Consider the following 72,089-nt stretch of genomic DNA (forward strand, 5'->3'; position numbering starts at 1 on the left):
TTTCCTTCCCCTTGATTTGTCTCTTAATCTATGTCAATTTTTTAGAGATTGGTTGTTCATCATCTCGTTGTAATGGAGATTCAGGTGCATTTTTAGTAATCCCACCGGCTCTCTATTTTATCTTCTTCCTCTACTTGATTTGCTTTATAATCTCTGTTAATTTTTCAGATATTGGTTCTTCTTCATCATTTTTATATGATGAAGGTTTAGGGTTGCTTTGAATGGTGAGATTGGTCTTATTTATCCTACTCTTTTTGACACTATCTTTTTCAAGAGATTCTGGTGTCTCTTGGAAATGGTTTCTAATCAGAAATTTTTCCCAGGTGTCCCCTATTTTCATGAGATGATATTCAACTAGGATTTTGACCAATCCGTGGTGATACATGGTTGTTTCCAAAGATTCTATTTTCCTATGTACATTTGAAGTCGTTCTCCTTAGACTACTTAGGAGGAATAAAGGGAGGTTGATGCCCCCATTTTCTAGAAAGCTCATCAATAAATGTATATGATAAAAATACATACATCCAAATATTCCCTCACAGGTAATAACTTTTTGCAATATCAAAAGCATGCATCTCCATTTATTTTTGAGTGTTGAAATAGGGATTCCTTTCCTAAACACAGTGACATCCATACCTAGGTTTTTGAGGAATACCTACCATGATTCACTGTGGAATTATTTGTTTTTGAACTACCTCTCACCAAGTCTTGGTAGTTCTGTAGCCTCTGCTATGTAGGATTATGTTATTGCAAACTTGATCTCCCAAATCTCCACTTTTGTACCATCAAAGGATCTGGCGAAAGATTTCGTGATCTCCTTATGATATCCATCAAACTTTGCAATGAACTTGAGCCATCCAATCTTCTATAGCATCTCCTTAAGTTGGGGATATCCTTCCATGAATTTTTCCCCTATGGGCTCTGCCCTAACGATGAGTCCCATGGTCTTTGTTCTGTAGAATTTATTGATCTCAAAATTACTCTTTACTATCTATGGAATGAGTGCTATTTAGGAAGTAGAATGACTGTGTGTATGGAAATGGAGTGATTGGGTATATGGAAACATAATGACTATGAATAAGGAAATAGAATGACTATGTATATGGAAACAGAATGACTGTGTATATGAAATGGCCATGTGAATATGAGAGAAAGACTTAAGAGTTGGGATTTAATAAATAGACAGTTAGGGTTTAGAGAGTCATAGATAAGTAGGTCACATCATCATCTTGATTGTTAACAAGTGTAGCAAGTGTAGTTGTGGAGGACCATTTGAGTACTAGTTATGGAGTTTGAAGTAGAGATTGATTATGAAGGAATCATTGAGACCGTTTTTCATTAAAGGCGGAAGATATGGCAAAGACATCGTGGTGGTCAAATCAAATGATGGTTTATTAAGGAGGCATGTGATCATACATATTATACAAGCTTATGTTTTCAAATTTCTTTTTGAAATAAATTTTTGCATTTACCTTTGGAACCCTTACCTTTTTCTTGCTATATTTTCCTTTGATGTTGATCCACAGGTTCCTTGAGCATGATTAGTCTTAAAAAATTGATTTCTTTCTTCAATCCCCTGCATACATGATTTTATTATGAACTATACATTTGTGCCTGAACTGATGAACAATTTGTAGTTGCAAAATTAGATTAGCTGCAGAACAAAATCAATTGCAAAATAGAATTAGCTGCAGAATGTGAAACAAAAAGTGAAAATATGGCTTATGGATCATGAATGAAATGGAAATGGCTATGTAAGTGAAATGAAATGAGATGTAAGACAAGATGATAAATGAAATGGAGATGGAATTAATTATGAAATATGGCAATGGGATGAAGTGAAACTACAAAAATAAAACAGAGTGAGGTGAGATGAGATGATAAATTTTTGCAGAATCTAAACTACAAAGTGACTGTGGCTTTTTGTCACTATTTATTACAAAAAGGAAATGGAAAATATAGGGTGTCAGAAACATCTGTTTTTCACCCTGTATTTTCTGTATAAGTATGCCAATCAATGATTGTTTTTCAACCTTATACAATTTATTACTTTATTTTTTTAAATCACATTTAGGAAAGATAAAGACTAAGTTAGTGGAGAAGAAGGATTCTTCTTAACTAGCTTCATTTCAGAATTGTCTTGGAAAATCTTAATGAACACTTCTTTTGATATGGGTTTCTGATATATCTTTAATCTATGACCATTCACAAGAAGAGGAGTTTTATTTTCATCTATTGTTCTGATCCTCACTGCTCCATTACTAAAAACTTTTTCAATCTCATATGGCCCAAGCCAATGAGTTTGAAACTTCCCTTGAATATATTTAAAGTTTGAATCAAATGATAGTGCCCAATCTCCCACTTGAAACCTCTTGTCCTTGATATATTTGTCATGCCATTTAGCCCTCTGTTGTTGGACTATACCATTACTTTGAACTGCATCTTGCCTAATTTCATCAAGTTCATTTAATTGCTCCAGCCTATGCTTTTGTGCCTCTGATATAGCTAGTCCCAATTGGACTGCCATCTTGAAAGTTCTGATTAATTGGAACTTTATAGGGAATAAGACTTGTTTCCCATAAACATGTTCATAGGGTGTGTGTCTTGTTGTGTTCCTCCATGTAGTTCTATAGGCCCATAAGGATTCAGGAAGCCTTTCTGCCCAATCTCTTCTATGTAGATGCACAATCTTGGTGAGGATTCCTTTAATCACTTTATTTGTAGATTCCACTTGACCATTTTCTTGTGGTTGATAGGGAGTAGATTTCCTATGCTTGATCTTGTATTATTCCACAAGTCCTTCCACCAAGTTAGATGTGAATTGAGATCCTTGATCTGTCACAATTTCTCTTGGAACACCAAAACGAGTGAAGATGTCCTCAAAAAGAAAATTAGCTATATATTTTTCATTAGCAAAAGGTAATGCTTTGGCTTCCACCCATTTAGTGACATAATCAGTGCATACCAATATGTACTTTTTCTTCTTAGATGGAGGATTAGTTGGTCCAATAAAATCTAAGGCCCACATTTCAAAGGGTTCGATGAGTACCTGAATTTGTAATGGCATTTCATTTGAGGGAGCAGGTTTCCCTACCCTTTGGTAGCTTCACATCTCTTGACATATTCTTTAACATCTTTGAAGATAGTTGGCCAATAATATCCTAATTAAAGGAATTTATAGGTTGTCCTCTTGTCAGCAAAGTGTCCACCACATGGCTCACCATGACATGCCTAAAGAATTGTGGGCATCTCATCTTCCCTGACACACCTTTTGATGATAAGATCTAGCCCTGTTTTATACAATTTGTTAGTGATCCATGAATATCTTGCACTTTCTTGAATAATTTTTCTTTTTTGTTTAGGAAACAAATGTGAAGGTAACTTCCCTATGACCAAGTAGTTAGCAACATCTACAAACCAAGGAGTTTGAGTAGTTACTGAAAAATGATATTCATTAGGAAACTTATCTTCAACCAGCGAATCTTCATTGACATTCTGAATCCTGGACAAGAAATCAACAACTGTGTTTTGTTTTCTAAGTCTATCTAACACAGTAATGTTGAATTCTTGCAAAAGTAAAAGCCATCTTGTAACTCTGCCATTAGTAATAGGTTTATTCATCAAATATCTAATTACAGAGTGATCTATATGAACAAAGGTTTCATAGCCTGTTATATAGTGTCTGAACTTGTTAATTGCATGAACAACAACTAAAAATTCTTTTTTAGTCACAGTATAATTCAAATCAGTGGGAGTCAGATTCTTACTTGTATAGTAAATGGCATAAGGAATCAAATCTTCTTTTTCCCAATACAGCTCCCAAAGATGTATCTGAAGCATCTATGGAAATATGGATAGGGAGTTTCCAATTTGGACATCTTAAAATGGGTGCTTCAGAAATTTTTTCTTTCAAGGTTTCAAATGCCAACTGGCAATCAGAATTCCAATTAAATTCACAATCTTTGGTGAGCAATTTAAAGAGTGGGGATGTTAATTTAGTGAAGTTTTCTATAAATCTTCTATAGTACCTTGTAAATCCCAGAAAACTTCTAACATCCTTTTGGCAATTTGGAATTGATAATTTAGAGATGACTTCAACTTTATGTTTGTCAACTTTGATCCCATCTCCTAAAATGTGATGTCCTAAAACAATACCTTCTGTAAACATCATAAAACATTTTTCATGGCTTAGTGAAAGGTTTATTTCCTTACATCTTTTAAGAATTTTTTCCAAATTTTGCAAATCTTCTTCAAATTTATTCCGATAGACTGTAAAATCATCCATATATACCTCTACACAATCATGTAGTAGATCAGGAAAAATTCCTAGTACTGCTCTTTGGAATGTTGCAGGTGCATTACATAACCCAAAAGTAAGTACTCAATAGGCATAAGTTCCACATGGAAAAGTAAATGTGGTCTTATCCTGATCTTCAGGTGCTACCTGAATTTGATTATAACCACTAAAACCATCCAAGAATGAGAAATACTTCTTACCTACTAATGTATCTAACACTTGATCTATAAAAGGCAAAGGAAAATTATATTTAAGGGTTGCTTTATTCAGTTCTTGATAGTCAATGCACACCCTCCATTTACCATTCTTTTTAGGCACAATTACCAAAGGAGAAACCCATTGGCTATCTGAAATTGGGTAAATGAAGTTTACATTTAGTAATTTTCGTAGCTCTTCTTTCACAATCTCCCTAAGGTTTGGATTCATCCTTCTGTAAGGTTGTTTGATAGGTCTACTATTTTCCTCAATATAGATGTGATGGATACAAGTCTTAGGATAAATGCCTTTCATGTCGGTGTATTCCCATGCAAATGCACCAGAATGTTTTTGTAATCTTTTGATTTGCTCTTCTTGTTGTAGTTTCTCCAAGTTTTTGTTTATGGTCAATGTCCTACCTAGAAATATTTCAATTTTAGAGCTACCAAACTCTTCCATAGAATAGAGAGACATCTGCCTAGATGACAAATATTCAACATTAGGTTTTTCTTGAAATTTCTCATGGTCATATTTTGAAGATGATTCAAAATTTTCCAATGTGTTTAAAATTTGACTATCTTCACTAGTTTCTGAAATAGTAAAGAGAGGCTGAATATCATATTCATCATCAATCCATTCTCTGTCATCTATTTCAGTGATTTCTTTTGCTGGAGGATATAGAGTAAATTTCTTTGTTGAATTACCATCAGAAATATACATGTCACTAGATCTATAGCTAATAAAGGCATCAGTTGTGGCCAGCCAAGGTCTTCCTAATATGAGTGGATGTCCACCTATATTATTCTTAGGAGTTAAGATCATGAAATCAACAGGGTATTCCCAAGAATATATGGATACTAAAATATCTTCTAGCACACCATCTGGTTTGATTACTGATCTATTTGCTAGTTGCAGTAAGGTAGGTGTGTAAAGAATATTTGGAAGTTTAAGCTGCTCCATAGTTTGTTTACTCATGATGATTATTTCTGCCCCTAAGTCAATTAATGTATTTGGAATTTCAACTCCATTTATATGTGTTTTCAGAATCATACTTCTTGGATCCACATATTTTTGTATGGAAAATTTTCTCATCATTATGTCTGCTATTTTTCCTACCAGGTGAATTCTTTTTGTTTCTTTTGCTTTTCTTCCTAGTTTTTTTATGCTCAACCCCTTTATTGTTTTTGCTAGAATTGTAATTTCTCTAATGGCTTGTAGCAAAAGAATTTTGATATAGATATTCTTCAATTCATCTAGGAAATCATAGTTGGGCAACAAGATCTGTTTTTCTACCCCTCTATCAATTTGGAGACTTTCAGGAAAAGGAGGTGTAGAAGTAGATGTTGGGTGCTCAATGATAGGAGTTGTGTTCACTGATTCTTTTTGTTTTTCTTGTTCATTGTTTTGGTTTTGGGGAGATGTTCCCTCAAAATTTTTATTGACCTTTAGAGAATCTTCCTTAGAACTGTCTTGTTCCTGAATAACTACAGAAGGTCTTTCCTTTTCTAATATCCTTCCAGATCTTAGTTGAACATCATTAAGATCCAGAGGGGTAATCATGTAAGTTGGAAATTATTATTCTTCTACCGTGTAGGCATTCTGAGGGTTTTTATTGTTGGGGTTTGGTAATGGTTGGGAAGGTAGCTGATTTGATTTCTGATGAAATAGAAGTAAGAGTTGAGGATTTTGGTTTTGTTGTGGAGGTTGTTGTGGAAATGGTAATGAAAGTTGAGGGTTCTGATTTTGAATTTGTGACTGCTGATTTTGTTGTGAAATGTGTGGGGGAGGATAATTCTAATATGATGGAGGATATTGGTAATATTGAGAAAATCTCCCATAAGGATTTAGCACTCCCTGTGCCCACGGTTGAGATTGAAACTGAGATTGAGGTTGAGGTTGAGGTAGAGGCCAAGGTTGCTGCCAAGAATTCTAGTTTGGTGGGGCCTGAAGATACATTTGATTGTTAAATCCCTGATTTTGTGGCCCCTGCCAAGGTCTTCTAGCCAAAAAACAAAGAGGTTCTAGAGAATTTGGGACTGTTTCCTCTTGAAAGACAACCTTAAGACTTGGGATTGAAGGACAACCCTTGGTCTCATGACTTTCTGAGAAAGTCATACAAGTTTCTACAATTTTTGCATCTAAAGGGCATTCCCTTAGAGCATGTTTTTTCTACATTTTGGACAAAAAATGGCTAAAGAATCAGCCTCGATCTTCTTCTTGTTTTGTATTTTAAGGGTGTCTAATTGCTCACTAAGTCTCCCTTGAATGTCAGTTTTAAATTCATCAAGCATATTACCAATTTCTGCCCTGCTTACAGATCCTGTTGCAGATTTTTTTACTCTAACAAGAGAAGGATCTCTTGGCCCTTTCCCTGTTTTAGATTTCCCTCTTGAGAGATGAATACACAATTATCCTATATCATTCAATGAGAGTTGAGAAATATCTCCCTTCCCCATCATGTTAAGGATATCTATCCACTCATCTCTAATGGCTTTTAATAAAAGAGCTTTCAAGGTTTCTTCATCTAAATCATTCATCTTTGCTCTTTTCAAATTATAGTTGAACCTCTCAATCAAATCTTCTAAGTTTTCATCTTCTCTTTGCATCATCTTGAATACTTCATCTTTGTATAATCAAAGTACCTATCCAATTTTTTTTTTCCATGTCATTGCATGTTCTAATGGATTGAGTAACTAACCCCATAAACCATTTCAAAGCAGCTCCTTTTAGTGTTGAAGGAAACAATTTGAGTTTTTGAGTCTCTTCTAGATAGTCATAGGTTCCGCACAAGATTTCAAACTCAAATAAGAATGTTTCAAGATCCTCACTTTTCAACCCATGGAAGTTTGGGAGGACAGAAGGTGAGATGTTTTTCATTGTGGCATTTGTTTCCTCATCCGCTATAGGGAATCCAAAAGAATTATCTATTTCCCTATTTCCTCTACCTCCTCCATTATTTCATCAATCTTCTTCATTATTTCCCCTACCTCCACCATTATTTCCTCTACCTCTCCCTCTACCCCCTCCTCCAAATAGTGAGAATTCCCCATCTTGTTCTTCTTCTGCCATTATAGTTTCTTCAGAGTCAGTATAGCGCTCAACCTGCAAGGTTACTTCCTCCTCCTCTGGTTCTTCTATCAATGGAATATGGGAGAGAGATTCTACTTCTTCTTCCTCACCAAGTGTTCTTAATTCCTCAACTAAAATGTGCTCTCTTGTGGAGGTGAAAAAGGCTATTCCTATTGTTGGAGATTCAAAATTTTTCTCTCCTAAGACTACCTTGGTAGATGAACTAGGGGATTCTGTTGATTGGATTTCTGCCCTTGGAATTTCAGGAATTCTATGGTTGGGAGTATGAGTTTGGGATGGAGATATATCTTTTCTTGTTCTTGGTGGAGTAGGTGGTGTTGTAGGAATTGAACTTCTACCCCTAGCTATAAATCTACCCCTAGAGTCTCTTTCTCTATGTATGCCATTTTTTTTTTAATGTAAGAGTTAAGGCTACCTCGTTACACTTCCCCAGCAACGATGCCAAAATGTTTGGTCAATTTGGTGTCCGAAATTTCTTTACATAAATTATCAATTTGTGTGTCGTAAACTGACGAAGTGTAGTGCACTGTTTGTGCTAGATAACCCTTCTTACTTTGTTGTTTTTGTGTTTTATGTTGTTTTTATTTTTGGGTGGGGGGGTTGGTCTTTTAATACCTAATGATTTATAATGTAATTATCGAAAACTTGAGTCTAACTTATGTAAGGACTACTCAAAATCAAAAAATGAAACAGAGCTTTTAAGAAAGAGATAAAAATAGAGTTGAGACAGACTTGGAAGCAAAGATTAAGCAAGAAATGGAAACAGAGTTTCTATTCCTGTTTTACCATTATTTCCAAATCATGATTTAAGAATTGAAAGTGAAATTTGTAATTGATGCCTAACTAATTACAGAAATAAAACTAAATGAAATACTTAGTTACTTTGCCTCTCAATTTTGGGAGAAAGTCACAGCAGGTGTAACATCTATCGCCGGGTCGTCGAAGGTCTTGAAGCCCCGAGGTGGAAGGTGCGTGGAATGCGTGTGAGTGGAGATTGTTACCGCTATGTGGCTGTCCTTGGGATGACATTTGAGAAATTTTGTACTTCATTAATCTAACAGAAAGCAAATACAAAGATGCAACAAAGATTCATTGCATAAATGAAATGCTCAGCCACTTAGTTTAGGATGAATGATCAACTTGAAGGGTTTTTTTAGAGACATTCATTCAAACCATGAGTTAGTAAACTTAAAAACAAAAATGGCAAAGATAGTAAATGGCACTGACTAGTGTAATTGAGAATTTAAATACTAGTAAAACAGTGAATGAAGAAAACTAGATTACATTATTGAACTTCATCTTCTAACTACTGATAAAAATTAAAAAGAGATCAGGCAAATGGAAGCTACTCTAAATTATGAACACTGTTAAGAAGAGAATGATGGAAATTGCATTATAGACATTGTTAGCAAGAAAATGGTTATAAACACTATGAAAGGAAATGGTGAATTTACAGTTAGCAGGAAGAAAAGAAATAAAATGAAATGAAACCTTTTTCAATGCAAGGGCCCTCTGCAACTAATTAGGCTACGCTTGCTCAATCAACTTTAAGGAAACTCCTTCAAATTCTCATAAAACATGCGATCTTGATATTAACAATAGGGACACAAAATGCCCAGAAATTACAGAGTTCAGAATTTGATTTCACAATAAAACTATCACTATCACTACTAACCTCCTCGGTTCTTTGCGTAGGTATTTATATGAAAACCATACAACTATTTGTGGGGAAAAATATGCTACAGCCAAAACACATAGAAGACAGGTATGCGAAATTTCTTCCTCGGCTATTGGATTCAGTTGCATAGGTGGCTATTGGAATCCGTAGGTTCAGGTAGTTGTTTCGGATAATGCTTCCCATCACTGTGAAACATGTTAGTTATCCATGAATTAGAGTCCTGTTACCTTCGGTCTTTGTGTTTGACTTCTCCATTGACCGTAGTCTTATACCAACTTCCTTGTCGACCTGGGCTAGGTGAATAGGACAGGGTCCATGTCACAATGATTTCCAAGTTGCCCATGTAGTTAGTTTCTCCTTCTGACAAGGTCTGGAACCTGTTAAAGCATGAAGGTAGCTACGTAATAGCCGATTAGCTGTAGAATAGGATGCGTTCCATAGCTAATATACAAAAACTTATTCAAACAACAAAACATAAAAGCATAATATGTAAATCACTAAATTTCCTCCTTAGGATAGTATATACCAGTCATTGGTGATGAGAATGCATCTTTATCATGGAGAAACAGGGAAAAAGAGTGAAAAGGGTTGTTATGGAAAGAGTAATTTGAAGCTCAATAGAAACCTTAATGAAAGCTAGGAAGCCCCAACTATCGCCTACTATTTGGTTATGTACTCTGCTTGTCGAGCAAAATTTGTGTATCAAGTGGAGGCCATTTTACCTTCCTATTATAGATTTAGAGGTAGTGGTATTTTCCAACATAGCTCACATGATGCCAAGGGCGTACCAAGTCATGGCCGATTCACTTTGCTAGTTGACAAAACATCTATGAATATCTATTTAAATTATTCATTAGTCAACTGTTGTCTTCAGTGGCTACACATGGTCTCTTCCATAATAATGTATTAATGGATGCATTAAACTCGCAAAACAGAGAAAAATACATAGTTATAGTAATTGTATTAACAATGACATAGTGGCGGTATTTTAAAACACTTGGTGTGGAGCAAATGAAATTATTGTTCATTTAACTTGCTTAAGATATTTGCAAGCACAAAAATCTATTTGGAATTCCTCTTTTTTAATTTATTTAAACATTTTTCTATGTCGTGGTCTATGACATCATGAGTGCTATAAATTTACGTAATGGATGTGTAGAGGTAGAAGTGCAGAGGTGGTGGTGCAGAGGTGGTTGTGTAGAGGAAGCTATGTGAAGCAAGCATGTGTAGAGATGGAATTTTGGACCCCCAAAAGCATGACCTTAACCAATTAAATAACAATAAAGGTAAAAACTATACTGCATTGAAAATATTCGTCTTATTTTAATGAAACTACGTTCTTTAGTAATATTTAATTTTTCAATTATTTTATGTTGCTTCATATTTTTCTTCTCTATTTAAATTATTTTTTAAATTTGAATTATATTATTAAATTTTATATTTTTAATATAGATTCCATCCCAGTGAAAACAATAAAACTATAAAAATGATTTTAAAATATACAAGGAAACATCAATCACTCTCTTCATAACTTTGGTTTTAAGCCATATGAGTTTAAAAATCTTTTAACATACTTTTTTCACCTTTTAAATAAAAAAAATACACTTACCTATCATATTTGACTCGAGTATAATGAAAGGAGAAACTATAGGACAGATGTAAAAAGGTTTTTCACTCACAGAAAGTTCCATGTCCTCTCGGAAAGCTGTTGCGTCATCATTGAAATAAAATTGTGAGAACATCAATTGTTGGGAAAGTATTAATGGTTAAAATGGTCAGAGCATCACATGTTTGTGACAACAGCAAACATGGGGAAAGTAATAATGGTTTTGAAGAAATATAAAATGGTGAGAGCATCTCATGTTTGTGACAGCAATGAACATTGGGAAATTAATAATGGTTAAAATGTTTGAGACATCATTAAGCATCGGAAAAGTAATATCGAAATTATAAAAGAATATGACATCATTGAAAATTATAAAAGGAGAGGACACCATTGATGAAAGGAAATATTATATTATTAATTTATTTTTATATGATATGGTAATATTTAAAAATATTATTTAATTAATTTTTAAAAGAGATTAGAATAATAAATATTATTAAAATAATAAATGTTTTTGTTGATTAAATTAAAAGAAACTAGTTTTATATTTTAGAAAGTGAAAATATTTTTGAAAAATTTAAATTATATAAATAATTTTCTATTTATAGTGATATTAGAAAAAACATTTCATGGTGAATATTTTAAAACATTAAATTGAATTATGAGATTGAAATAAGGTAAAATTTATATAAAAGTTTATATTAAAATTTTAAAATATAAATAAGTTTATATTATTTTTTTTTATTATGTAAATAGTTTTATAAATTTAAAAGTTTTTTATTATTATTAGTCGAACTTTTAAGTATGGATTAATTATAGAAATAAAATTAAAAATATTTATTTTTAAGTAATTTTTTATTACTTAATTAAATTAAATGTATATGTTTTGGTCTAGTTTGGTTTTCTCTTAAGGAAATTAAATTATTTTTAAAATTCGAGTTGTTTTAGTGTCTAACAATTAATAACTGATCCGGGTGCATGTCAATGGTAAATAGATTTGCAAGGGAATTATGGTGTTAATCCTAAGAAGCCCCTCGCCACCCTCCATAGGCACGAAGCACATGGAGCGGTGGCTCCTTGCATGCAACAAGTAAATGAAGGTGGCAGGGTCATTAATGGGAAATGAATTATGAGTTTTCTTTATGGTTAGTTTAGTAAGTCTCTGTATTTTTCTCTCCTCCTGACTTGCCTCCAATCCACACAACATGGTGACAAGGAGACGAATGTGTTGACGCATTTTCCCTGGAAGTGGGCTTAGTTGCAACTGATCCTAACTCTGATCTTTGGGTATGTTCATAGTTTCTTCACCCATCTCCCTATAAGCTGCTATATTTTTCTGTTGTCTTTCAGAATGAGTGGCTCTGATGCAATCCAGTCCAGTTGGAAGGTGGTTTATGTGGTTTCGTTAACGAAAGTTTTAACAGGGGAAGCAGTGGCTGTGGTCTTTTGTTTTCCTGTGTATGTCATTTTTGGTATTTATCTGTCTTGTATGGGATTATACTAGTTGTGCTACTATGGCCAGTCCCAGGCTCTTGTTTATTTTCTTATGTGGCCTCGAGGCCTCCATTCAAGTTTGTTTATTGTTAATTTTGAGTTGGCTACGTTGAGGCTTTGGTATACAAATGATTCAACTTATAATTTCGGCTCTCGGCCTAAACGAAAGAGGATGTATGTTGGGTTTTGGGGGTTTCTTCCTTCTCGCTTATTTTCTTGTCTCGGGCATATGAATCGGGGTCTAGTTCAGTTCTCAGTTTTCCATCTGTTTCCCCTGGCAGGTCCCCGGCTTCGTGATGGCCCCTAGAAGCTTTGTGTTTTTGGGCCAATACTTTCACCTCAGTGGTTTATGAGGTCTTTGTTAGATATTTTTTACAGGTACCATTGGATGATGGATCGCTCCGCCTCTGGTAAGGGTAAGGCTACCCAAGGCTTGGGTGGCTGCCTTAAGAGTCAAAGGAATTCCCCAGGGGGCAACCAGGCTAGCTTGTCTGGGGGTTAGAATCGCGACTGAAAATCGGTTTCTTCAATTATCAATGAGGCAGCGATGGATTACCATGAAGGCACCTTGGCTCAGGTTCGCCAATTGGTAGAGGAATGGGAGGAAGAGTTAAATCAGAAATTAGGGCTCATGGATATTGATTTGGAAGACTGACAAACATTAGTGGTAGACCCTGGTCATACCCAGGGTCGTACTACCCAATTTAATAAAACACTCCACATGTACTGGTTAATGAATCTTGAGTTTTCTTATTAAAGATCTTGAACAAATCCCGGCTGGGGTGGCGACTACCACTCATGGGTTCCTTGACTTTAGTAAAGAATTTTAGAAAATTTAGTTTCAATTGCAGCAACAGAATGGACGACTAAGTCAAATTGAGCAGCACATTTCGTGCATCCCTCAAACTGAGCTCTCTGGATCTAGAGCCAAAGACCTTGCTCTAGTTGAGTCAAGAGAAGATGATTAGCTTGAGGGTGGTATTTCAATATATATATATATATATATATATATATATATATATATATATGTATATATATGTATATATATGTATATCTATATATATATATATATATATATATATATATATATATATATATATATATATATATATATATATATATATATAGATATATTCAGAAGTTTAGTATAGCTTATTGTTGCTTTAACTTATTTAGAGTTAAGAGAATTTAAAGGAAATCAAACTTATTTGGCATGGATAATCACACTTATTACATTTTGTTATTGGATGGCTTATCATGTTGTTAGGCAACCAACAAACCTAGTTTCCTTCTGGGTAGGTTGAGATCACCTAACCTTCTGGATCTAGATGTAATTTTACTTTTGATGATGAAATGGAAAGGTCCTACCAAATTTACAAAAAAAAAACAATTAAGAATGTTCAAGGATAACAAAACATTAAACTCACTCATATAATATTTATGGCCTTCTAAAACATCAGATAATTTTCTAAAAACTAAAAACTCAAAATAAGAAAATTCATTAAAAGAGTGAACTAATGCCATCATCCAATCTTTGGGGATTCTTCCACTACTATTGGCTCTTTGCTGATTCTTCGATTACTATTGCCTCTTTGTTGCTACTTGAGAGCTTCAAGAGTTAGGTAGGAACCCAAGACGTGTCTCAATATGGTACAAAAGATGATCCACTCCCTTTTCTATGATATGGAGGTCAGCAAGCATCAATAAAATTTCATCCCTAGATGTATTCCAGTCCACCAATAGACATCCAAACAACATATTGAGGTTCTAATATATGTCAATTGTGTACATATATTGGTTAAGCCTCCCTTTGGTATGACTAATTTTTGGGACCCAATGAACAATTTTGTTCGCTATTTTGATGTACAAGAGACAACCCCTCTCTTCTGCGATTTCCCTTTCACTCACTTTTATCTCCTCTTACACTCACAATGGTGTGTTGTCCCTGAAGCGATTGATTGAGGTCTCTACCCTTTGCCAAGCTCAAGAGCTCTCCATCTATCTAAAATAGGCCACACCACAATGTCTTGAAGCTATTTTTCCTCAACATGTTACGTGATGTACAAAAATTGTTATCTAAATGTAATTGGAAATGCTAGTTTTTCTACAGTGGGAAATGCTAGTTGTTTTGCAGTGGGGTAAGCTACAAAGGAGGTCACATAAAATACAAATGCATGAGTTTAAGGAGTGAGATTCTGAGGATATCTAAGCAACCCCATTATAGACAAACAATTCGCTAGAATTCAAGTGAATGGAGTAACAAGAGTGAGAAGAGTGGGCCATTAAGGGTGTAGGGGGTTTGGCATTGGTGGAGGACGAGTAACAAACAAAAAAAGGCAACAAAAATAGCTAGAGATGATTAACAAACAAAAAATACAACAACAATAGCTGGAGATGAGTTATATTTAAAGGGAAAAAAACAAAAAAGGGTTAGCATGTGCACCATCTGAAAAGATACTTGCAAATACCTTACACCAATATACTATGCCCAGTGTAGATAAGAGATCACAACATGAAGGTGCCATATCCATGCACATTTTTGATCCATGTACCCTAAGCACACCTATGTATTGTGCATGATACCATTGGTACATGATATCTACCCTCCCCAACTCTTGTTATGAACATTCCACATAAAATCCCACGCTTGCATTAACTTCATATCACTCTACTGCATGTCGCCATTCTCCTCATTTATAATTGGCATGATAATCCATCAAAACTCAATTAAAATTAATTCACAATTGTGGTCACTCAGCCTTGTCAAATAATGTGCCTATTACAAGGAACGTAGCCACTTATGCTAATAAATGTCCTTAGTGGGTGGGGCTAAGCACTCCACCTTTAATTTAGTTAAGAATGATTGCATTAAGGTTGTAAGGTAATGCTATTAACAATTTTAGTAGTATTAAGAGTTAGTATGAAGAAATTGATTGTTATATAGGACTTAAACAAGGTTGTCCATTGCCCTATACCTATTTTGGAATATACATACACAAGTTAGAGAGTTGTTTGGAAGAAGTAGGTTGGATTTACATGAATCTAGTTGGAATAGTCATTGTCCTTCTTCTTTACTATGATTATATTTTATTAATGTCAAAGTGTAACATGACCTCTATAAACAAGAAAAAGTTCTTAATAATTTATGCTCTAGTATGAGTATGATTATTGGCACTAATAAAATAAATATTATGATAATCAAATAAAAAATTATCTCTTATAGTAATTTTGTGTATGCCAAGAACAATTTCTAGAAAGTGACTTCTTAAAAAATCCCAAAATAAATCTTAGTCACAAATTTAATTAGAAGTATAGTATTGAGAAAATGATAAATGGAGGATGGAAAATTTTTTAAGGCTTTGGAAAAAATTATAAATTAGGAGACTTTTTGGCTATAGGATAGGAAGAAACTCTTTGAGACTCTCACCATCCTTATTATTTTATATATATGTGAAGTTTGAGTTGATAATATCTATGAAGAATCATGAAAAAATATAGAGAAAATCTGAAAGTGTTTTATAATATAATTTTAATTAAAAGAAATACACCCTAGGTGGATATGATTGGTATCCAATATACAATAATAATATCAACGAACATGGAAGACACGAGACTTCTTAAGAGTACCTGAAACTCTAGCTAAAACCATTTTTGACACAAGAAGGGTCGGCATCAAGATGTAAATTTTGAATAGATCAACTGAAAATTTAGAACTAGATCACTTTGTGAAATAAATATAATGTTACAAATATTATCACATTTAAATTTAAGGAAATTTGTGGTGCAATAAAGAGTTAAACCTAAAACGAATATGCTGTTGTAAGGTGGTGAACCATAATCTCGAAGATCAGAATTGCTAAAACTAACATATCCATATAATAGACATGAAGATACGTACCTACTTCATGATACATTTCACATTACCAACATTAAAAAATAAAAATAAAAATAAAACTATAAAAAACTAAATTATACATTATTATTATTATTTCCATTTGTTTTTTATTATTTTTATTATTATTTTAAAATATTTGATAGAGGTTAAATCTCCATAAATTAAAATTCTTAAAGATTTATTCTAAAATAGACAAGCTTATAAACATCATAATAATGAATTAGAATTGTTACATGTTCTGGAATAAAATTTGGAATTGGATAATAAGTTGAGTACAATCTTTCATTTTATCATGTTAAAAAAATAAGATAAAAAATTATTTTATTTTAAAATTTAAAATACATATTTAAATAAAATTTCAATTTCAAAATATTGATTATAATACAAAATGAATTTTTTAATTAAAAACTAAAAAATAAGTTAGGGAAAAAATTCACACAACTCTGAAATCGTTTTGAATGAATATTGATAAACGTGATTAATACCTACTCATAAAGTAAATATTAAAATTTAATGCTATCTAAAATAAGCGAAAATAAATAAATTTACAAACAAATGAAAAGGTTAATACTTGTCAATGATAAGGCTTCCAATATTAGCTTTTTAATTATCAAATATTTTATTTATTTATATATGATATTATTTAAGCTAAATTGTGAATAAATATGTAACCTAATCTCAAGAAAATAACAAAAATTTATAGATAAATGTTGATAGATAAAAAATAATAAAAATTATAGATAAATGTTGATAGATAAAAAATAATAAAAATTATAGATAAATGTTAATAGATTTAAGAGATCAATATAAGTAAAAGAGACCACTATGATAACAAAGCTGGTAAAAAAATCAAATTTTGAATATTGGAAGTCAGTTATGTAATTAAAACACTCTTTAAATTAGAACTTTAAAGACATGAAAACCTGTCATATTTTTTTATCCATATATAATATTTTTAATAAAAATAGGATAAAATATGGCATGCTTTTTCTATTGACAAGCCTATCCCGATAGTTATAATTTTATATAAAATTGGGAAAAAAATGTTCAATCGCGGGATGCCAACATGTTCTGTTCCGGAGAAGAAAAATATACATATGAACGAAAAGGTTCTCAGGCATGTCGGGTTAAAGATAAACGCTGGTTTGCAGCATATTCTATCTGGCCACCTGAGATATTATATTACCTTTTCTTTCGCCCACAAAACCCTCCATAAGAAAAAGGTGAGGACAGGTCCAAGACCTAAAAAAGCAGTATCCTGGATTTGCAACATATTTTATTTGGCTACCTGCAATATTATATTAAAAGCCATCAATGCTGCTGACGGTGTCAAAAGCAGTAAGTCTCTAAGGTTAGTAATCCTCTGTGAAAGCTCGGGAAACAATGCCCTAATTTTCGGAAGAACTTCCGAAACAAAGACAAGTCGTGACGGGTCAAATCGAAGCAGCGCGCTATATTTCCAACCTATCTCATCGGCGCCTTTATCTTTTTAAAGGATAAGGTTAGCTTTGTTAATAAGAAATTCAATAAATCAGTTGATAACAACTGAGATGGTTTGTTCTAAATTCTTAGCTACCAGGGATCGCGAGGGTCGGAGAGCAAGAAGGTTTTTGTGTCAGGGTGGTTTGAGTAAATTTGATAAAGGTTATAGTTTAATTATGGTGACTATTTACATTACTAATCGCCATGGCCTCTCTGTGTACGAATCTGTTTCACTTATCTTTAGAATTTGCATATTCTTAACTTTTCTCTCACATGCTGAACTCTCGCGGCAGCCTGTTGTTATGAAGGTGGGAGGAGGAGATAGATTTCCCATTAATGTGACACACATGACTGCTACAAGAGTAGAAAATGGTAGTTCAGGCCGCTTCGGCTTCAAAGATATTAGTGGTGGATTGTGTTCGAAAAGAGACATTTCAGTGAGGGAGAGATACATTTATTCATTGAGTAACGGTATACCGGCATTCTCTGTAGAAATCATGAACACTTGTGTTTCTGGCTGCGCAATAAGCCATATCCACATCAATTGCGGCGCCTTCGCCTCAGCGGTGGAGGTAAACCCTAAATTGTTGAGGCGGTTAGCGTATGGAGATTGTTTGGTGAACGACGGTCAGAAATTGGAGGCCGGAGGCACTGTCTCGTTTAGGTATGCCAACAGTTTCATGTATCCACTCTCAGTAACTTCTGTCAAATGCGATGGTTAGTTATGTTAGTTAGCTTCATCTTTTGGATATTCAATTGTGAGATCTTAGAGATCTATCGACTCTGAATTTAATAAGCTTATTTATTAATATGAATGGTCATATTCATTTATATATTTCTTAAGGTTTTTGCGTTGATGTTTTTCCATTTTGCTTGTGCGCTCTCTGTTCCAAAACATAGTTCAAATGTTTTAAAATATATTTACATTATATTTATATCCTAAGTTAATTAGGCCAAACACACCTAAATATTAAATCTTATTTTTATTTTTTAAATTTAAATATAAGATATATTAATTTTATATTATTTTAGAAATTTAAATTATATATATACAAGTATATAATGAATTACATAGCGTTAATTTTCACTTCCGGGGCTTGCACCCGTAACCAGGTTTACCTATCCTAGATTGCCTCTAGCTCAAGCGTGCTTAACTGTGGAGTTTTCCCCACAATCAAGCCCACTTAGCTTGCTACCCCATTTGCAAAACCTTAGCAAGTATCGTGCCTCATGAACCATTCAAGTAGAGCTCCCTTCACTCTTATGTATTTAAGTATTGAGGGTCTTTCAGAGTGCATTATATTAGATATCATTTTTTGGGATTCAATTGCATTAAGAAAGTCATTCATCTATGACCATTTCCATGAGAGGTAGTTGTAACTCCCTAATTTCTCATGATTTTTGAATAGTCCACTCAGCACTCATTGCATCAGGGGATGCTCACAGGGGTGAAGAAGTGGGATTGAAACTAGTGAAATGAATCACATAGCATCAATCATCACTTCTGGGGCTTGCACCCGATAACCAGGACTTCCTGGGAGGTCACCCATCCCAGATCACCTCTGGTTCAAGTGTAGTTGAATACCAAAAAGTGATATCTAATATAATGCACTGCGAAAGACCCTCAATACTTGAATACATAAGAGTGAAGGGAGCTCTACTTGAATGGTATAAGGCACAATATTTGCTAAGGTTTTGCAAATGGGGTAGCAAGCTAAGTGGGCTTGATTGTGGGGAAAACTTCATAGTTAAGAATGCTTGAGCGAGAGGCGATTTGGGATGGGTGACCTCCCGGGAAGCCCTAGTTAATGAGTGTTAAGTGGCCTATTCAAAAATCGAATGTGATTCATTTCACTAGTTTCAATCTATGACTTATTTCACTAGTTTCAATCCCACTTCTTCACCCCTATGATGAATGAGTGTTAAGTGGACTATTCAAAAATTGAATGTGATTCATTTCACTAGTTTCAATCCCACTTCTTCACCCCTGTGAGCATCTAACTACCTCTCATGGAAATGGTCATAGATGAATGACTTTCTTAACCTAGTTGAATCTCAAAAAATGATATATATATATATATATATATATATATAGATTATACATTGTTAATTTATTTTTTACTTCTAATATCAATCTAATAAAATGAATTATAACTATATATATATATATATATAAACACAAGCATATTTTTTTATATTTATATATAAAATATAAATAGCAAATATAAAATTTCATGTTTTTAAAAAGTAATTTTATGAGTATATGGCATTTATAAAATATAAATATTTATTTTTTAAAATAATTTAATTAATAAAAATTATTATTTATATATAATTATAAATAATTAATTAAAATATAAACATTTATATATTTTAAATTTTATAAAATAAATTTACTTAAAACTTTTTAAAATAAATAATAATTTTATAATAATTATATATCAGATTACAAAATTATATATATAGTCAAGTGGTATTATTCTAGGTGGTAGGATGGACTATTATTAAACTAAATTTAACTAATCAACTTATAAATAAAATAAAAATTCCAATACAAACTTATAAATGACCCTCAATGCTTTGATTATCGTTACATGGTTATTAAATTGATATGGTATTACGTAGGATAAATATTATTATAATTACTTCATTCTATTAAAAAAAAAACTAAATTTAACTAATCAACTTATTAATAAAAGCAAATTCCAATACAAACTTATAAATGACACTGAATGCTTTGATTATCTTTACATGGCTGACACTTTAATTGTTATTAAATTGGTATTGCTTTACGTAGGTTTACAATATATATTTGAATTGCAAAAAATAATTTTATATTTTAAAATATATTATTATAACACTATAATATAAATATTTTAATTAAATTTAAAATTTAAAATTTGTTTATCTATAAGAATATATTTATATGTAAATATGAAAATCAGAATTATAAAATTTATATAAAACTCTATAATTTATAATTATTTTATAATATTATATTTTTAAAATAGAATATGAGAATAAAATTATTTTATTTTTTCATAAAAAAATTTGACGTATTAAAATTTTGTAAAAAAAATTAGAATGGTTATGTAATGTGAATATAATACCATGTCATTTTAACATTATTGAAAATGGTTAAAAAAAGTGATATGCAAATTATTTTATCAATTAACAAACTCAAGGGTCTACCAACTCTTGAATAATTTATTCAAGGGTCTACCAACTCTTGAATAATTTATGCCAAATAAAATAATTCTAGTATGTTCTTTTTAAGGATTATAGTATGTTCTTTTTAAGGTTGTTATTTTACGGTAAGAAACAAACATTTTGTTAGAGACAATTAAGACATTGAGAACATATAGTAGTTAAAGGTGATTTACCAGCATGGTTCTTAAAAATAATTATTTGTAAATTTTATAATGTAAATAAATATATATTTATGGAAATCAGAATATATATATCTATATATATATATATACCCGTTCATTGCATATGTGAAAATAGGTTTCTTATTATAATCCATATTTTTTTATATTAAATTAGTTATGGTATTTATTTTAATATAGTATTTTTATTATCTCATTTAATATATTATAAGTAATCCTTTTTTTATAGGAGAGTTGATGATAGTTATTATATTAAAAGGTATTGAGCTAAAATACATGATTGATATAAGCAAATTGAAAGCAATAGATATAGTAGGAATGTAATATGGATCAACCATCATTTTATAGAATTTTGACTTTGAAGTTTTTAAACAAAATACTACAATATTCTACTGGTACATTTTCAAATATTGATTTACAAAAATCAAAATTTACAAAGCCTCAAAATGTTACATTAAACTATAATAAATCATTCCTTTGCTTTAATTTACGAGTCTTTTAATTAACCATTAAAGAAGGCGGACAAACCCCCTTTTCTAATGCCACCAAAGTTGATCTTGATTTAGCCTTACCCTATATTAGCCATGTGATGAGCCTTGGGCTTGTTAAACTGCTTGAATATATGACTTAACTTTGTATCTGAAAATGTTTAGTACAAATAGCCAATTATATCCAAAAAATCACCAAAAACATTAATCTCATGTTCACATTTTTTTTCAAACTCTAATATAAAACATAGATTTAAAAAAATTTATTAAAAATGTAACCTAAACTCTAAACATATCTATATTCTTCTTGATTTTAACCTCAAATTCCTACCACCCTTAATAACATTTTTTTTTAAATAAAAAATTCAATATATTAAAATATTGTTTCTAAACTAATATATACTAAATATAATATGTATTTATGAAAAGTTTTCCATAAATTTGTTAAATAAAGATAATATTCTTGAATCTTTTTTAATGTTAATTTAACTCTTGTAAATGTCTTTCTTGTAATTTTATGGTATTTAGTTTATAAATATTTTGAAGGTTCAATTCTGTAAAATCTGAATAGTGATTAATTTTCCACCGAATTTTTTTTTTTCCTAAAATTAAAGCAAATAAGTTTAATTTTTAATATTTATAATAATAGTAAATGAATTTTTTTTTTTATAAATTTACTTCATACATTATATATTATGAAAATGTTAAGAAATATTAGGTTAAGAAATATTATGAAAATGAAAAACAAAATTATGGTGTTAATAGACGAAACGGTTGATATAAAAAACCATTTATAAATTGGTTTTCAACTAATCCGATAAATTAAATTTCCTATCAAATCAAACAAAGAAAGGCGAACCAATTAGGATGGGTTCATCGGCTATTGAGCTTTCTATGGTTTGAAGTTAAGCTATTAGGTGGATAGGCTATTCACAAGAGTTATGTAGACCAAAAAAGACACCATGTGCAAATGAAATGTGCACTCGTGTGGTTAGGTATGAAGACATATTTTACTTTCTACCACAAGATTGTTATATTGAAAGTGTTATCACGTCCTGTGTGATATTTTGGTGTGGCTCTTAGGGTTACCATGCTTAAGGGTTTTATTTTTGAAGAGGCCAAGGACAACCTTGACTGGAATGTCTTCTGTAAACCCCAATAATGCACTTCCACAAATGAAGGCGTGAAGAGGTTCGTAACATAGTTTAGCATATTTCGAGATGACATGTCTCACGGAAATTTATGTACATTTATTTTAAAAAGCTTGCTTGCTATGGAAAATTTATTATATAGTTTGCATGCTTTGTATTGTAGGTTGAATAATTGGCATTAGGGCAATACAATAGAGAAGTTGTTTCTGTATTTATAAATAAAAGTTTATCCCTAAATGTATTTACCATTTTATAAATATTTACTTAATACATTTGCATCTTTTACCTATTTACTTAATACATTTTGAAGTATGAATAAAAATACATGATTTATGCAATTATCTACTGCATAGATAAGCTTTTATATGAAAATCAAATATTCAATGCATGAAAAATATGCACATAAAAAATAGTTAGTTTGTTAATTTTCTTGGAAAAGAATATGTGTTTATACACACAAATAATGTTATTTTGCTAATTTTGTTGTAAAAGAATATGTGTTGAGGTGCACAAAACAATATCTATCATGAATATATGTTTATATACATAAAATATTAGCTAATGTGTTAAGTTTTTTGGAGACGAACATGCGTTGTATACATAAACTAGCATTTGCACCAGATGTTGCAAAGAAAACGCCGTAAGGCATGTGCGGAAATCCATTATCCATGTAGTGTGTGCATTATTCAACAAGGTGGATCTCTTTAAATTTGTTGCAAACATTTATGTTATTGCATTGCTAATTTATTTAGAATCTACTACTACCTCCTCTTCTTGGAATATTAAATTTCTTATCACCCCATGATGACAATTCCTCTAATTATTGGAATCACAATTTTTTCCACTTTAGTGGGTTTACTGTCAACCTAAAGAAACATGAATTTGAGTCACTCAACTAAAAAGAAATTGCTAAATTGCTATTTATCATGTTTTGAGTAAAAACAATTAATAACTCATATTTACAACCCTTGAAATATTTACAACCTTTTAAGTCTTGTATTTATAACTCATATTTATAACCCTTTAAAATGAAACTAACTATCTATATTTTTATTAATAATAAAAAGAAACTCCTTTATAAAACTGATACTCACATGCTACTCCTATTGAAAAGAATCAATACTCTTTGATAAGCAAGGAAAGCATTATACTCGACCTCAGGGAATTCAGTGGGCAAAATTATCAATAACTAGTTAATATTGATTTGCATCAATTTCTTTTGGTCCAACCAACAATTAAAATCCATCCCCTGCCACTACAACAATAATACACCATATATCACCTTCCCATTAAAACTGAGAATGAGTTGCAAGTAACTGTGAGAACGCGGATGCCTCATAAGCATGGAGTTAAGTTTGATCCCTGAGCTTTGCTACAATCCTCAACTGTAGAAATATTGAAATTTTTAAGAAGACTCTGGCCATTTCATAAGCTGCTGAGTTGACAGCAGAGTTTGTCTGTTGCTGAGTCCCAATCATAGAGATGTCTATATGAGTTATGTCAATGTCTAAGTAGAGCTGTTGAATATGGAATGTCGGTGTAAGTCCTCATCTATGTCCAACTTATGTCAAAGTATGCTACATAGGAACAAAGAATTGGTTAATTGGTTGTGTTAAGTTCATGTGCTGGCCTAGCAACCCTGGAACAGGGCAAACAGGTTCATGCTCAAATAATCAAAGTGGGATTGAGTCAGATGTTTTTGTGAGAAGTGCCATAGTTGATATGTATGCTAAATGTGGGAACCTAGATGGGAACCTAGATGATGCACGGCTATCATTTGGTAAAATTTACAAACCTGACACGGTCTTATGGACCACAATTATATCAGCATATGCTCAGCATGGACATGGCAGGGAGGCATTACTACTCTTTGAAGAAATGCAACAAGCAGGCTTGACTCCAAATCACGTTACATTTCTTGGTGTTCTGGCTGCATGTAGTCATACAGGCCTAGTGGACAAAGGCTGGCACTATTTCTTATCCATGAGTCAGCATCATGGTATTAGACCAAGAGTGGAGCACTATGTCTGCATGGTAGATATTCTTGGTCGTTCAGGGCACTTGGATGAAGCAGAGGACCTTATCAACTCCATCCCTTATGAGCCTGATGCTATTCTGTGGAAGGCCTTGCTTGGTGCTTGCAGAGTCCATGGAAACCTTGATATAGGTAGACGTGCAGCAGAACACCTTTTTGATTTGGAACCTCAAAATGCAGCTTCCTATGTCTTGCTGTCAAATATTTATGCTGCTGCAGGCAAGTGGGATGATGTTGCAAAGGTGAGAAGAATGATGAAAGATAGGGAGGTAAAGAAGAATCCTGGATGTAGTTGGATTGAAATCAAGAATGTGGTGCACAAATTTATTGTAGGAGATAGATCACACCCACAGTCAGAGAGAATTTATGCAATGCTGGATCACTTGTCTAAGCGGATGAAGGAGGCAGGATATATGCCTGACATGTTGTCCGCCCTGAAAGCAGGGAAAAGTCTAGCTAAGGTTCAGCTAATGCGACACCTTCTGGAGCAAAGAACGATCCATTACCCAGCTTCTGGAGTGAGGATACCAATCCTCGACCTCTCCCTTGGCTTACAGGAGCGGAAACCTTGCTCATTTCTTGTCTCTGCAATAATCCTCGTCTGGCGGGTAATTGACTCCACGAGGGTTCATCATCTCATCTTCCTCTTGCGATTGCTCTCTTGGTTGAAAGTGGTTCTTCTCCCCTTTTTGCTATGAGTTATCTAGGTCTTATGAGACCCGTCTTGTTTTCTTGTTCACAGGTGAGTGAATGGTTCTCAATCACAGTTCGAAGGTGGTTTGAAATTATTTTCCCCTAAATAACCAAGTGCTTCCTTTCTTTTTCCAGGTTGACAAATGTTCCACCAAGTCTGCGGCTTATTTATTTTTTTGTTATTAATGCATGGACCCTATTTAATTTCTACGGAAGAGTTTCTCGGAGGAGGGTTTCAGATTTAGCTATGGCTACTTCAACGACGTTTAGGTAGTTTTAACTGCTCTAATTTCTTCTTAATAGTCTAGTCAAGGAGAATGATTACTACAGTTTCCTAGCTTTTTTAGTTTAGACAATGTGATTGATATTTTCATATTGTTTTTCAATTTTCTGGATGTAATGGAACTTAGTTCTTCTTCTGCTTATACCCATACCATGACTATAAGGATTTATTTTAAATTCAGTGTGTAATGAATGACGATTTTTCTTGTTATGTTGTTATTCTATATTTTCAGAATGTCTTTCAATTTTATGTATGTAATGGAACTTAGTTCTCCTTCTACTTATATCCATACCGTGATTTCTGTGTGTAATGGAACTTAGTTCTCCTTATGCTTATACCCATACCGTGACCATAAGGATTTATTTTAAATTCAGTGTGTAGTGAATGACGATTTTCTTGCTATGTTGTTATTCTATGTTAATTATCTTGACAACCACCATGGATTTGGTTCCCTTAAACTTGCTATTTACAAGAATATGGTTTGTGATCTTTCCCGGGTAAGCAAGGGTCTGGCCTGCCTGAACTCGGTTTAACCCACAGGTATAATGTTCTACACTTTTCTTAAATGCACAGTCAGGGATTACTCTTACCGATGGCTCTTGACGGTTATCAAGTGTGAAACTGTGCAATGCCCTGTTTGGAAACAACATGAACATGGAGTATGGGATGTTAGCCACCCCATCTCAAAGCAATTCAACAATTCAAATGTTGAAGTGTTTCATGTTGCCCATTTTCTCAGAGCATGCTTTCTTTGCAACCGACAATTGAACCATTGGAAGGACATCTACATGTATAGGTTTGTTATAATGATCACAACATGGTTTTTATGTTAGAATTTTCTTTAATCTTTGAAATTCACCTTGAATTGATTATAATTTCCAATTCTCAAGAGCTAATCTCATTCTCTGTTTGCTGATTAATGCAGAGGTGACAAAGCATTCTGCAACGTGGAATGTCATTACAAACTGATTTTGATGGGTGAACAAATGAAAAAATTAATTGCTTCTCCACCATATTCATGGAGTGATACTTCTTACGGTAGAAATATTTTCTTAAGATTAGAGGCATGAGAACTGTCCATCTGTTATATTCTATGTATTGTTTGCATCAGAGAAGCTGTTGAAAAATGCAAGGCCACAGATGATATAAAAATATATCTTTGTTTTGCTCGGAGGGAAAGGGAAGGAATGGGATGGTGTGCCCTTTTTTGAACCATATCAATTTGGAATGAGCTTTCTTGTGGTAAAAAATGCATGGCCACAGATGATATAAAAATATATCTTTGTTTTGCTCAAATGGAAAGGGAAGGGATGGGATGAGGGATGGGATGGCGTGCCCTTTTCTGAACCATATCAATTTGGAATGAGCTCTCTTGTGGTAAAATTTGTTCTATTTTGAAATTTGATAAGAAAACTAGAACTATTGATGCTTGACATATTCTCTGAGTTTTGTTTGAGTGAATCTTATTGGTTTTAAATGCAACCCCTGTTGTACTTGTTTCAATGTGATTCAGATCCAATTCACAGGAAAGATTAAAAAACACGAAGTGTGACTGCAATGCAAAATTTGCACATTATGTAATACTCCTAAAAATTCATCTGAACGATGTTTCATAAACTCATAAAATCGGTCTTAACTATGACTGATAACTGATAAGCCAGGCAGGATAAGTTATTTATTGGGGAAAGGTCATATGTTCGATCCCACAAATAAATAAAGAATGGCTCCTCTTGACACGATATAAATTGAGTACCTTGTTCAGTTTAGTGACACCCCTGCAATTAGAGAAGAGAAATGGATGAAAGGGAAAACAAAATTTGGAGATAAGCCCCCTATTTGGGAACAAGCAGCTGCAGTGTTGTTGAGTCTTTTTGGTTTCTGGATTGATCCTTTTCTGCTCCTTTTCTGCTGCATCACAGAAACAAGAACACCCACCTCGGAAGTTATATAGCTTTCTTCAACTTTCATAGTTTGTGCATGTCCATTGAAGTTGGTATTCTGCAGTGTTGTTGAGTCTTTTTGGTTTCTGGATTGATCCTTTTCTGCTGCATCACAAAAACAAGAACACCCACCTCGGAAGTTATATAGCTTTCTTCAACTTTCATAGTTTGTGCATGTCCATTGAAGTTGGTATTAGAAGTGCCGACTTGGCTCCTGATTCCAAATTCAAAATAGAATAGATTGAGCTTTCATATAACACAGAAACGTAACCATGAATTTGTGCAAATTACACTTATTTATGAAGAAACCATGAAAACTTAGTATTTTCATTCAAAACAACATTAAAAAACTATATAAGTGTGAATGCAATTGTTGAATTTTGATTAATATCATGTGCTACTACTTTAAATGTTAATGAAATAACCTTTCCTATGTAGAAGGCAGAGTGATTACTATCTACTCTTAGGGCTACCGCTTGTTGACTACCTGGCCCTGCTGCATTTTCGAATGTTATATCCCGTGCTAAGAAGCCATCAGCATTTACAGCTGCAATTGTGAAAACAAATAAATTAGCAATCCTCAACATCTAAAACAAGATTTAGTGGGATCGAGGAATATGGATTGATTGAATTTTCCTTTGATAAGAGTTCAAAACCAAAGAACGATGGTAATTGTAAGTATTAAATTCCGTCTTTGTTTAGAAATAGCATACACATATTTATCTAGTTATCAGAATAAACAGAGGATCCGATTTTAGCATATGCCCATTGAAATTTCTCAAACTTACAAACCCCAATGCATGTTGAAAGACATTACACCTATCATATGAAAGGGTTCCAAATATCTTATTCTTAAAATGTAAAATGATAATTAATTTTTTTGCTGCTTTAATAGGATGAAAGAAGTGCAGAATCTGCAAAAATAAATGTTATTGCTCTCTTCTTCTCAGCGACCTACAATCTGAAGAAAAGCATTATTGCTTCCCTTGCAAATGACGGATTGCATTCCAAGCACTGCTGGATTTTGATTGTTTCCTTCTCCTCTCATTTGTATTTTGTTGATGCTTTCTAGATCAGCATTCCTTGGCAAGGGAAAGGGAATTAATCTAGTTTGAACTCAAGTAGAAAATTTCTCTCTCATTAATTGGATGGTCATTTTCACAATTGATTGTCTCCAAAGAAGTCTTGTCAGCCAAATCTCTACCTTTCCTCAGGCTTTTAAGTTTAACCAGCATGCAGGCCCTCAGTGTTGTGGTTTGGCATTTTTATCCAGTAGTTCTTAGCAACATGGCAGAAAGGGCACACTTTATGTCCATGCAGAAGGAATTGGAAGCAATGGTAGTGGATTCCTTGGCCACAGAATTGAACAAGCGTTTAAAGCCCTTTGGGTTCTGCAAGAAGACCCATAAAAATCTGCAAATGTATCAAAGAGAATTGCTTCCTAGATCATACTTGTACAATAAGTGATCATAGTAGAAGGTCATTTGATTGTGAAACCGTTGTGGGATTCAATCCAAGTGACCTGAATGTAGAAATTAACAAACTCTACAAGCTTATTTAAATGTGAATATTTTATCATTTTCCATTCAATGATAAATTTTTTCAGAATGTTTGGCTAGTTAACCCTCAATAGGAGTTTCTTCAATGGAATTCACATTAACAATTGAAAAGTCAAAGTTGTCATCTCTATCATGGCCCATGTATTTGGTTGTCTCCTTCCAAATTTCAGGAACTGCCTCCCTCACATTATGAATACTTTCTAGGGAATAATCAGCTTCCTCAGATTTTACAGAGCTGCCCACCTTCCCAAACAACATACCAAATTAAGTAAGAAACCAATAAATATCAAGCCACCAAGAATGATAATCTAGACTTTCAAGTAATCTTTTTACTTCTCTCAGATTCAAAAGAAATTTGACTACGAACAGGAGTTTTCGAGTCCAATGGTCAAAACTATTAAAACAATTTTCACAATTTACAACACAGAACTCTCTTTCCCCCACTATTTTTCTGTAACGAATAAATTCCATCTTAAACCTTTCCCACTATGTCACAAAGAATTATAAAGTTTCCTGCAATTTGATAAAATTATGACATGTACTAGTAATTTCTGAGGGTCATTTGAGGGCTTACCAGAACTGTATTAAGGCCTGTTGCTTTTGCTCCTGCTATGTTTCGGACATTGTCATCAAAGAAGAGCTGCAGAAGAGTTCGAAGAAGGATCACTGTAAAAATATGTAAACAAATTAAAGACAAACGCTGGAAACTTACTGTTCTTGGTGGATCTGCATTTGCAATTGTGAGTGCACGCTTCATGGCTTCAATTGAGGGCTTGATAAAAACAGGAGAAGTATTGGGTTTGCATTCATCAGTTTGTTGATTAAAAGGATAAGCCATATTAAGGCTCTCAAAACATATGACATCCTCAAAACAGTCTTCCAAGCCAAGTCTTTTTAGGACTTTACATGCATGAGTCTTATCTGAATTTGTAAATATCTGCACATAAGATATCTCCAAACAATAGTTATGGTTGCATTCATTTCATTTAATTCTTAGAGAAATAATGCCAACTATTGTATTTTTCATGATCTCTTTCAACTATCCACAGGGGAAGCAACCTTATAGAATTGTGTTTGTGCTTGTAAGGCTTTAAATTCTATTGAAGTTGACCTAAAAATTGAATTTATGCAACTCATTACCAAATACTTACCAATTTCCTTTGAGGCATGCTCATCAAAACGCTTCTCAGTGCAGGGTCTGGTTCAATGACTTCATATGGCAAGTTCCCATGCACAAATCTAGAAATTATGAAAATTACACATGTATAAGATTTTCCTTTTGATAAAATGCCAATAAAGCATATGCACCTAGCCAGATAAATTTCAATTATCTCAGGGGAGAAATAGAGGTGAATCTCCTCACTAAGCCATGATGCTTAGTGATACAATTTAAGCATGAATGTCATGGAAAATTAAATACAAAAGCTGAAAAGCTATTTCTATTTTTCTGAAATAGGTCTCTCACAGCACTCTATATTGATTTTCTTTTTTGCTCATTGTAGGAAAGGAAAAATGTGACAGAAACAATCATTCACAGCACAAACAAAATAGAATTGCACCTGTGATATTCATCTGCATCAACCTCATAACCCAGTTTCTGCAACTATAAACAACAGTTATTAGTCACAGTCAAACAGCCTAAATCCTCCAAGCAATGATACCTCTGTTCTGCTCTATGAAGTTGTCACATGGTGATGCTTAAAGGGGAGTGAATAAGAATTGATTTTTTCTTGCAGATTGAATATGGAAGGCGGGAAATCTTACTCTCAGCCCAGCCAGAGTGCTCCCATTGGTTTTATAAAATTCTGTACGGAGGCTGGAAACAATTTCTCTGCTAAATCCGAAAACTTGTGCAAGAAACTCTGGAACAACATTAATCAAATCCATGAAACAACACCCAGGGAGAAAAAAGTAATTGAATTCTAATAGAGGAAGGAAAAAATAATCTGTATGTAAAACTTAATACGGGACATAATTCACAGCACACCATCAATATTCTTGCGGCAGGCTGTGGCAATGCCTGTACTGGAAGGATACAGAATTCCATCTTAAACCTTTCCCACTATGTCACAAAGAATTATAAAGTTTCCTGCAATTTGATAAAATTATGACATGTACTAGTAATTTCTGAGGGTCATTTGAGGGCTTACCAGAACTGTATTAAGGCCTGTTGCTTTTGCTCCTGCTATGTTTCGGAGATTGTCATCAAAGAAGAGCTGCAGAAGAGTTCGAAGAAGGATCACTGTAAAAATATGTAAACAAATTAAAGACAAACGCTGGAAACTTACTGTTCTTGGTGGATCTGCATTTGCAATTGTGAGTGCACGCTTCATGGCTTCAATTGAGGGCTTGATAAAAACAGGAGAAGTATTGGGTTTGCATTCATCAGTTTGTTGATTAAAAGGATAAGCCATATTAAGGCTCTCAAAACATATGACATCCTCAAAACAGTCTTCCAAGCCTAGTCTTTTTAGGACTTTACATGCATGAGTCTTATCTAAATTTGTAAATATCTGCACATAAGATATCTCCAAACAATAGTTATGGTTGCATTCATTTCATTTAATTCTTAGAGAAATAATGCCAACTATTGTATTTTTCATGATCTCTTTCAACTATCCACAGGGGAAGCAACCTTATAGAATTGTGTTTGTGCTTGTAAGGCTTTAAATTCTATTGAAGTTGACCTAAAAATTGAATTTATGCAACTCATTACCAAATACTTACCAATTTCCTTTGAGGCATGCTCATCAAAACGCTTCTCAGTGCAGGGTCTGGTTCAATGACTTCATATGGCAAGTTCCCATGCACAAATCTAGAAATTATGAAAATTACACATGTATAAGATTTTCCTTTTGATAAAATGCCAATAAAGCATATGCACCTAGCCAGATAAATTTCAATTATCTCAGGGGAGAAATAGAGGTGAATCTCCTCACTAAGCCATGATGCTTAGTGATACAATTTAAGCATGAATGTCATGGAAAATTAAATACAAAAGCTGAAAAGCTATTTCTATTTGTCTGAAATAGGTCTCTCACAGCACTCTATATTGATTTTCTTTTTTGCTCATTGTAGGAAAGGAAAAATGTGACAGAAACAATCATTCACAGCACAAACAAAATAGAATTGCACCTGTGATATTCATCTGCATCAACCTCATAACCCAGTTTCTGCAACTTTAAACAACAGTTATTAGTCACAGTCAAACAGCCTAAATCCTCCAAGCAATGATACCTCTGTTCTGCTCTATGAAGTTGTCACATGGTGATGCTTAAAGGGGAGTGAATAAGAATTGATTTTTTCTTGCAGATTGAATATGGAAGGCGGGAAATCTTACTCTCAGCCCAGCCAGAGTGCTCCCATTGGTTTTATAAAATTCTGTACGGAGGCTGGAAACAATTTCTCTGCTGAATCCGAAAACTTGTGCAAGAAACTCTGGAACAACATTAATCAAATCCATGAAACAACACCCAGGGAGAAAAAACTAATTGAATTCTAATAGAGGAAGGAAAAAATAATCTGTATGTAAAACTTAATACGGGACATAATTCACAGCACACCATCAATATTCTTGCGGCAGGCTGTGGCAATGCCTGTACTGGAAGGATACAGAGTATCATCCAAATCTGTGACAAAAATAAAACAGAGCGTCAAAATAACTTTGGAATTTCTGGCAAAATGTTCATGATAAATGCAATTAAAGATATGCGAAAAGTTCAAATTGAAACAGAATCCAGGATTTCTTCTGAATTCATGCCAAAAGTACCGAAGAGCAGACAATCGAATTGAGTTGTTGATTGTTCCATCATATTCATATCACAGAATTCGCAATTACAGAGGCAATGGATATTTGCACTGAGCCTACGAAAACCACATTGAATATGCAAAGAAGTTATAGATATATATATAGAGAGAATTCAAGTTGCAGGCATGGTTGGTCGGAGGCTACGCGGTGAAGGAATCGACGTGGAATCCTGCAACTAGATTCATGTGAAATGAAGGTGTCACACTGAAATACAAACGCATTTACCATTTGGAGATTTTCAGTAGGATTGTGTACAGGGTTTTGTTCTTCAAGCAGCATTAGAAGCTTCTCTATTTCGTTCCTTTTAGCCACTGGAACGCCGAAAACACCCCTGTTCAGGCCTTGCATTGACATTCACAAAACCCAAACGGGCAATCAGCAATTTACTTTCAGAAAAGGCTTAAATCCTTCAGCTCCGAATTACTGTTATCATCCAAAATGCAATAAGGACCCCAAATTCAATAACAGAAAGCATAACATACCCATGTAAGAATAAGCTAACCTTGTAAGGAATTTTTTAGGGCTATTTTTAGTTGATCAGTGCTCCCAACCTCTGGAGTCTCCCTGGAAAGCTCTGTTCCTGCACTCGCATTCAGAGACCTGATCTGCTGCACATCGCATCTGATGGCGCCGCCTTTGATGGCATGATCCAGCAGCCTATGATCCAGTGGAATAATTACCCAGAGGAAAAATACGAAGACCGGCAAGAACAGGGAGCCTGAAACCAAATCCAGAGCGAGGGCAAGCGTTTGATCTGAGGTACAAACCCTGCTGCCCGGATGAAACTATTCGATGAAACGCCCAAACCGTTTGGGCAACCCCGATCAACGGCTGAAATGGTTGCAATCGTCTAACATATAATCCTGTGGCTTACAAGATGACAGGTAGGCAGAGAGGGGAGTTGATCTCAGAGGGAAACGCCTTACGGCGTAAATATTAGCTATTGTGTTAGTGTTCTTGAAAAAAAACATGTGTGTTATGCTTAGAAATAATAACTATTGTATTAATTTTCTTGAGAAAGAATATGTATTTGTGTACATATTAGCTATTGTGTTAACTTTCTTTTGGATAATGAATATATGTATACATGTACAAAGATAATAGTTCATTTTTTTGGAAAAATAATATGTGTTTGCATGTACAAATATGATAGTTTGTTTTTTTTCGAAAAATATTATGTGTTTATATGTACAAAGATAATAGCTATTAGACTAGTCTCTTTTGGAAAAAGGTTATGTATTTGCATGCACAGAGTATGGGTTGTTGCAAGGGTTTTTCTTTTGAAAACAAATGTGTTTTTTTGTGAAGAAAATAATAGTATTTGTTTAATCCTTTGGAAATATTTCCCTTTTCTTGTGTGAAAAGATAGTAATAACAATGGTGAATCTTTAAAATATTACTGTATTCTTGTGTGTAGAGGTAAAATGTAACTATTCACTTTCTTCAAATGTATGTGAAGTATAGCTGGATATGTATGCCTTGGTAATCTTTATGCATTTTAATTTATGCCTGTTTGATTTGGATGGACAAACATGTGTCATAGCCTTACACATGCATGGATAAATAGGCATGTTTGTAAAATTATGTACTTTTAATTAATACGCATGCAAGAAAGAGACACCTGAAAAGATGTTTAAGGTATAACTAATAGAGGCTCATTGTTTGGGATTGATAATTTTTTATATAATCATGATGTCAGAGTAGCTGATGGTAGTAACTACAGGAAAGTAGTTTCTTATGAAAAACATGGATTATATTTAATATTATGTAAGAAAAAGAACTAATGGTCCATGTAGATTGAGGGATTCTTAAACACACTATAATCCACTATAGGGAAAAACCAAACCATAAAGACACAGGGCTCTAGGAATTATGGGGTAAATGATATCATGATTAATGTACTGACCTCTAGCTAGTCATGTTTGAATTTAAGATGATATTTATTTGTAAATTTTTTATCGGGGGATGTTACAAGTGGTATCAAAGCTAGGTTGAATCACTGGAGCCTTTTTGGGTTATATAAGAACATGGAGTAGAGGTATGATGCTAATGGATATAAGTTTAGGTATAACACTAAGTTACGAAAAATTCCATGGCAATGTATGCAGTAGACTACATTTAATATGAGATGCATCATGGTGTTAATAACGACATTGAAGAATAGTAAGTGTTAAATTTTTCTTTAAAACTATGCTCATAGCATTTGAATCTTTATGTAGATAAAAGAAAATAAGAATTTTGTTGCATTGTTTGTAGCTAAATCATGAACAATTTTGAATACTCAACTATAATTAGTGATAGTGTGAAATAACTAACAACCTTTACATGGATACTCTTATAATAATTCTTAATTGTGCATTTAGACAAAAAATATTGCAGTTACAATGCATTGCTTGTAAGAAAAGAATGAATACATTTATCGTTTTTTGTGATAATGAAGGAATGTAAAAAGGTGGGGGTTATCGTTGAATAGGACATTAGAATGTTCTAAAAGACATTGAAAAGAATCCTTGTGGATTTGGATTGAGTTTATGATGGTTGGTAGCATTGATTATTTAGTGTATTTCAGTACCTTCATGAATTAGTATTGCATGAATAACTATTAAGGTATATTGCAATATGCATAAATCAATTTTGATTGAAGATTATTAAAGTTGTAAATAATGTGATAGTGGTAGTTCATTGCATGATATTGGTCTAATGGTGTCAATACACTGTTGAATTTGAGGTTGATTGGATTTCTACCATAATTTTTATGGACACTCAAGTACTAATGGTGAATTAGTGTTCTTATTTGAGTAAAGCTTTGTATAGGCTTTTATGCATAACAATATGGTATGAAATAAAATATGATGATTGCAGAAGTGGATGTTGTTTAATAATTCATACATATGACTATAAGTTCTTGAATGTTACAAAGAACTTAAATCACGATAACAATATTGTTTTTAAAAGTGATTGATGAATAGAAATGCATTGTTATAATAAGAAAAAAAATGGAAAAGGGTTGTGTCTTTGTATATGAACATAAATAAATAGTAATTGGTTTGATGAGGGAAACCAAGATTATTCGATAGTTTAATATTGTACCAAAATGCATGAGATGAAATGTACTATTTATGTTCAACCAACTTAATGATAGAACTAGTGGAAATCAAATGTTGGTTATTACACTATTTGTTCAAAATTTAAAACTCTACAATTTGATGATTCAATGATGATGTTATTTGGTATGCATCATACATATAACAAATTTGTTAATTTAATCTGGTAGAAATTCATCTAGTACATGTGAATATTGTGGTGACACTACATCATATAGTTGTGGACATATGGTGTATTCGTTGACATTGCTAAAAAACCATATGGATGGCATTTTGAATCTATTAGCAAGACTAATTTATTGGAACTATGGTGAATGTCAACTATTGGATTATAAAGGCTATATCTTTTAAAGAGGTCACATTCCCTTAATTATTGTTGGAAACAACTTCATGGACACTACTTTTTATAGTTCCTTGTATGTAGGCTTATTTGTTATGTGTATTCTTAATTAATGGAAATGGTTTATGAAATATGGATAGGACCAATACCTTTCTACTTTGTTGAAATGTTGATAACATTGATGCATGTGAAAGTGAAATACATCTTGAATGTATTTAATAAATATTTTTTGTGAATAATCCTATTTTTTACAAGATATAGTTTTATCAAAAGTAGTTGTGACTAATGTTGCTAGTGTGATCAAGCAAGGGAATCTTAATGGAAACATAATAATGTCACTAAAATTCTAACACCACAAAAATATAAAAACCAGTGCAAGGTAAAATGTTGCAATGTGATTTGAAACCGCAATTGTGAAGGTATAATGTTTATAGTTATGGCATGCATGATTTGTGCATAGAGGATATAGTAATGTTTTTTTCTTCTAAATTGCATGTTGATTATTAGGTGGACTATTTTGAAGTGAACACCACCTGTATGACATGAGATGTCAAACATGATTTCCTATCAAATTTACTTTTACAAACTATGGGGCTGATGTTGAGGGTAAAATATGAATACTTGATGCACATAAATGTTCCATAGACTTTAATATTAATGTGCATATTGTTAGTTATGTAAATTATAGTGACAAAATGTGATAAAGAAAATTTCACATTCTAGACAATTATAAGACAATTGGGAAAGGCCCAAGGAGGGCCATGGGTAGAGGTAGTTGCTTGCTTGGATTTCCTCTCCCTAGGGATAAATGATCTAAGTAAGGGAAAAGGGTTGGCCAAGATGGTGAGTGGGGAAAAGCACAAGGCAACCCTATTGGCTTTGGAGCCTTTTGTGGAAACTAGTTCTCATCGATTGGAGGAGAATTATTTTACCCACTATGGTTTTCTAAGTAGACCAATTTAACTAACCAAGTAAGTGATGTGTTAACATGAAATTTGTGTATGATTGTGCAAGAATTTTCTGCACATCCTGACAGCAAAAGAACCTAGTGCTCTAGAATGAACTATTGGAATTGTAGTCCTTCTATTGTATTACCAGTCTTGTGGATATCTTTTGGTAGGGGCTAATACAATATGCACTTGGTGCAATTATGACTACTTTGATCATTTTGATGATTAGAGAGCTAGGTGCTCTTTGAGTACTTGTACAGATACTATGATAAATTATTGATAGTTAAAAATATTGTGAATATCATTTGATTGCAAATGTTGTGATTAATGTGATTATGTTGGATTTTTTGGTCATATGCTATGGGGTGCTTTCCATGGAGGTTGTTAAACCACCCAAGGTGCTTGCTATTGGGCTGATAAACCACTCATAGAGTTCTTGTCACAACTGATAAACCACTTGTAATTAAAATTATTGTGTGAAGTGTTCATGATTTCCAAGAGTATTGACAAGTAACAATAAGTTGGTACAAAGACTTTGTTTTTTGTGTTTATGAAATTGAACAATGGATAAATGATTGAAAGTAAAAATTGAATATTTTTGTAGCTGTAAATGTTTATGATTATTAATAAAACATTATTGTTTTACTTATTGATACTTCCTGGAAATAAAATCCTTTATTTGAAGGGGAAGTACCCCCTTTTTGGTTGTTCTGGTTGCTGAACTATCATGACTAGAGGTAGATGTCATGAATGAAATATGACTATGAAGGATAAAAGTAATATAAATATAAAGATAAAGTTCCAATGAGAGATAAAGACTAGATGAAAGTATAATAATGATGAAAGAAAGAAGAGACCAACACCATGAACGGTGTTATATTTAAGGGGGGGAGTATTTAATATCCATATACTTAGAACCTACATTTGGCATTCATGATTTAATAATTTGATTGTTTGTTTGTTTGTTTGTTTTTTTTTTTAATGGTGATAGCACGCTCGATGAAACAGTTGATGTCAAGAATCTTCTGTACATTAATTTGTAACTAATACTATAAGTTAACTTTCCTTATCGAATCAAACAAATAAAGGATAACTGATCTAGGATGGGTTCATCAACTATAAGGGTTTCATAGTGAATTTGAGCGAGAGGTAGTATCTAGGCAGTAGAGGAAAATAATTCATTAAATGTTACATTACTTAAAGCTACGCTGGTAGATGGATAGTCAATTCATAAGAGTTATGTAGACAAAAGCCCATGCATAAGATGAAATGTGTAGGTGCGTGGGTAGGTGTGAAGACACATTTTACTTTCTTAGGCAAGGCTGTTACATTGAAATTGTTATCACTTCCTGTGCAATGTTCTTGTGTGGCTCTTACAGTTTCCACGCTTTAGGGTTTTATTTGTGAAGAGGCTGAGGACATCCTTGAGTTGAATGTCTTTTGCAAACTGCCATAATACATTTCCACAAATGAGATTGTGAAGAGGTTCATAAAATAGTTGAGCATATTTCAAGCTAACAAGGTATGCATTAACGTCTCATGGAAATTTATGATACATTTATTTTAAAAAATCTTGTCGTGGAAAAATTATTATATAGTTTGCATTCTGGGCATCGAAGGTTGAATAAATGGCATTAGGGAAATGAAAAAATGATGTTGTTTTTGCATTCAAAAATAAAATTTGACCCTTAAATGCATTTTCCATTTTACAATTATTTACTTAATACTTTTTGGAGTATGAATAAAAAGACATGTTTTATGCAATTATTTAATGCATAGATAAAATTTTATATCGAATTCAAATATTCAATGCATGAAAAATATGCATAGATAAGGTTTTATATTGAATGTAAATATTCAATGCATGAGAAATATGCACATAGAAAATAGCCATTTTGCTAATTTTTTTGAAAAAGAATATGCGCTTATACGCACATAAATAATAGTTATTTTTCTAAGTTTCTTGGAAAATGATATGTGTTGAGGTGCACAAAACAATAGCTATTGTGAATATGTGTTTATATACAAAAAATACTAGCTATTTTTTAAAGTTTCTTGGAGAAGAACATGTGTTGTATACATAAAAGATTAGCTATTGTGTTAGTGTTCTTGAAAGAGAACAAGTATTTATATGCACAAAAAGAATAGTTGTTGAATTAATTTTGTTGAGAAATAATATGTGTTTGTGTACATAATATCTATTTTGTTAACTTCCTTTTGGATAAAGAATATGTGTATACATGCACACAGATAATATTCATTAATCTCTTTTGGAAAAAGATTGTGTGTTTTATATGTACAAAAATAATAGCTATTAAACTAGTTTCTTTTAGAAAAAGATATGTATTTGCTTGCACAAAGTATGGGTAGTTGTGTGGGGTTTTCTTTTTGAAATTAATAATAGTTGTGGTGATAACCCTTTGGAAACATTTCCCTACAAAGAGATAGTAATAGCCATGGTTAATCTTTAAAATACTAACATATTCTTGTGTGTAGAGGTAATATGTAACTATTCCCTCTCTTAAAATGCATGTGAAGTATATATAGATGAGCATGCCTTGGTAATATTTATTCATTATACTATATGCGTGTGAGATTTGGATGAAATAACATGTGTCATAGCCTTACGAATGCATGGATAAATAGGCATGTTGGTGAAATTATGTACTTTTAATTAACGCATGTGCAAGAAAGAGGAACATGAAAATATGTTTAAAGTATAACTAATAGAGGTTTATTGTTTGGGATTGATAAATATTTATATAATCATTATGTCAGAGTTGCTGATAGTAGTAATTGGAGGAAAGCATTATGACTTATGCAAATGATGTATTATATTTAATATTATGGCAGGAAATAAACTAATGGTCAATGCAGATTGAGGGATTTTCAAATGTAGGATACTTCACTGCAAGGAATAACCAAGCCACAAAGACACAATGCTCAGGGAATTATGGGTTAAATGATGTCATGATTAATGTAAGGACCTCTATCTAGTCACATTTGAATTTAATATGATATTTATTTGTAAATATTTTAAAAATGGTCAAGGGATGAAATCTCTTACAAGAATTCAGTGAGGGGTGAACACCCTCACGAAACTTTTAATAAAAAAATTATTTGTGGGTTTTTCCCTACAGGGTTTCCAAGGCATGTTAGTGTCTATGAGTGTGTTTTCCTATTATGTCATTCAAATGATATTTCTTCCTTGCATGTCATTAACACTTATATCATTAGATATGTGATTAACTGGCCTAATTAAATGGACAAATGATAATAATGTAAAATTACAATAAAGGGTTTTATATTAATATGTTGCAACAATAGTTGTTCATCATGTAACTTGTTATTCCATTTCTAAAATTACTTTATATAATAATGATAATTTTATCTAATAGTCAAATAAAAAATATGAAATAAATTATTGAAAATATCACAAACTATTAAATTCTGTAAAAAAAAAGTCTGTTATATATTTTTACATAAAATTTACCAAAAATATTGCCTATTAACTATAAGTATCTTTTATTTGAATACATATAACAATTTATTAAAAAATTAAAACAAATAAAACTCACTTAAAAAAACAAATATAGAAAAATAAAACTCACTTTTTAATTAAAATAAAATTTGGAACATAACACTTTCATGGTTATAAAATTATCTTTTATGAGAAAACACTTGTGGACTCTACTATGACTCTAGGTGTAATAGTGTCCCTGGCCGACAACATTCAACAACATCAGTGAAAAAGTTCATTTTTCCGTAGTGATCACACTTTCTCTTATGCATCCTAGTTTATATATATATATATATATATATATATATATATAACCCTTAGTGAATATATTCTTGAAAGTTATACATGAAATAGAAAGAGAAAATATTATCAAAACGAAATCATCAACTTTAAAGGGGTGTTTTAATTTAATTTCAAATAATAATATGATTGGAATATTATAACCATATTAAGTCTCTTACATAGATATGAGTTTTCTTGTAAATATAAATTAAATCTCCAATGTAATCAATCAATCCTTTATGACAACAATCATCAAACGACAGATTTATGAAATATTCAGTAAAATTGAAGTAATGCGGATCTTTAAAAAATATATTTAGGAATTTAATTAATTTTTGACATGTATTAAAGCATAAACATTACGGATTTTACTGCTATTAAAAATTATAGGTTTATATTTAATAAATTTAAATTTGATGTACTATTAAATATGTTATTTGAGATGCTGGTTTAAGAAATAGTTTAATTATATATTTAATTATTTGATTTTATATTTTGATATATTTTAATATTTTTATTTTTGTAATTATATTAATTTATTAATAATAATTATTTGAATGATTTTGGATTATGGTTAATATGATTTTAAATATAGTATATAGATTTATGTGGTTGGTATTTTTATTTAAAGGTGGAATTAATTGATATTTTGGAACTATAAACTGAGTTCATATTTAAGATTTGAGAAGATATGAAGAGATTTAAGAAGGAATAAATAGTTGACGATAGTGCTAATTCTAATCCTAAATAGTTGAACATAAAAATTAGATTTGAATAATATGTTTATCTCTACAGATTTTCAAGAATTCCAAATCTTCAACTCTCCATTTGATTTTAATTCTAATACTATCAAGACGCCGAATTTTCTCATGGATGTCCCTTCCATACCAAGCTGTAATTATAGTATATAGATTTTTGTGGTTGGTATTTTTATCTAAAGGAGGAAGATTCAAAGATTGAATAGTTTCAGTCGACATTTCAGAACCACAAACTGAGTCCATCTTAGAGACTTGAGAAGATATCAAGAGCTTTAAGAAGGAATTAATAGTTGATGATAGTGCTAACTCTAACCCTAAAAATCCAACCAAAAAACCTAGATTTGAATAATATTCTTATGTCTCCATGCTCTCAATAATTCCAAATTTTCAACTCTCTGTTTGACTTTAATTCTTAGATTTTCAAGAAGCCAAATTTTCTCACAGATTCCCCTTCCATATCATGCTATGATTAAAATATATAGATTTATGTGGCTGGTATTTTTATCTAAAGGAGGAAGATCCACAGATTGAATAGTTTCAATCAACGTTTCATAACCACAAACTGGGTCCATAGTCAAGACTTAAGAAGATATGAAGAGCTTTAAGAAGGAATAAATAATTGATGACATTGATAAGTCTAACCCTAAAAGGTTGACTAGAAAAGTTAGATTTGAATAATATGCTTATCTCTAAAGACTTTGAAGAATTCTAAATCTTTAGCTCTTCGTTTGAATTTAATTCTTAGATTGTCAAGAAGCTGAATTTTCTCAAGGATGTCCCTTGTATACTAGGTTGTGATTACAATATATAGCTTTCTGTGGCTATACTTTATCTAAAGGAGGAAGATCCACAAATTGAATAGTTTTAGTTGATGTTTCAGAACCACAAACTCGGTCCATCTTCAAGACTTCATAAGATATGAAGAGATTTAAGAAGGAATAAATAATTGATGACAATGCTAATTCTAACCCTACAAAGCTGACAAAAAAATTAGATTTGAATAATATGCTTATCTCTATAGGATTTCAACAATTCCAAATTTGTAGCTCTCCATTTGAATTTGATTCTTAGATTTTCAAGAAACCGATTTTTCTCATGGATGCTCCTTCCATACTAAGTTGTGATTATAGTATATAAATTTTTGTGGCTAGTATTTTTACTTAAAGGAGGAATATACACAGATTGAATAGGTTCAGTTGACATTTCAAAACCACAAACTGGCTCCATCTTCAAGAATGGAACCCCTTTTCCTCCTAGTGGCAAGTTATAACACAACCCAATAGCCTACTAGTGGTTAGGTTTGACTACCTCAAATCTAAATCAGAGAAATAATATAGACTCTTCTAGTGTCTTCTTCATAATAGTCACATGGCTAGCCATTTTCAATGAATTTTGGGGGATGACGTGGCATCCTCTCGAATTATGGTGGTGAAAACAGGAAGGTCATATTTTGAGTGGCATAACTTTCACATATAGACTCTGATTGAAGTGATTCTCACATTGTTGGAAACTTAGGTCTTTGTGTATAATCGGAAAAAAAGGTTTCATGCTAAAGAGACAAAGTTTTATCCCCAAAAAACGTCATTTGATGCCTCAAAACGCTCTAGAAGGTTTCATACCCTAATTTTCCAATCTCGGTCCCGCTGGTAAAAATGGTCCTGAAAGCTTATTCCTCCATTTTTTCCACTTTAAAAGCATAAATATGGATAACAAACAAAATAATGATGTAATATAGATCACACCTCTCAATTTTGGTAGCCTTTTGGTTCCCAAAATCTTCTACTAAATGAGGCAAGGAAAGCTCCCCCCCACCTTCTCTATGGTGTACCACTTAACTTTGCATACAATTTTTCCTTTCAACCCAACATTTCAAAGGTCATTTTGCCCCTTTCTTGTAGTTCTGGACCTCTTCTGCAAAACTATATCTTTTGTCAACTTTTCTTCAGAATCCGGTGCCAAATCCTCCATAGAAGGTAGGGCCTATTCCTCTTCCTGATCTAGCATGGAAGGCTAATAGAGTTTTAAATTCTCTACATTCACAACTGAGTAAATGCACATGTATGGTGGTAAACTCAGTTAATAGGAATTATCACCCACCTTTTCCAATATCTCCAAGGGACCATACCTCGAAGACTTTATTTTCTTACCAAGCCCCTGTAGCCTCTCCTTGTTCAACTGTAGACACACTCTATCTCCCACTTTGAATGATTTCTCTATTCTATGCTAATCATGCCTGGCCTTATATTTCTCTTGTGCCTCTAACAATTTTTGTTGTACCTATACATGGATATAATTGATATTTTCTATAAATGTTTCATTCCTTAAGGTGGGTCCTATAAGATCCTCCCTCACTCATCCTTTCTTCCCATATGCAATTTCTAAACTTGAATACGTCAAATATCAAAATCAAGTTTCAAATTTGGACCTTCTAGTATAGGTGCAGACTTATCTATTGTAAAAATGTTGTATATATACCGAATTTTCATCCTAGGTCTTTGGATTCTTTTGGTTGTATCCCCTCAAAAGTTGCACCAAAGTATTGTTGACTAGTTATGTCTTCCCATCTCTCTGTGGATGAAATGTTTTAGATCTCCTCAAATTTATGTCCATCTTCTCCCACAATCTTGTTTAGAATGCATTGGAAAATCTTGTGTCATTGTCAGAAATGATGCTGCTTGGTATCCCAAAGTTCACCCAGACCCTTCCAATGAACACGTTTTCTTCTTCTTATCCATTGATGGTCTTATTACATTGATTCAGGTGGTTCCAGAGACCCTCAGAGGTCAAAGAGGGCTTATAATAGCTCAAAATTCAAAGTGGTCAGATTTCTCATGAACTAGGACCAAGTCTAAATGCTCATGGCCCTGATTCCAATGGTGCAAATGACACTCCAATCCAAGTTCATATGAAGAAGATAGATCTGGTAAAAGTGGGCATGTGGGCTAGGTTTAATGATCCTACAAATTGACCGAGATTTGATGCACGAAATTCGGCCACCGGGCAGGTGAAATTGTTGCCTACTTAATTTGCCTAAGAACCCTCATTTTCGAAAAAATAAAAAATGGCCATTATTGGTTATAAAAACAAAAAGAAATATTAAAAACAAGGGGTGGACTGGGCCCACAAGAGACGTCCACCCCAATGGTTGGTTATATTATAATGTTGAATGGGTCGAGGCCTATGGCGGAACTGGGACCCCGCTTATGGCCCACGACTGAACCGAGACCCTGCTCACGATCCTTGACCATTGACACTTGTCACCATATGGAGGTCGCGGGGCTTGAACCCACATGGCTGGTCCTTTTGGCCCACCTCCCATGCACCTCCACATATATCATATGGTTTAAACAACAAAACACAATTGTTTCCAAAAAAGAATTGTTAACAAACCACCATGTTTAACCGCTGCAATTCAAAAGGCTCTAACCCAATCAGTCCAAAAATTTATAATTGTGCATAGTTTTCACTGCCACAAGATTTGAACCGAGGTCTACCTCGCCCTAATTTGGGTAGCCTCCAACAGCCCACAGGCCCTTCTTGTGAAATTTGCCACAACGCTTACATTTAAACCTTACAATTCTCCCATTTGACCACGGGAAGAGGGGTGTTTGCTGAACGGAGCAACCATAGCGAAACCCTGCATAGAGGAACCTCGAAACATAACAGAACCTTAAACCCCTGCAGTTGTGGAATCATGAACTTGAGAATCTCAAGATGTAGAAAATATTCCTTGGGAGGTAAATTTTTACAGTGCTAGAATTTGACCTGTTTACAACCATTTTTGCACATTTTCTCACCAGGAGTCCAACTATGCAGTCAAAATTTCCTTTTGCACATCGGAAACGTAGGTGTCCAGTAGCACATAATCTTTGAAGAATATTGTGGAATCGTAAAGATTGCCTTGGAGGTTGACTTTTGTCAATGTCGGAATGTAGCCAACTTTATACTCATTCTTGACAGAATTTCACAAGGAGCATAGCGGTGTGCTTAGAATCTTCTTCCGAGCTGTGGATTTTTTGATCATCTTCATAAATAAATCTTTGGGGGAATCTAAAAGATTCTCGAGGGCCCAGAATTTGATGGTGTCAGAATTGGAAAAGTTGATAGTCAATTTTACACCACTCATCGCTAGGAATTCAGTGGTGCAGTCCATTTCAATAACCAAGATTTACATTTTTTTGGCCATCTTCAAAAGTGGAGGTACATGATGTAGTTATGTTATGCATCCTTTTGTTTTTATGAGATGATGTATTATTGTTGAGATCCATGTGTAACACTATGTTGAGGGATACTTGTTGCCACATTATTGTGAGAATGTATTAGCTTGTCATGTTGAAGGAAGACCCATTTTGAGTGAGAGTTCCTATAGGGAGAATGTCTCGTGGAGAGACACAACACTCTTGTTGAGGGTATTTTTCCTTGTTATGACAAAGAACATGCCATGTACATCATCATTATCATTTTCAGAATTAGGGAAGCGACCTCCACTATATTGACACCGAGCTAGGAGACATAACCCACACTGGTTGAACTCCGTTATCAATGTGTTGTGTTCTTGATTTGTTGATCGTCATTATGTTTCCTCTTATTTAAGCATGCACATGTGATTATTTGATTCTCTCTTAAATGCAATTATTATAACATCACAAAAGTAAAAGATCAGGGATAATTTATGTATCTAAAGAGATCCAAATCATACATGGCATCATAACACATATCTTGTTGAACCTGTCAACTACCACTAATAGGTAGTCATGTCCCTTCATGGTTGTTGGTAAATCTCCCACAAAGTCCATGGAAATTCTCTCCCAAGGATAAGTGGGTATAGGTAAGGGATGAAATAGCCCATGTTTCTTGTTGTTATGCTTGCTAGTGTAACAAAGTGTGCATTCTCTTATGAACCTAGCTACTTTTTCTTGCATCTAGGGACAATACACATACCTTTGTAAGTTGGCAACAATCTTCCCTCCACCAAAGTGCCCTGAAACCTTGGAGGTGTGAGCCTCTCTAATCAACTTCAATTGCCCACATTTAGGAAAACATAAATTATCTAGCCTATAGAGTAATCCATCTTAGAGATGGTAGTCAACGGTGTTGTTGCCATAGTGCACATGACTTTGACTCTGCAACTACTGAAATACCTCCTTGAAGTCCTCATTCTGTGATTATGGCTCTATTTATATTATGGGTGAATGGTTCCATGTGCATTAGAGTTCCCAAATACATGATCTTTAATGTGGGTGACCTTGAAAGCATCTCAACCAACTTGTTTGTGTTTCCCTTTTTATACTTAAATCACTAAATTAAACTATTGTAGAAACCACATCCACCTATAACACCTAGTCTATTGTAGCTTAATTTAGGCCTATAGGTACTATAGTGACTAGTGATCTATGTAGATTAATGTCTCCTTTCCCATCAGATAGTGTTAGCACTTCTTCACAACTTGCACTAGGGCATAACACTCCTTGTCATGCGTAGGGTACTTAAGAAATTACCCATGAAATAATTCAGAGTGGTAACTTACATGCCTTCCTCTCTACATTAAGACCAATCCCATTGCATACCCACTCACATCTATCTCCACTTCAAAGGGCTATTGCAATTTTGGTAATGCGAGAACTGGTGCTTGATTGATGTTCTTCTTTAGCTCCTCAAAGGCCCTCTACTGACCCTTTCCCCACTGGAAACTCTTTCCACTTATTGTTATGGTGTGGAGTGGTGCTTCTACTGTTGAAAATGAGGCTATGAATTTCCTCACGTACTTTGCACCCCAAAAAATCTCCTAACCTTGGAAACATTAGTTGGCACTGACTATTTCATGATGGCCTCCATATTGGCTCTCTTCAGCTCTCCTTCACCTATCACATACTTCAGACACACTAAATATTATTGTGCAAACTCACACTTTTTGATATTTTCTACCAGTTGATGCTTCCTTAATGTATCTATCACCTACGTCAAATGTGAGATGTTCTCCTCCTAGTTAGCACTATATACCCATATAGAATTCAAATAAACAATAATAAATGAATCTATAAACGGGCACAATACATTATTCATTAATTTCATAAATGTAGCTGGTGCATTACATAGGCTAAATGGCATGACTAACCATTCATACACAACTTTCGGAGTTTTGAAGGTGGTCTTATATGTATCTTCTTCTCTGACTCAAACTCAGTGATATCTAGACTTTAAGTCTAGCTTGGTGAAGTATTTCTCTTGCTACAACTGATTTAGCAAATCATCTATCCTGGGAAGGGGGTACCTATTCTTTATCATGACCTCATTCAATGCCCTATAATTTATACACATATGCCAAGTTCCATCATTCTTTGGCACAATGATGATGGGTGACCCACATGGTGATGTCTTAGCCAAATGACAGTCTGTTCCAGTAGCTATTGCATATGTTTCTTCCCCTCATTTGCTTCTATAACAAACTTCTTGTCAACAGAGGAAATTTTAAACTAAAAGTGGCCTCCTAAGGAAAAATCAAGAAAATAATAAAAAATGCCATGTAGACAAATTTTTAATATTACTTTACTTTTATCTATGTTCCAAAATACTTATTAGTATGAGATTTAATATTTTTTTAATATATTATTTCTAATTTTTTAATTTTATCGAAATCCTTGAATATGTGGCGCTTTTATTAAAATAACTGTCTATATATATTTTATGTTTAAATTTGATTCTCTATATTTATATTTTATAGTTAACCATCTATATATATTTTATATTTAACTATTTGTTTTTGCTATTTTTTAATGTCATTTTCAAATAAAGCCACAATTTCACCTAGAATATATTTTTTTGGCTCACATTGGTTATTTGTCATTTCCAGAATACATTTTTTTAACTATTTAATTATATTTAACTATTTTATATTTAACTATATATTCTATATTTTTAGCCAAAATCTCATAATTTGTAAATTTTGGAGTATTTTTTTCAATTGTTTTATATTTAACTATAACTATAATTTATTTTAAACTATTAAACTATTTTATATTTAACTAATTTTTAAGTATTTAAATATTTTATATTTAACTATAATTATATTTTATTTTTAACTATTATGAAATTGCCATGCAAATTATCAAATAACAAAGGGCATCATGTGTATACATGTTTATCTTTTGGAATTTACCTAATACAATTATGAAATTATCATGCAAATTATCAAATAATAAATGGCATCATGTGAATACATTCTTACCATTTCACATTTACATAATACAATTATGAAATTACTATGCAAATTATCAAATAACAAATGGCATCATGTAAATATGTAGATAAATAAAACAAACGTTTTATAAAAATAAATGATTGTGCTATTGCCATTAATGTTAAAACAAAAAAGCCTTCATATATGTTGAAAAGTGTGCAACAAGAAATGCTTGTTGAGAGTGCAACAAGATGATGGAGCTTAGTGAAAAGAGTCGCCTTCACTAAGTGGGCCCGCAGGCTATTTTTGGCACAAGTCTATTTTTAGACTATGTCTATTTTTAGACATATGGATCATGTCTATGGATTGCAGGTTGCTGTTTATGGATGATTGGTCCAGTTGGGAAAAATAGATGGACTTCTATTTTTGATCAAAGTGTGAGTGATCAAAGTCTATTTTTAGACTGGCTGTCAAAAATAGAAAAGTCAAATATTATTGTCTCATAATAATATTTGGACTATAAACTTGATCTTATTCTCTTGGAGCACTTCAGGATGAGCTACAGATGTGGTACATGCAGATCCCAGAGGGAAATACATGGTTACCTATGGGATGACTAATATTTGCATGCATGACTTCAGTTAGAACTCAAGTGAGTTGAGTTTAGTGGACTGGAGGTGTAGTTGATGGAGTTGTGTTCAGTTTAGCTTTGTTAAACTGGTTGTATTTAGTCTAACTGATCAATAGACTAGAGATGAGTTGGGTGAATTAGTTATTAATTAATTCACAAGTTATTAACTCATAATACAACTATAGAATACATCAGTTAACTCAGTTGCATGTCAGTGCATGTTCAGTTCAGCAGGGACAGGTGTTAGAGAATCAGATTGCTATCAGTTGTGACTATAGTTGTGCACCAGATCTTGCACAATCAAGGGATTGAGTATGCCAATGAGTTTGCTCATGTATTTGCCCAGTATTGTAGCCTTTGCTCACGTCCAACAAAGTGTAAGTGATTATTTTGAGGTGAAATACGAGTTTGGGAAGCTATTCTGATCAGTTCTTGAGCAGGTATTGAGTAGTGGAGGCAGGCAAGCAGTGGAATAGATTTGGAGATTAGATATGAGCTGTATTGTGTGTAACAGGTGGTGCTGGTACTGGATTGCTTGTGATAAGAATTGTACTTTGTAATGTTACATGATTCAATCAATATAATATACAGATAGTGTGGGGTTTTTAGCGAGATGCTTTCCCCGGGATACATACTATGTTTATGAGTTTGATTGATGCTTCTATGTGTGCCTGTGAATGTTTCTGCTTCTGTAAATTGATGATCAACGTAGAGGAGGTTATGTATTATACATGTTCCGCTTATAATTGTATGATTAGGATAATCTCTGTGAATATGTGTTAAATTATTCAAAATTTCTACAATATATAAACCATATTTACTAATGTAATTGTTATTGTAAACCCTTCCTTTCCTAAAAATTGCAACCAATATTGTGACAAAATACCCACATCAAGTTAATATTTTATACAAATTGCTCATTAAATTATAATTTTAAATTGTGAACCTGTCATCTTTAATTGCAATTCCATGAACCTTAAACTTGTACAATAAAGTCTAAATATGACATGTGATGCAGTCTTGATTCAACTTCAGCCTTTCAAATGTTCCCACATGACCTTGCTGACCACAACAAAATCTGTGAGTGTGTCAAACTGTGGGCTAGCTCCACATGATGGGAAAGTCAAATTGCAACTGATTCTTGTTAGTCCCTGCATACGACAACGCAAGGACTATAACAATCAGTAGATCATTGAATTCATATTAATTTGGGTTGACTAACTGTCTTACTAAAATTTAACCAAACTTGTTGGGTGGCCATATCGTTTCAGGAAAGTTTAACCAAAGTTTTGTAATGGACCTCTTATTGGAGACGTCACATGCATCAAGGCAACATTATAATGGACTAATGTTATTTTACCCAAACCTTTTTTTAATCCAACAAAAACAAAGTTTTCAATCCATAACATATCCAAGGTTTTTTGCTCCTCCAGCCAAATTTCTGTATCCAAGGTTTTGTACAGAGAAATTTATGTATCTAAAGTTTTTCGTTGCTGCTTCTATATCCAAAGTTTTTTTTTTTGTTGCCCCTATGTATTCATTATTTTCATACCATTTTCCACTACCATTTTCCCCATGATGTGGCATGTTCTTGCTATACTGCATGCTGCCACATACTGCCATTGTTATTTTCTTGAGGCCACATGTTCTCGCTTCCCGCATGCAGCCACTTCCATTTTCCCTCATGCCACAAGTCCAGTTCTCCACATCTTAAGTCTAGTTCTTCACATCTTCTGGGTCGACAACTTCCCTACGACCTTGTTCTCTGATTTATGCCCAGTACAAAGAAAAATTGCACTCTATAGGTGCCTAAGGTGAAATTCAAAAGAAGCTTTTATCATTTAGAGGCATACAGTAATTGGTCAACCTATCTTGCAAGATCCCCTGTCCCAAAGGTGTGGGATATAACATAATTTATTTTCAATTAACCATTTGTGATTTGATGGATGATGCAGAAGTTTTGATGGACGCTACCCCTGCCCATAGCAGGGAGAAAAGTCGTATTGTTAAATGGGGTCATTTATTAGTTTGCTCAAGTCAAGTAGGTTGAGGACTGCCATGTAGGGTAGGCATTGTGGTGGTGGGGGCAGTGGTGGCTAGGCCATACTTGAAGTTGGTGTTTTTTGTGAAATGGATCTGTGTGCACCAAAGACATAAGTGCTTATAAATGATGCTCACAAGACAGAAGCACGAGAGCGCAGTTGTGCATCACACCTATGTGGTGGCACGGGAAGGGAGGAAATCCTTTTTTAGATTGAAGGTAGGCCTTGTAGCCTAAGGGAACACAATTGTGGTGGTGGGTTGGTAATTGTGGTCAAATCGGGAATGCAATTGTGGTGGCGGGTTTGTAATTGTGGCCAAACCATATTTGAGATACAACAGGGGTGGGTGATGCTTGTACAAAATGCAAAATTATGCTAACAGATGCAAAAAATGCATAAAAATGAAAGATTATGAATGCAGAAGTCTTAAGGGTGATGCTTTGTGAGTTTTCCAAAATAAAGCGTAAGTACCTATCCTAGAATTTCTATAACGCATGTAGCATAGTTTTGCATCTAAGTTTATGTATTAATTTGGAATGAGTGAATACATCACATGCATACCTTAACCTTGTGGTCTAAAATTTTATTGTTTGAGATGTACAGGCTACAACTACACCGGTGATCTTAGGAGGCCCATGGTTTCCCACCTTATAAACTTCCAAATGGGAAGTATCTATGCTCTAATGCTAGTATCATTTGCACACAAACTACACCTTGGTTTGCATCACCAGTCTCCAGAAGATAACTAAACATAACAACCCACCATGGAATGTCACAGGAATGACCCTCTCCAGCTCGGCGACTGCATACCAAAAAGGTCCAATGCCTTGCCTAAATATGAAGTAAAACATTACGAGTGGCAAGACAGTTGTTCCTGGCCTTGAGCTATAACATGAGCCCTTTGAAACTCAAACCAAATATAAAGTGAGTTATAACATGAGCCTTTTGAAACTCAAACTAGATATAAAGTATGCTTTAGGTCATATTCTTAGCTTCTGAGGAGAAGTGAGCCACTTTATATAGAAAAAAGACATGAAATGAGGAGACCCTGTCCTAATGTTTAACCTAGATGAAACACACGTGAAGCTCCGACATATTTGGTTAGTTATAAAAAATGTTCTTCCTTTGCGAGTATGAGGCTTCCCCATCTATACCTGTTTTATTATTATATATGCTATATCATGTATATCTATGTATATAACAAGTTGTTTTTGTATCTCAATCATAGCTAGTTATGAGGTTCGCCATGCTTGAAAATGAACCTTAATTTCATCCTGCTTAAGTATGAGATTGAAAATGGGCCTGAGGTTGAATTTGTGTGTAAGTTTGAGCTTGTCCTTTGGAATGAGAGAAACTGTGCATCTGAGAATGAAATGAAGGCCAGAGGGCCAAGTCTGTCATTTGGAATGAGAGCAATTGTGCATTTGATAATGAAATGAAGGCCAAAAATGAAGGCCAGAGGGCCAAGTCTGGAAGACCTCCTAAACATGGAATTGACTTATAGCTTGCAGGGCACACAAAAGTAGCTTTGACAGGGCACACAAATTAGAGTTAGAAGCATACAGGGTACACAAATTATAGTTAGAGCATTCATGCATCATAGAACTTGAGGGGGATTGGGAAAACTCCCTCCTTGGACAAGCAATTAGGACATAGAATTTTCCCCCATATAGAAATATTAGCGTGATACTGCATTAAGTATATATTAGTGTGATACTACATTAAGTGGTGTGGTTTAGGCATGCATGTTATGTTATGGAGAAAAAGGAAGGTGGACCTCATACGAGGGTGCACATGGTCCATCTATGCCTTATATTTTTTATATTCCATGCATTATGTTTAAAAGTCGCTTTATTTAGCTAATTCATATTTGTGCATAGTTGGTTTGAAGCTCTTGGTGTCAGAATGATGGTGTTAGAGTGAGCAGACTCGTTAAGAACAACAAGGGTTGCATTGAGTCTAATGGACAATGCGTGATTTGTGTTTGTGCAGGCTGGAGATGAGGGGGAGAATAAGGGGAGGAAGGATAAATCAATGGGTGGTTTCTTTTCTGCTTTCAGGAAAACAACTGGTGCTTTTTGAAAGAAAATCCATGATTCAATTTTGTGACAATAGTCCATTTCCAGATGCTTCTACCATTTCTAATTTTCAATTCATCGTCATTGATTCTCAATTCGTCCTCATTGATGTATAACTTTTTATCTAACTTTTTATCTAGTTTTCCCATTGCTTCATTTGGAGATTTTCTTTTGCTCTAGATGCAGTCCTATTTTCATAGGTGAATGTGTACCTATTTTAAATGGATTTCCGTTCTCCATCGATGATATTCTTATGCATTATAATTAGTTTTGAAGTAAAGCATTATCATTTTATTTGAAGTTCTGCCATAATTATAGGTTCTTCTGCAATAATTAGCAAGTAAGTCCTACCATGTCCAATTCCTTTGTTCACATGTAAAATAAATTGTTGAAATGTTCGTTGTATGGTTTTGGTAAACAAATTATGTATATGCCCAACTATGTTGATATGTTGAACTATTGTTAAGTATTCTAAAATATGCATTCTATGCAAGTAATATTTTAAAATCCCCAGTGGCGATTGCTCATTGTGGGAATATACTAGAAAATTCTCTAAACGCAACAAACACTTTGTGCTTTAGAACAAACATTTAGATATCACAGGATTTGAAAAGTAAAATATTATTTAAATTAATTTCAATACTATACACATACTGCGAGGATTTGACAAGTAAAATATTCTTTAAATTATTTTCAATACTATACACATACATCCTGAGTAACAAGCATGCTCGAATTTTGGTTTCATCATCTTAAAGGAAAAGAGAATATACGAGGCTACCAATATACTTGAAGTGATTACTCCAAGTGATGACCCCTTCCACTTGGTAGCCACCACATATGCAACACAATTGGTTCTTCACTACCATATCCAAGTTCATTAATGTTGGTAATCAAAATAAAAGAGAGGAGATAGCATTGCATAGATGATGGAAAGGTCCACAAAATATTAGGGTGCATGGGTACACATTTATCATAGCAGAGATGATGAATGTTGTCTAGAAGAAGGATGATTTGGGTGTAGGTACCACTCTTCTAGTTGCCACTTAGAAACATGAGAAGACCTAACTTCTCCTCCTAGTGATGCCTCCAGCAATAGGATTTCTCTTATTATAGGTTATCTTTCTATTGTCCTGTTTGTTTCATTGTTGCAATTTTATTCATCTAGTTTTGATGCATGTTGTTCTTGCCTTTTTTTATTTCCTGTCAAAGATTTTAGGGCATCCTCGTAGCAGCTGCACATCTGTGCCTGCTGCATCCATATCTAAATAATTTCTTTACAAGGGAAAATAACCACATTGTTGCACCTCTAGTTTAGAAAATTTTCACCCATGCTTCACTTATTTCATTTCAACTTTTGCCGCATCTATTCCCTCACTTGCACCCATGCAGACTAGTATGGAATATTGATTATGATATGAAGGTTGCTAATATTTCTAACCTCTGGAAGGTTTGTGTAAATTTGGCATTAAAATTGGAAATTTCAATTGCAAGTGATGCCAAGGGACGTAATATAACAGTGGTGTAGTTAAAAGGGTAGGAAGAAGTGATGCATTTTCCATGGAATATGATCTTGAAGTAGAAGAATATGTTTTCAATGCTACATCAGCTACTGAATATGCCTTGGGGATCACATCATATTCCTTTCAGACAAGCATCTAGGAGATGTGGTGGTTCTTCTCAAAGACAGGGCTTATCATCGTCTGTTTTAAGGCCTAGCCTAATCATCATCTGTTCCCAGGCCTTCGCAGGGTTGTCATTTTAATCATTCTCCAAATATTCGTTCCTCTTCATCATTAGATGTGATTGTGCCACTGGCCATTATTTTGCAAGTCCCACAATATCTTAGACTTCCATTATTGATGGAATGCCAGTGTGATTTCAGTTGATTGAAGGAAAATTTGCAAGTGGCGTTACTTGCCAAACAAGCTTTCAGTAAAAATAGTCCTAGCTTTGCTGCTTCCTTCTAAGTGGTATCAATAATATAGTCATCTCGAAGATGAACTGCCTCTACTAGTCTCGAAAAGACTCATTTGAAACAGGATCCTCCTCACTATCTCGAGGTAACCTCAACATCAACTTGACAAAAGCCAAGGACTTATTCGATTTGGAGGATGAAAATGAGAAATCAACCTCTTGCAAAATTACACTCCATTTGGAGTACTTTCCCCTGAGCTCACATTTCCTCTGTGGCTTGGGATGTTGTATTGGCTGTGCATGTAGCAAGGGCACAACCTCTATGGAATTCATTTTGACTATTTTTCAACATCCTTTCACAAAACCTTTTTCATGACCCTTAGCTAACCTTTAATAGCCAAAAATTGACGTATGTTTCCCCTATAGCTAAATTCGACTTATGCCTCCTTCCCCAAATCTTCAATTTCTTGTTTCGTTGACTTTTACTCTCTACTTAAAATATTCTCTTTCATTATGGTTGTGTCTGGACTCTGCATAAGTATATTGAAATCCTAAATTTCACCTTTGCGCTGCTGAAATTTTGCACGTTAGTTTAGTTTCTGAAGTTGTATTTTGGTATTACAGATTTTAGGCTTTGGCACACTTATATAAGATTCCAGTCCCAGTAGGGACTACCGCTGCTCGTAATTCTTGTTTGAAATGTGATGACCCCATCTTGCTACTATATTTTCAACTATTGGAAATATTAATGCCAACCACTAGATTAATGAACAGTTAGTTTTCCACCTACAATTCAATATTTTGAGATTACTCACTCATCAAAAATACTCATTCCAATGTGATATATATATATATATATATATATATATATATATATATATATATATATATATATATATATATATATATATATATATATATATATATAACAAATAAAACTTCGACTAACTCAGTAGAAAATAATTATAACACGTAATTCACAAAGGACTCCCTGTAAATTGGGAGATTTCACTACCAGTATTCGACACATAACCATGAATTAATTAGGGAGCGCCAAATAACCAAGGCATGAGCTTAATGAAGAAATGGCATTTGTTCATGACTTTCTGTTCATGTTTGCTCAGTCAACCATTGCATGGTTGCGATTTTGTTTGCAGGCAGAAGGACAAAAGTCAGAGAAAAAGTTCAGAGTAGACCATTCCACAACACGTCACAAAGGTTAAAGCATTTAATGAATTTAAATAAATAGATATGGGCAAACATTCATTCCTCAACTTTTGCCCACACTCCACAACACTTGCAAGTTCAGAAAGTCATTTACTATGTAAAATTGCCCATGTTGCGTTTTAAATATTTTCTCTGTCATGTAATTAATGTCAAATTTGTATGTTAGGATAAATATGCAAGTAAAAGTCATTTCTAATGTTGGGCATGTTGGGCAAGTTAGGGAGCGAGAGTCTGTGAGGAAGTGAGGAGAAAATTGTGGAGGAAATTTTGGCTCGCACATGAAAAACTAGTTTTATGGAGTTTTACAGAAGTTTACTCCACAACCCAGTGAAGCGTAAATCACAGTAAGTCTTTTGTGTTTTACTTGGAGCAGCAGCCTCCAATTTATCACACCAATGTATTTTTCCTATGTTTTATATTATAATAAAAAGTATGTTATGTTGCGATGTGGTCTTAAGCCTTCATAAGAAGATTTACTGTAGCCATTTTTATTTTACTTTGTTTTGCTGCAAACTCTGTGTTTTAATTGAAGTCCCTGTGTGGTTCGGAAATTCTCGCCACAACCAAAGATTTACCTTTCCGCAACTGAAGTTGACTTTGCCTATTTTGCCACAATGATTTCTGAGCTCCTCTGTGCCCTAAATTTATTTTCTAACATGGTATCAGAGCGGGTTAAACTCTGTTAGTGTAAAAGAAAGTGTTTTTACTTACAATTAAAATTGTTTTGAGGGAAAAATTTTCTAGGTGTATTTACCAGAAGGCAGAAAGTTTTTTTTTTCACACTTAGAAATGGCAACATCAAGCACAAGCCTGACTAATACTCAGATACCTTAGTTTAATGGAAAACTCTATGACTATTGGGCTATTACAATGAAGGCCCTGTTTTCTTCTAAAGATATTTGGGATTTGGTGGAGAATGGTTTTCGAGAACCAGCAGATGCAACAGCGTACAATGCGTTATCTCAAGTAGAAAGGGATTTATTAAGGGACAACAGGAAGAAGGATCCAAAAGCCCCGTTCTATATTTTCCAAGAAGTTCATGAAAGTATATTTCCAAGGGTTGCAACAACAACGAAGTCCATCAAGCATGGGACACCCTCCAGACAACCTACCAAGGAATGGCAAAAGTCAAGACAACAAAACTGCAAATGTTGAGAAGAGATTTTGAAACACTTTGTATGAAAGAGTTTGAGAATGTAGACTCATTTTTTACACATGTAATTGGGTTGGTTACTCAAATTAGGTCTCATGGTGAGACACTTGAGGAAAGGAGAATAGTTGAGAAAGTTTTGAGAAGTTTGCACAAGGTTAGTCAAGCCAGAATCAAGCACAAGGTCAGAGGTATCATAAATCTCAAGTCCAATGGCATTACTGTAAGAAGTATGGTCATTATGCAAGTGAATGTAGAAAGAAGCAATATGACATTAGTAACAAGCCAAGTGTAAATTTCACAAAAGAAAATCAGAACCATGATAGCTTGTTTTTAGCTTGTAATGTAGCACAAGAAAAACAAAGTGATATATGGTATCTAGATTCAGAGTGTAGCAATCACATGTCAAGGAACATAGAAATGTTTTCCAATTTAGATGAAAGTGTGAAATCTGAAGTGACATTAAGGTTTGATAGCAAAGTCTCTGTCATGGGAAAAGGGAGACCTAATATTCTAACAAAGAAGGGAGAGAAGAAGTACATCTCAGATGTTTACTTTGTCCCCGTTCTTAAGCATAACCACATAAGAATTGGACAACTCATGCAAAAGGGCTACAATGTATTTTCCAAAAATGATGTGTGCACAATTTTGGATAGGCCTCCAAGCAGACAGCTGATTACAAAGGTGTAGATGATAAACAATCGAATGTTTCGTCTAAAGATAAGATTATATTTGAAAGAAGGTGCACAAGCACAACTATCAATGAACTCACAAGAGGATGGAAGAAAAGAGGCAACTGTTACACAAGTGAATTATCAAGAAGAGGTCAAAGATGAAAACTGGTTATGGAATTTGAGATTTGGACATCTCAACTTTGGAGGTTTTGATTTGCTGCATAGGAAAGGCATGGTGAAGGGATTGCCACTCATAGAAAAACCGGACAACCTATGTGAAGGAAGTATCTTGGGCAAGCAACATAGATACATTTCCAGCAGGAAAGTTAGTAAGGGAAAAAGAACCCTTGGAGATTGTCCACTCAAATTTATGTGGACCAATGCAGACACCATCAATTGGTGGTAGCCAGTATGTGTTGACCTTCATAGATGACTACACAAGGAAGAGATTTGTCTATCTCCTAAAACAGAAAAGTGAAGTGTTTGAGCGATTTTGCCAATAAAAGGCTCTTGTTAAGAAGAAAAGTGGACACTACATCAAAGTCCTTAGGATTGACAGAGGTGGCAAATATATCTCAAATGATTTCGTTCAATTTTGCAGGGAGCATGGAATTCACGAGAAATTTACAGCAAGATATACACCTCAGCAAAATGGTGTAGCAGAAAGGAAGAATAAGACCATTATGGAGATGGAAAGGAGTATGTTGAATGTAAAGCATTTGTCAAATGATTATTGGGCTGAAGATATCACTTGTGCAACATATATCTTGAATAGATGTCCAACCAAAAGTGTCCAGGACATAGTTCCTAAAGAGACATGGAGTGGAAGAAAGCATAGTGTCACTCTTATGAGAGTCTTTGGTTGTGTGGCATATGCACATGTCCCGGATGAGTTGACGAATAAGTTGGACAACAAGGGGGAGAAACACATATTTGTTGGATATAGTGATGAATCCAAGGCATACAAGCTCTACAATCGATCAACCAAGAAGGTCATAATCAGCAAAGATGTGCAGTTCATAGAAGAGGAAGCATGGGATGGAAGTTTAGAGAAGACAGTCAATGTGAAAGCATGTATACCACATGAGGAAAAAGAGGAATTTACAATAGCAAGCAATTCCTCAACAGTGACTCCCTCTACTCCTATTCAAGCTCAACAAAGTAGGCAACAAGGAACACCATCAACAAATAATAGGATAGCATCACGTAGTCAAGCAAGTGCTTCTCCAAGCATGTCGCAAAGCGCAACACCAAGTGACATGTCAAGCCCATCTTCAGCAAGCACAAGAAGACAAGGATTTAGAAATTTAAATGAGATTGATGAGCAAGATGAGGTTGATAGCAGCGCTGGTCTGAATTCCTTATTTGCATTATTTTATCATGTAGATGACCCTATCCATTTTGAAGATGGAGTCAAAGATGAAAAATGGGCTCTAGCAATGGAGGAAGAAATAGAAGTAATAGAAAAGAATGACACATGGGAGTTAGTGGACTTGCCGCAAGGAAAATAAGTCATTGGAGTGAAGTGGGTCTATAAGACCAAGGGCAATGTCGATGGGAAGATTGAAAGGCACAAAGCAAGGCCAGTTGTCAAAGGATACAACCAGCATCATGAAAGAGATTATGAGGAGACGTTCGCACCAGTCACGAGGATGGAGATGATGCATATAGTTGTGGTGATTGCCGTGCAACGTAAATGGAAAGTGTATCAAATGGATGTAAAGTCAACATTCTTGAATGGAGTGCTGAAAGAGGAAGTGTATGTTGCGCAATTGCCTGGTTATGAGGTAGAAGGCCAAGAAGCAAAGTGTATCGGTTGAGGAAAGCTCTTTATGGGCTGAAGAAATCACCACGTGCATGGTACAACAGGATAGATGCCTACTTGTTGGACAATGGTTTCAACAAATGTGACAGTGAGCCTAATCTCTACATAAAAGAGAATGATGGTAAGATTCTCATTGTTGTCTTATATGTAGATGATTTAATTTTTACAAGTAGTGATGACTTTTTCATCGCTGATTTCAAACAAGTCATGAAGAATGGATTTGAAATGACTAACTTGGGCTTGTTAAGATATTTTTTGGGCATACAAGTGAAGCAAACATAAAATGGTATTTTTATTTCTCAAGCAAATTATGTAGCAAACATTTTGGAGAGGTTTAAAATGCATAACAAAAAGCCCACACCAACACCAACTGTCATGGGGTTGAAGATGAGCAAAAAAGATTGCAGCAACAATGTCAATCCAACATTATACAAAAGCATGATAGGCAGCTTGATGTATTTGAATGCCACTAGGCCAGATATAATGTATGCAATGAGTTTGGTGTTAAGGCTCATGGAGACACCCAAGAAGACACATTGGCAAGCAATGAAAAGAATTCTAAGGTATGTCAATGGGACAAAATAATATGGCGTTTTGTACACCACAACTAATGATTTTAGGTTGGTTGGTTACACTGATAATGGCCAAAAAAAACAATATGGCATTTTGTACACAACAACAAATGATTTTAGGTTGGTTGGTTACACTGATAATGATTGGCCAGGAAGTGTCGATGACAGAAAGAGCACGTCAGGATATGTTTTTAATTTGGGTTCCAGAGCCATTTCATGGGCCTCGAAGAAGCAGCCAATAGTGTCACTGTCAATAGCAGAATCCGAATATGTCACCACCACAAAAACAACATGTCAGGTAGTTTGGATGAGAAGGATGTTGAGGGATCTTCGTTGTGACCAAGAGGGAGCGACAACTATTTTCTGCGATAACACATCCACAATTGCATTGTCAAAGAATTCGGTCTTTCACAAGAGGACCAAGCATATTGATGCTAAATATCATTTTATTAGAGAATTGATTAACAATGATGAAATTGTGTTGCAGCACTGTAGGTCACAAGAATAGTTTGCTGATATTTTCACAAAGCCATTGGCACGTGAAAGTTTTTTTATCTCAGAGATTCTTTGGGAATTGTCAATGTCAGAAGTTGTTATTAAAGGGGAGTGTTGGAAATATTAATGCAAACCACTGCCTCAGTCAACCATTGCACATTTGTGATTTTGTTTGGAGGCAGAAGGACATAAGTCAGAACAGAAGTTCAGAGTGGACCATTCTGCAACACATCACAAAGCTTAAAGCATTTAATGAAGTTTAATAAATAGCTATGGGCAAACATTCATTCCCGGACTGTTGCCCACACTCCACAACATCTACAAGTTCATAAAATTATTTACTATGTAAAATCGCCCATGTTGCGTATTAAATATTTTCTCTGTCATGTAATTAATTTCAAATTCGTATGTTAAGATAAATATGCAAGTAAAAGTCATTTGTAATGTTGGGCATGTTGGGCAAGTTAGGGAGCGAGAGTATGTAGGTAGTGAGGAGAAAATTGTGGAGGAAATTTTGGTGGGCACATGAAAAACCAGTTTTACAGAGTACAAAAGTTTACTCTGCAACCCAGTGAGTCTTTTGTGTTTTACTTGGAGCAACAGCCTCCAATTTATCACGCCAATGTATTTCTCCTATGTTTTATATTATAATCAAAAGTATGTTATGTTGCAATGTGGTCTTAAGCCTTCATGAGTAGATTTACCACAACCATTTTTATTTTACTCAGTTTTGTCGTCAACTCTGTGTTTGTGTTTTAATTAAAGTCCTTGTGTGGTTGCGATATCCTAGCCGCAACTAAAGATTTACTTTTCTGCAACTGAAACTGACTTTGCCTACTTTACTGCAATGATTTCCGAGCTCCTCTGCCTCCTAAATTTATTTTCTAACATCAAGCTATGGTTAAAACGCCAATAAATAAACTCCCAACAATGTCTTCATGAAACCATTTATTAATTTTGTTAAAAAACAAAAGTGACTTGCCAAAACCATGTTTCACGGAATTCCCATAGACATAATGCCAAATAAAGCATTATAGAAGGCCAAAAACACCTTTGCTTGTGAATCGCACATAGTTAACTCAAAACCATTTCAAGTGCCCATTATATGGTGAGTGTGCAACAAATCGAGGGACTGCAATCTTATTAGTCAATCTCTGTATTGCAGATATGGCACGAGGGAGATAGGCGAGATTCAACACAACTCTACCCTTCATATTCTTCGAATGCTCTTGTCATGTCTTCCATAGCACACACAGATGGCCCTTTCTTACAATTCTTACAATTCTCTCCACCATCTTCCGCCTCCATAGAGATGGCCGCCCACACATTCAAGGCCAGTTCCATGACCCTCGCATTCAAGGCAAGTTCCACAGTTTTATTATTAGTCCCTGTCATCCGGCAATGGCCAGGGACTATAGCAATTGAATTGGAAGCTATTAGCATTAGTTTCAACCGTTCATTATAGGCAATAAAACTCATAACCAATGTTTCGGCCGGCAATAACCAATGCTTTTAGGTTTAAGTGAATGTTCAACAGCGCAAATTTTTTTGGCCATCTTATTTGGCCTCTTCTCGAGGCCAGAGGTTATTACCATATAATATAATGGGCCATTTCCTTCACATTTCCTTCGCATTCTCAAATCAGGAAACTAATGCTAGCATTATCTAAAAGCATTAAATGTTATGATTTAATGACTTGCCTATTGACTATACCTCTATGCGACCAGGTTAATAATGCAACCACGTACCCATGTAATATGACATCTGCCAACAGTCACATTGCATGTAATTTGACATCTGCGCAACATTGCCCTCGTGTCTGATCCTAGTCCTTCATTGGCATCTGAATAGCATAACCTATACCATATAAGTGCAACCATCCTATAGACCATAAGACAATCTGGATGCGGTTATAGTTAGCCGAGGTCTTATCCATCAAAGGACCTTACAGACCTAGGCTGAGGAATAATACTGTGCGAACCAAACTTTAGGGCTGGATAAGCTGCTGCTGTTGGATTGACTGCTGGATCAACAGAATCTGGATATGGATCATCAATAGAAACTAGGTCTTGATCTCGACAAACAACAGGTGCACAATATGGCAATCCTACAGGCTAAGCTAGAACAGTTACAGGAGAACAATTTTAGTCCACTTTGTTTTTATTGTGTTCATATATCTGATTTACAGAACAATTTCACCTTGTGCCTTGATTGCTTCTGTGTTGCAGATCACAGGCATGCTGGCCGTGGATCCAGACGCTCCAGATATCGCCGTCTCTTGTTGTCGATGAGATGGAGAACCATTTAATTGACTCAGAATCTGAAATAATAAGAATGCATATTTATTAGAAATTAGAGAGCACAGTTTTTATTGGAAAGGAAAGGAAATTATATATTTTTATGGAAATGTAAATTTGAGGAATACAGATTGCACAATTTTAAAATGTGAAGATAGTGAAAAGGTTGATTTCATTAATATAATCAAATTACATAGTTTCAGTAAAAAAACTAGCAAAGAAACCTGCATGTAGTTGGGTTGAACCAGGTTTACTGGGCATCGTGTTATTTCCAGGCGAATGAATTGAATCAATTATTCTTGATCTCTACCTGCAGTTGGGCTGAACCAGGTTTCTTGGGCCGTCGTGGTATTTCCCGGAGAAACACGTATGCTTCGTGTATTCCAGGCGGTTGAGTGAGAATCAGGGATTCTTGATCTGTTCACAGAACAATCAAAATTAAAAAGCCACGAAGACCCACAAAAAAAAAGAACACTACCTGATTGTCAATTCCATGCCAGGCAAAAACATACAAGTCCATACTTGAATTCCGTGTCTCCCCATGTTTGATTCTTATCATAAACCTGAAAATGACACAGTAACACAACATCATTCCAAGTTCCATCAAACTAAGGTAAGGTATCAATAATGTATATCTTGAATTTGAATTTGAATCAGAATCTGGAGCTCTAAGATTAACACCCTACCTCAATGTGCTGCACCACTAAATCCTTAAAACCCTGAAGCTTATGCTTCAACTCAAATGAGTGAAAATATACGCGAAAAGTTGAACAAAAATCAAAGTTCATAGAATAATGCAGGAGCTCACCATTATTTTCCAGCGGAATTCAACCGAGTTCACTGCCTCTGTTAAATCGTCATGAAAATCCCTCAAAATTGGGCAATTCTGGCTCGAAAATCGCCAAATTATGGGCTACAACAGGATTAAAATTGCACAGAAACTAAATCCCTCTCAACAGATGGCCCTGCATTCAGTTATAGCCACAACATCATACATATTGCAGAAGCTAGGGGAGAAGGACTTTTCATTTGAGACTCGAGAGAATCATAAATAAGTTAATTCTCTTCAACTGAGACCTACGAGCAACGTGAAGGCAAAGTTGTGCCCTCAGCCTACATGATAAGCTGAGAACTGTGAGCAACCTCAAGGCAAAGTTGTGGCCCTCGGCTTCCATATTCGATGATAATGACGTTGACTGAAATCAGAGTACCACAGTTCGTAAGGAGATAAGGAGATTAGGTTGCTTACAACCACGACGATAATGGCAATGCGACCGACAACTTACAGCGAAGGCGATAATGGGAACGCGAGGACAACTCATTGGTCTTACTGAAGTCGATGGGAACGCGAGGACAACTCATTGGTCTTACTGAAGTCGATACCTGGGCATAGAAATCACTGAGTTAAAGCCAGTTTGACATGTTACACTATCTGTGCATGCACCCAATGAATTATGTGCACAAGTCTTATGCTCTAGAAAAACATGCAGCCAATAAATTATGTGCACAGGTGTTATGCTACGGAAAAACATGATAATTTGACATGCGTCAGGTATTCTGCTCAATGAACCCTTTTACGTATATATGGCCACGAGACGATTTACCCAGCTCGTTTCTTCGCCTTCTCTAAGAATTCATATTTGGCCGCAACAAGTTCGGCGAGGACAGATCCAGGTTCTTGTGATCTCGTTGGAATCAACCTTTTCCATTGGTGCTCGCTGTTAAGAACAAACTACTAAAATTATACATGTACATGTAGTGATCGACTTTCTGCTTGATCATCGAAAATAAAATGTTTTTTTAACTTTGTGGGTTCCTCCAGACACGAAGAGTTCAGGTCTTTACCTAGAGGTGGATTTGCAGATACAACATGCTCTATTTTTTCAAAAACATAGTATAGTACAGTACCCTTTTCTTAAGCGATAGGGAAACTCTCGTTGTCGTAGGCATTCCCACCAGATGAACACCTGCCTTTATAAATATGGTTATGCTTTAAAAAATATGGCTATAAAGTAGCATTTCCTGGCTTAAAATGTAAATTATCATTTCATTTTTTTCTAAATCATATGAAGAAAAATAAACATAGTATGCTTGATGACATATTCAAAATATTTTTCAGCTATTATCACGTAACATATAAACGCATGAAGTGTCCAATCGAAGTAGTTTCAATCATCTATGGAATCATCTATGGCCTAATACAGACAACATGCTTTATATAAGATATTTATATAATCTAAGTGAACGTAAATTAGTTGCCTCTATTCAAGTGTCCGGCCTTTGTTGGACAATTGCATTGCTGTAGTTTAGTTTGACAATTGCATTGCTATAGTTTAAGATAGTAACGCATTGACAATGCATGTTTTCTTTAACAATCCTATGCTAATATAATTACCAGTACAATTACACATACACAGATAACATTATCCCTGGGAATAAATCAACAGCTAGACATAAACAAACCAGACAGAGAACACATTCTGAAATTCATAAATATCACCCACTTAATCTTAGTCAATCTGGCATAATACAATGAATCTGGCAATGCGTGGCGTACTTTTCATTCCCACCAGATTGGGCTACCTCTGTTTCAATTGCAGAGGAAAGAAAATCATAAAATTCACCTACTGTTCACAAATAATACACGAATGGAATCTCAGTCAACATAATAGTAAAGGAGAACGCATTCTGAAATTCATAAATCTCACCCACTTAATCTTAGTCAATCTGGCATAATACAGTGAATCTGGCAATGCGTGGCGTACCTTTCATTCCCACCAGATCGGGCTGCCTCTGTTTCAATTGCTCGGGCTGCCTCTGTTTCAATTGCGGAGGAAAGCAAATCATAAAATTCACCTACTGTTCACAAATAATACACGAATGGAATCTTAGTCAACATAGCAGTAAAGGAGAACGCATTCTGAAATTCATAAATCTCACCCACTTAATCTTAGTCAATCTGGCATAATACAGTGGATCTGGCAATGCGTGGCGTACCTTTCATTCCCACCAGAATGGGCTGCCTCTGTTTCAATTGCTTCTGTTTTCTCTTCAGTGAGCGACAGGGACTTGCTGCTTTGCAGCCACTCTTGTCTGTGTAGATATCTTTAAAAACATATAAACTAGGTATACAAACATTTTCCATGAAACCAAATCTGAACAAAGACAAAAACAATAGACTAAACAACTATATATGAAAGCAAAGCAGCAGGCTGCATATAAAAAAGAGTAAAATAAAGAGAAGCATTTGCTGCTCTCATCTGTACATAAGAAAAACGGTAGCCCTCAAAGCCAATTAGTAGTATAAGTAGATTAAGCCCATGACAATTTATTTAACTTAATCCAATTAATAGCATAAGTAGACTATTATGACCAGTTTTCTTTTCTTTTAATTATTTTATTAAAAAAAAAATATAACTATCTTAAAAATAATCTCAATCTTTATTTTATAAAAATATTTCAAAATATTCTTAAAAAGTAAATAAATACCAACCTCTCATATTTATTAATAATTAAATTAAAAATATAAATTCCTATTAAAAAAACACGCATCTCCTATCGACACAATTCTGGCAGCGATGAAAGCATTAACAAATACATTCCGCTCAAATATCCAAGCCAAGTTTCAACCCTGGTTCAATTATGTTCAATTAAGTATTTAGTGGGTAAAGGTGGTGAAACACTTTGGCGGCGGGAGATAGTGTATCGTTTGTGTAGGCCAACAATTTCATTTATCCCGTGCTGAAAAAAACAATTTCATTTATCCACCCTCAGTCGCTTCCGTCAAATGCGATTCTTAATTAATTATAGCAGACGGTTATGATAATGCTATTTTCTGCACCTGAAATATAACAAAGAGTATTACAGCTCCATGCACTCTGAATTTATTAAACTTGTTTCATGTTTATATCATTGTTTATATTTATATAATATTCTTTCTTTCTTTTGGATATTTACGCAGATAAACAAGATTATAGCTCCGAATTTTCAATATCAACGTTTTATGAATGTTTGTATTTAGTTCCATATCCTTTAAAGGGTTGATTAATGTATTATTTATTTCGATGTTTATTTAATAATGAATATATTTTTTAAGATCGTCCATGCCAAAGTTTTTGTATTAATGTTATGCTTTTTATTTAAATTATAAATCTATTTTTTTTTTTTTTTAATTTGGTTAAAAGGTGATAGGAAGCATTATTTAATCTAGATTGTAGGACAATTAGTGATGGCAGAGAAGTCATGTTTTTATGGTGAATGTTAGCAACATTTTTTAAATGGAAGTTGTTGTAATTGTTGGGATGTTGCATGTATATTTTGAATCAAGTTACAATCCCATAGCTTAAGAGATTTATCTAGGAGGTTGTAATTAAGAGATTTATCTAGGAGGTTGTAATTGAATAGTATTATAAATACTTTGATTTCAATGAAATATTAAATAATTCAATTTTTCTGTGGAATAAATAAATAAATGCGAACTTTGAAAAAACGAAAGGCTAAAATAGAATTTGCTATATAACTAAAACAAAGTCTTTTAAAGGGATATACTTAAAAATGATTTTTAATATTACGTTAATATAGTAGAATCAAACTGTCAAAGGATCTTAGCTCAAGTGGTATGGTTCACCGTGGGTTTAAGTGTCACCAGTCATACTGGCCGTTGTGGAATTTATGAAATATTGGTTCTACCCGGTAGAATAGTGACAACCATTTTTACAAACTTATCATTGTGCCTAGTGAAATAAACTCATTATTGTTATAAAAAAAAAATAGAGTAAAATATGGTTGATATAAAAGGATTAAATTGATATAAATGGGAAAGATTTATCCATTTATTTATGTTTATATTAGTTTTTACATTCTTAATTACATTACTTCCATGTTGTAAGTAATAAATATTAGGTAGAAATTTTGATTCTTAATATTTTATGAATAAAATTATATATTTGTTTATGAAATTTTCAACATTTTTATGAATTACTTTATATTTCATTTTGCATTGAAGAGAAAGAGAGACAAATATTAATAGTCATTAGAACTAGAGCTAGAAAATAGATTTAAAAAAATCAAATAAAGGTTACTTATAAAGGAAAACATGATTAATTAATAGTTAGAAGTTGAAAATTAAATTTAGAATAAATAAAACAATGATAAAGAAAAAAAAAAAAAAAAACTATTAAAAAATAATTTAATATCTCATAATATACTATAGGGCATTTAAGATGATGAGAAATAGTAAATAATTTTTTGAAATAATTAGGTCTATTATCTGGATAAGTGTTTTATAGCCTAGTATGATGGCAATATAGTAAAGCACTAGATTAATAATTTCTTAGATTTAAAATTAAATTAAAAAATAATAATAATGCTAATTTGATTCACATTACGTACCTTACCGTAGATATGTTGTAGTGAAACATTGAATAAGATGTTGTAATCAAGTGTTAAATCAATAATAATAGTAATAATAATAATAATAGTAAAAGTAATAATAAAAATAATAAGTTTACACACTTTAATTCATTTTGTTATATTTCAATTTTTTTTACTAAAAAAAATTATAAACAATTTCTTTAGAAAAAGTAGAAAGGAATAAGGAAATCATAGTATGTATATCCCATTAAAATAATCTATATTTAACCATAATATTTGAATAAAAATATTAGGTATAGGGAAGGAAAGGACAAACATTCAAAAATTAGGATGTTGCTAAATTCTTATGTGGGGGAGGAGAGAAAATACCATCAAATGATGATAAGTTAAGGCTCAAAGGGAATTGTTATCACTGCAATTTCTTGGTTGGGAGGAATGTTTTTCTCCCAAGTGTCAAAGAAGTAAAAAGAATATTGTATTAATTATGTTATTAGGAAATTTTGGTTTTGAAACATCTATTTACTAGTTATATTAAATATCATGTGGATGTTTGCATGAAGAACAAAAAAGGGAATAGAAAATTAAGTGAACAAAGAAAGAAAAACAAATAATTAGCATGCAATAATAGATATATAGTAATTCTCATGAACTCATGTAACTTTTGACAGTAAGTAAAGCATGGATACATGTGTATTTCATAGTAAACAAGGAAAATATATGTACATGATGATATGTTGAACAAAGCAAAGATAAGCATGTACATTTTCTATATAAGAAATGATTTTGGGTGGGGAAGGATGTAATGCCCTCATCCTCAAGGACCCATCAAGCGAATGATCATGTTTTTCTTGTTGGAGATGATTGCCTCAATTTAGTTACCTACACAAATTTTGGGGTTCCCTTACCTTGGCGCAACATGGGTGACTCAGCATGTAACGACATGTCATCGTACATTAGGTGGTTGCAACACATAGACAAACTTATGATTAAGCGAGTGGTAAATTCACATGACATTGCAATGAATCACATGAGATGGCTTGGGTGCCATGCTAAAATGCAATGTGATAGGCACAAACACACAACATGGGTGTGCCAAATAAATTTGGTGGGGACCTTGTATGATATTGCATAAGGTGAGAGACACAAAACCTGGGGTTTCTACTACCATGCAAGTGTAAGTGGAGACATGTGACAAAGTTTAGTTGGCATGATGCAATGGTCATGTCATCCAAAACATTCAAGTTGACAACAAGAAATTGCATAAAATGTGAGTTGAAATATTGGGAAAATGAAAAAAATGATGAAAGTGAAAGGGTATTCCACTGAATTGACTCATTAATTGGAATGGACATGTGCACCTCACATATATATGCCATGGGAGAGTTTGGTGGAAAGGCACACATCAAAACAAACACCACACAAGTTAGAAAATAGTTGAGACAAAAATGAGCGAGGGTGAACCTAGATGCCATGAGGTAGAAGGAGACTGACATAGTGTGATTTTTGTTTAGTGAGGGTGAACCTAGATGCCATGAGGTAGAAGGAAACTGACATAGCATGAATTTTGTTTAGGTTGTTCCTTACTGAGTGGCTTGTGCTTTGGGGACATAAATGATGGTTGGTCGAATTTTGTGGATGAAATTTGGAGTTGCATCCAGAGTTGTGGTTTTTAAGTAGGATTTTGGGGTTTGGCCTAGTGGGATTGTATTTTGAATTTTGACAGAAATTTGGAGTTATATCTAGAGTTGTGGGTTTTAGTAGGATTTTGGGATTTGGCCTAATAAGATAGTATTTTGAATTTTGACAAAAATTTTGCCTTTGATGTAAGAGCTAGAAAAATGCTTATTGTAAAAATTTGTGATTCCTTGTATATAATAATTTGAGTATTACACTCATGAACTCCTCATTCTACATTTATCTTTTATACATATTTATGAAAATTATTGTAATTATATATTTAAAAGTAGTTAAATAATTTATTTTTTCATGATTAAGTAAAAATATTATGAAACTTAATCCAAATCTAAGTGAAATTATTTAAGAAACCCATTAAACATAACTTTAGTGTAACTTAATCCATAAGAGCGTCCTTGAAAAGTGACAATCATAAAATTTGAAAGATGTTCATCAAATAGTGGAGAGAACAAATCCCTTTCTTAATATTGGAAATCAATTAGGTAAGAACAAGAACCATAAAGACTTCTTAATCAGGAAAGATTCTTCAGTTTAACACTTAAACCTAAAATAATGGTTATGACCAGACGGGTCAAAGATAAACGCTAGTTTGCAGCCTATTTGATTTGGCCACCTGAAATATTATAGACGCTTCTCTTCTCGTTAACGTAAAAAGGTTTCCTACAACATAGATAAAGATAAGACGGGTAAGAAAAAGATGTGATATGTTAAATTTACCATCTATTTTATTTTTTTTATCTTAAATATTATACTGCTTTTTATTTATTTGTTTGTAATTATAATTAATAAATAATATGAAAGTAACATAGTTATATATATTAAAGATACTAATTTTTATTTGTGTGTAATTAATTATAATTATGATTAATAAATGATATGAAATTAAAATAGTTATATAA

At 33.7% G+C, this 72,089-nt stretch overlaps 1 protein-coding gene and 1 pseudogene across 3 annotated transcripts; one reads left to right on the forward strand and one right to left on the reverse strand.

Annotated features, from left to right (window-relative positions):
* The first annotated feature begins 23,645 nt into the window (after positions 1-23,645).
* Positions 23,646-27,072, forward strand: LOC149203513 (pentatricopeptide repeat-containing protein At4g02750 pseudogene; annotated as a pseudogene). 2 transcript variants are annotated; one of them, XR_016253961.1, is made up of 3 exons: positions 23,646-25,542; positions 25,629-26,572; positions 26,702-27,072. The product of XR_016253961.1 is annotated as a pentatricopeptide repeat-containing protein At4g02750 pseudogene, transcript variant X2 (transcript). The 2 variants fall into 2 exon arrangements; XR_016253960.1 differs by having other exon boundaries at positions 25,629-27,072.
* A 2,104-nt stretch (positions 27,073-29,176) lies between these two features.
* On the reverse strand, positions 29,177-33,724 carry LOC149203514 (uncharacterized). The gene is made up of 15 exons (XM_089401900.1): positions 33,586-33,724; positions 33,309-33,414; positions 33,045-33,139; positions 32,839-32,904; positions 32,616-32,713; positions 32,411-32,448; positions 32,003-32,090; positions 31,443-31,788; positions 31,263-31,322; positions 31,040-31,137; positions 30,835-30,872; positions 30,427-30,514; positions 29,988-30,212; positions 29,850-29,915; positions 29,177-29,518 (listed from the first exon to the last, which is right to left on the reverse strand). Exons 3-15 carry the CDS (start codon positions 33,091-33,093, stop codon positions 29,336-29,338), a joined length of 1,443 nt encoding a protein of 480 aa, XP_089258026.1. The 5' UTR covers positions 33,094-33,139; positions 33,309-33,414; positions 33,586-33,724; the 3' UTR covers positions 29,177-29,335.
* Positions 33,725-72,089: the final 38,365 nt, after the last annotated feature.

This window comes from Pinus tabuliformis, chromosome 2_1 (assembly GCF_031772625.1).
Source record: "Pinus tabuliformis cultivar Carrire ecotype Pingquan chromosome 2_1, CPIR1, whole genome shotgun sequence".
NCBI classification, from domain to species: domain Eukaryota; kingdom Viridiplantae; phylum Streptophyta; class Pinopsida; order Pinales; family Pinaceae; genus Pinus; species Pinus tabuliformis.

Bases quoted from the DNA above. Each gene is read 5' to 3' on its own strand.
- LOC149203514 (XM_089401900.1), bottom strand. From the start codon at position 33,093: ATGAATATGATGGAACAATCAACAACTCAATTCGATTGTCTGCTCTTC. The intron at 31,138-31,262 runs GTGTGCTGTGAA...ATGTTGTTCCAG, and splicing joins CTGCCGCAAGAATATTGATG to AGTTTCTTGCACAAGTTTTC. The intron at 30,213-30,426 runs GTAAGTATTTGG...TCTTATGTGCAG, and splicing joins GCATGCCTCAAAGGAAATTG to ATATTTACAAATTCAGATAA.